At 42.5% G+C, this 70911-nt stretch overlaps 5 protein-coding genes and 1 long non-coding RNA gene across 6 annotated transcripts; 4 read left to right on the forward strand and 2 right to left on the reverse strand.

The window, feature by feature from the left end:
• Nucleotides 1-31: 31 nt before the first annotated feature.
• On the reverse strand, nucleotides 32-12830 carry LOC130108379 (kinetochore protein Nuf2-like). The gene is made up of 13 exons (XM_056275286.1): nucleotides 12599-12830; nucleotides 8188-8262; nucleotides 7742-7818; nucleotides 4765-4826; nucleotides 4546-4643; nucleotides 3864-3937; nucleotides 3350-3443; nucleotides 3191-3253; nucleotides 2382-2519; nucleotides 2131-2271; nucleotides 741-916; nucleotides 417-552; nucleotides 32-307 (listed from the first exon to the last, which is right to left on the reverse strand). Exons 1-13 carry the CDS (start codon nucleotides 12719-12721, stop codon nucleotides 200-202), a joined length of 1365 nt encoding a protein of 454 aa, XP_056131261.1. The 5' UTR covers nucleotides 12722-12830; the 3' UTR covers nucleotides 32-199.
• Nucleotides 12831-13501: 671 nt separating this feature from the next.
• ap5b1 (adaptor related protein complex 5 subunit beta 1) lies at nucleotides 13502-17154 on the forward strand. Its single transcript, XM_056275204.1, has 3 exons — nucleotides 13502-13673; nucleotides 13771-14565; nucleotides 15109-17154. The coding sequence occupies exons 1-3, from the start codon at nucleotides 13536-13538 to the stop codon at nucleotides 17074-17076; spliced, it is 2901 nt and encodes a 966-aa protein (XP_056131179.1). The 5' UTR covers nucleotides 13502-13535; the 3' UTR covers nucleotides 17077-17154.
• An 80-nt stretch (nucleotides 17155-17234) lies between these two features.
• Nucleotides 17235-21739, reverse strand: c2h1orf50 (chromosome 2 C1orf50 homolog). Its single transcript, XM_056274775.1, has 5 exons — nucleotides 21560-21739; nucleotides 20898-21013; nucleotides 20694-20780; nucleotides 20215-20346; nucleotides 17235-17994 (listed from the first exon to the last, which is right to left on the reverse strand). Exons 1-5 carry the CDS (start codon nucleotides 21606-21608, stop codon nucleotides 17800-17802), a joined length of 579 nt encoding a protein of 192 aa, XP_056130750.1. The 5' UTR covers nucleotides 21609-21739; the 3' UTR covers nucleotides 17235-17799.
• Nucleotides 21740-21983: 244 nt separating this feature from the next.
• LOC130134240 (uncharacterized) lies at nucleotides 21984-23535 on the forward strand. The gene is made up of 3 exons (XR_008814205.1): nucleotides 21984-22001; nucleotides 22151-22271; nucleotides 23397-23535. It is a non-coding gene; the product is annotated as an uncharacterized LOC130134240 (long non-coding RNA).
• Nucleotides 23536-26064: 2529 nt separating this feature from the next.
• rad54l (RAD54 like) lies at nucleotides 26065-29052 on the forward strand. Its single transcript, XM_056274319.1, has one exon. It carries the CDS (start codon nucleotides 26326-26328, stop codon nucleotides 28549-28551), a length of 2226 nt encoding a protein of 741 aa, XP_056130294.1. The 5' UTR covers nucleotides 26065-26325; the 3' UTR covers nucleotides 28552-29052.
• Nucleotides 29053-31074: 2022 nt separating this feature from the next.
• p3h1 (prolyl 3-hydroxylase 1) lies at nucleotides 31075-58336 on the forward strand. Its single transcript, XM_056274429.1, has 15 exons — nucleotides 31075-31533; nucleotides 32545-32697; nucleotides 34178-34367; nucleotides 35582-35713; nucleotides 40350-40489; nucleotides 40644-40733; nucleotides 40855-40907; nucleotides 43365-43492; nucleotides 46577-46704; nucleotides 49543-49638; nucleotides 50589-50739; nucleotides 55622-55739; nucleotides 55851-55926; nucleotides 56078-56218; nucleotides 57241-58336. Exons 1-15 carry the CDS (start codon nucleotides 31075-31077, stop codon nucleotides 57754-57756), a joined length of 2571 nt encoding a protein of 856 aa, XP_056130404.1. The 3' UTR covers nucleotides 57757-58336.
• Nucleotides 58337-70911: the final 12575 nt, after the last annotated feature.

A 70911-nucleotide genomic window follows, 5' to 3' on the forward strand; every position in this document is an offset into this window, starting at 1 on the left:
AATCTTATCGAAACAATGCCCTAGAACAAGGCAAAATCAATCGATCAAGTTGTGACAGCATTTACAAAAGGGAAAGGGTTTGTGTCGTACAATGGTAACACTTCAAATTTCACAAATGATCACTTGTCGTGGTTCCATTGTTCTTGTTTTGCAAAGACATAAAAGCTAAATGAACTACAGTCATTCAAAAAACTGACATCTAAAAAGTTGCTGAAGTCTTGGCTTTACCTACATATATGTCCAAAACATGTCTCTCAATCCTCCTGTGTAGCTCATCCAGGGAGGCTGACAGATTGTCATACAGAGCCTAAACACAGAAAAATGAATAATTATTCTTTACCAATAATTTATGCATTCACATATCTGGGCTGTGTACTTAACATGCAATGTAATATGAAGCTCAGTCATGGTTGTACCTGTGCCTTTTCTGTCTCTTTGCTGCAAGTGTCCCTCAAGCACTGGATCTTGGCCTTCAGCTGCTGGGTTTCCCTGGTGATCTCTTGGATTCGCTCAACCATCTCCTCACGCTTCTGATGAATCTGGTCACACTGCCTGAAAGACAATTATGGCAGGTCAGTTCAAGAGAAACACTACACAACAGCCAGCTAAATACAGAGAACACCATAAAAGGATGACCCATCTAGGCAGCTTTGAGGAAAAATGGTCCATACAATGTGTGGGAGTTTTTTTGCTCTAACGAGCAGTGGACAATATTGCATATTACATCATGGAGATAATACCCCAAAACATCGTTTACACGATGCGCCATCATCTCTTTCTTCTTCTGTCTGCGAATTTGCTGTTTGGACTCCTTGTCCAGCTTCATGGTCAGAGCTCTCTTAATCTGGACCTCCTCAGTGCCTAGATTCTTTAGCTCCTTCTTCTGCTTCTCATACAGAGCTGTCAGCTCCTGGACCTACACATGTTCAAGCACACAGACGTAATAAAAAAAAGGTACATCTCAGACACGTTTAAGTATGAACACATGCAAATGCTCTCTAATCTACTTCAGTGTCCTCAGAGATGCGAGTCTGGTCACATCTCATCAGCCAATCATCATCATATTATCACACTGGTTCTGTGTCAAGTCATGTAGACACAATCTCCCTAGTCTATGGATACTACACTTCCCCTATGCCTTTTTCTGAAACCTCCCAGGAGAACACCAAACATGTTTTTCCCTTTAGAGAGGCTTTTCATTATTTCACATTTTTCAAAGGAAATATCTTGTCAGTATACTCTCCATGGTGATGAACAGATAGGCTCAGCAACGGCTGTTTTCTTTTTTTCAGCACAGAGTCAAGAGGCATGGAACAGTAACGTCCATGTTGAGAGATGTATTTATCACAGCAAGCCCCCACGCCCTCCCAGGACTCACCCTCTTTGTCCCAGTCTCCCTAATCTTGGCCACTCCACCTGCACTAGCTTCTCTCTCCTGTTGCTATGTGTATGTGTGCACCTCATCTACTCCAATTAACTCTACTCCTTACATACCCAGCCTTGCCACAGCCACCTTGCCAGATTGTAGTGCCTGCTTATCCCGTCTAATATATCCAGCCGCTGCCTCTGGTCGTTGGTCTGTCTCTGTGGAGCCCTGCCTGTCTTCCTGCTTCCCAGTTCGGTCGAGGTTCCCCTCCCGTGTGCGCTCTTGCCCTGAACCCAGAATTCCTTATCTGCTCCTCACTCTACTGGCTGTCTTGTCTTGCATTAAAAGACTTGTTTTACTGAAACGCTGCCTTGAGTCTGGGTCAGCATATTGGCTTCGGCCTTGCAGCCCCACTTAACAGCATTTGAATGTAGACTTGGACAAGCCACACAAAGTGAGATTTTATACTTTATTTCTAATTTTCAAACAATGTTTCATTCCATTAAAGGATTTCAGAAAGCTTATAAGATTAGCAAATTTTGCAAATCTTTGCTTAATCCAAATCAATAGTGCCACCAAGTGTGCAAAATGAGTTTCCCAAGAAACTGTCAATGCACTTCAATAGAACTGGCATCCACAGTGGTATGTGCTAGTCTGTGTTATTACCCCCCCGTCCCTTTTTTGCTGCACCCTCTTACTTTTTCTATTTCCAATGCACTTGATTCCCCCCCCCCAAAAAAAAACATTTTTAGGTTGTATCTCACCTCCTCCTGTTGTTGCTTGGTGTTGCTCAAGCCACTCTGCAGATCCTGCAGTAGTTTGCTCATCAGATGAACGTCAACCTCATAGTGGTTCACACACTGTATCGTGTTCTGCAGCTCCATCATACGCTCATCACAGTGTTTCTGGTGCAAACAAAATCAGCGCTGCAAACACTAGCTTTCAAGGCAAAAGACCTCCCCCAGTATTCACAAAACCAACTGTTAAAATGACCCTGTTCCTCCCCCCTACTCACAATGGAACTTTTGATGCTCTTTACGTTCTCCCTCATTTTCTCCATTTGGCTCTTCAGCTCCTCTGGTGACTCCACAATCTGAGACTTGAGCTTGCTCAACTCTTCCTTTGAGTTGCTCAAATCCAACTTCAGCTGTGCCTGGTGCACACATTCAAATGGCACCAGTCATTAAAATGACCTTGTTCCTGCAAGACTTCGCTAGATTGGTGACCTGTAGTGGCCCTTACAACATCATTATAGTTGTTTACTTTCTTTTATCCCAAAATCCGCCAACATTGTGTCAGCAGTTTGGGACTGTTTTGGGATGCTTTGAGGAACAAAATAATACCAACATTTCCTATACTTCTTGAGTTTCTTAGTGGGCTCTGTCGTGCTTCAAATCAGTAGTGCCACAGACATTTGCACTTTGATGCCAACTTCAATAAATTTGTATACCTTTAGGGAAGTGATTTTGACCCATTTTAAATGAAATGAATGAATGATGATTTATTTTGAACATGTAAATAAGCAGGATATAACATACAGATAAGCCATTGCCAATAATCTGAAGTGATCAACAAATCCACACATCAAATCTCCATATGCATCACATTATTTGTTACATGTTGGAAAAGGAGTAGGAGGAAGTATATTTATTTTTATTTAGTTTTTATTTATTTCCAACCCCTTCTCACCTACTCTTAAGTTAATTCAGCTACTATACATTTCAAACTCAATTCCCACTATACTGTATAGAAATAATGGTTTACATATCAACCTGCCATATTTCAAAAACAAAAGCATTTAAATTATGTCTTCTCATCACGTACCAGTTTCTGAGTCCTTTCAGCAATTGTGGTTTTCACTTCTGCATTGACATCATTAATTCCATTCTGAAATTAAATACATTTTCAACTGGTGTGACAACACAGAACATGATAGAGTTATCATTCATATGTGAAAAATTATTGTGTTTAATGGCTACCTACCACTTCCTGGTATTCATTCACGGTTGCAGTCTGAAGCTCAGACAGAACAGCGTCCAACTCCAAGGCCTCTGCCTTCTGCTCTGGAGGGAGGGTTCTAAACCAAAAAGGGCAGGAAAAAAAAGCAACCATCATCCAACTGTACATGTCTGAATTTTTTTTCAGACTAGCAATAATGAAATCTGTTATGCAGTCCAAACGAGCCCGTTTAATTTTCATGGTCATATTTTAGTGCCAGGGATATTGATATTGTATTGATATTATATTGTCAGCACTTTTTTCATCTGGCCTTAGTTCATGGTAAGTCAAATCAAGTCAAGTCAATTTAATTATTTTCAACCCTTCTACTTTTGTTGCTTCACTAAATGACCAAATGAAAACACTATATAATGGTGTATTCTAAGGGCACATTTTCCTAACTGGGACAAAGTTTTGTTTTTTCTCCAGAAAGTATAACAAGAACAAATTTCACAATAATTTAAAAACCAGGAAATAATAACTTTCATCCAACACTTACGTCAGGGTCTCAATCTTCTGTTCTAATGTATTTATGCCTTTAGAAAGACCCTGTAACATGTCTGTATCTGCCTTCTGCAAAAAAAAACAAAACATTAACAGAAATTATAAAATACACACAGTTCACACTTGGGGAAGAATGTGAAGTTTATGGAGTTCATTTTCTATACTGTTGCTATCATGATTTCTGCTTAAACGACCATGACCACAGCAAGGCTGTATTCATTAGCCATTAAAATCAAAGAGACATCTGTTAAATGCAGTCAGGACATCAAACTCACTGATAAGTGAAGATCTGGCAATGGCAACAAAGTCTTCAATGTGTAAATGTTTAATGATTTAAATGTTATCCCTTTTAACTTGCAAGAAAATGTTCTAAGCAGAAATGTTTAGAGAAGAAATAACCAGAAGCAACAATTTCCACTTGCTGAATACCATGAAAATACCTTTCACAGGGATACTTTTTGACAAAATTCTGTTTTAGTAATATATGAAATGAAGTAGTGACACATTTACAACCCAGTGCAGCCTGTATTCTGGCCACAGCTCCCATAAAGCTATAGGGTGTGTTGCAATTGTATTTGTTGAAGGAGAGCCTAGCCACCTTTTTCTGTACCATTCACGCCATCACCAAACCTCCAAACAATAACTGCAAACAATGCCAATTTGACTATAGAACATACAAATCTGCCCAGAGTCTCCAACGTTATTTCCAGCCTCGGCTTCCTGAAGTGAATGAAATTCATGATGCCACTTAAAATTGTGAGAGTTCTCTTCAATTCTGTAAGAGAACAACAAAACAATTATTCAACGAACAGTTGCCAGACGCTAAGTGTAAAATAATGGAATAGAAATGTAGCATGACTTTTTAGAATGAAGGACAACAAAAAAAAAAAACATACTTGGAGCCAGCAAGTCATTGAGAGAGAAGTCGTATACAAAGCATAAAGGCAGAAACTGCTGCCTGGAAAAAAGTAGCACAAGAGATGTTCATTAAGACTTAATTCTTCACAGTAGATATAAATTAATTTACTGTCAGTGACAATGAAAACATTTAGAGCTACTTGTTGCATCTGAGTCCATCTTAATTGTCATGTAGAAGCACGTTAACAAGGTGAACGAGGGAGTCAGCACTTAATCTTTAGTCTCGAGGCTGAAGCTGAAGCTTCTGTGTTGGAAAGTATCCATCCTGCCATATAGTGAATCCCATCCATCCATCAATTACCCAAGCCGCTTATCCGAATTCGGTCTGCGGGATGCTGGAGCCTATCCCAGCAGTCATTGGGCGGCAAGCGGGGAGACACCCTGGACAGGCCGCCAGTCCATCACAAGGCCAACACATTCACACCTAGGGACAATTTAGTACGGCCGATTCACCTGACTTACATTGTCTTTGGACTGTGGGAGGAAACCGGAGCACCCGGAGGAAACCCACGCAGACACGGAGAGAATACAAAGAGGACGACCTGGGATGACCCCCAAGGTAGGACAACCCCGGGGTTCGAACCCAGGACCTTCTTGCTGTGAGGTGAATGCGCTAACCACTGCGCCAAAGCAATACTTTTGGAATCGATGGGTAATAGCTGTAAGTTGCTACACAACATACATGTTCGCAACTGAGCAGACAATTGGTTGGTGCTGTGAGTAAAGTTTATGACTTGTAAATTTGACTTGCAGTGTGAGAGACTATCCCTTTACTTACCATTAGGACACACACAACTTTGCCGTTGGGACCACCGAAAATTTTCTTTTAAAAAAATCTTTTGCTTCCCTGAGACTTCATCAGCTTTTTAGTTGATGATTTCTAGAAACATGACCTTACTTTCAGCACAAAATGGACTGTAAAAATCAACATAAAGTTTGGCAGTTAAAAAAAAAAGACGGTTAAATGGGCTTTAAGTATTTCAAACACATAGGCTTTACCTGGGAAGACCACCCAGGTATATTTGAATTCCAGCTGTGACATTTAAAAAAAAATAGTACTTGTACACCAGTTTTTCTGTAAATGGGTCAAAGTCCCCAAGTGTAGACTACCACCACAAGTACATTTTAGACCTGTGGGAAACACTGTCAATGGAAGACATCCAGGTTTTTAAACAAAACCCATGAATTGCCGTAACTATGCTCAAAACTATAATGTGTAACTTTGGCGAAATGAGCAAAGAGTGGTTGGATTTTGAAAGCACACAACCAAAAGGAAAAAGAAAAAAGAAACCTCTCTGCTTCCTGAATCCTTCCCTCCCTCCATACCAGGTTCATGCATGTTTGTGAGTTTGCCCGTCATAATTGGCAAAATTCATATTGTCCATGCATTTTTTCAGCCAATTTCTTAGTGACACCAACATTCTTGTTGTGAGTCATTTTTGTACTTACAGGTGAACTAGTCATAAAAATTGCCATTTCCAAATCACTGGCACTTAATCTGTCCACCTTTACCCAAGATCCATAGTAACACTGTGAGGAGAGTTTAATGCAGGGATGGGCAACATGATCCAGAAAGGGCCAGTGTGGGTGCAGGTCTTTGTTCCAACCAAGCAGTTACACACCTGAGTCTAAAAATCAAGGTCCTTAGCAAAGACTGGTTGACTAATAGAATCAGGTGTGTAACTGCTTGGTTGGAACAAAGAGCTGCACCCACACTGGCCCTTCCTGGATCATGTTGCCCATCCCTGGAATGTATCATAGTTGATTATACATGCATGTAAGAAATTATTTTAGTTACACCAAAGTTGTTCTTGTGAAGCAGTTTTACTGATGGTGAAGTATTTATAATGATAAAGATAAAATTTCCAAAGCACTGGCAACTTGCGTGACCACCGCTGTCCAAAATATAAAATAATGCGATGAAGAGAGTATAAATGTATTGCAGTTTATTATCTATGCATGATAAAATATTATTTTACGTACACCAACATTGGGCCTCATTCATGAATTGGTGTTTAGATTCTGGAATTGCACAGGCTGTCTTTTCTACGAGACAAGCTTGAGTGCTAAAAAGTCCACAAAGTGAGAACAAATTTATATACATCATCATTTCATGAATGAGGCCTATCGTTTCTGTGAAGTAGTTTTTTTTCCTCATAGCCTACAGGTTATATGCGAAGTACATCACCTTTTTCATTTGACCGAGGAAGACAAGCCTAGTATACTGTAAGCAAATATTTTTTTCCTAGGATGAATCCGGAAAGTTCCCACCCTCAGGCACTTAGGATTTGCCAGATCTGCCTGTCAGTCAAGGCCGATATGAAAGCGCAACAAACCTAACCCTAACCACGTTTGCTAGCTAATTGTTAGCCATTAGCCACGTTTGCAACCAAGCCAACTGTGCCAACTTAAATGTGTGTACGGTAAGCGAATATTTTTTTCCTAGGATTAATCCGGAAAGTTGACTGACAGGCAGATCTGGCCAATCCTAGCGCCTGAGGGCAGGAACTTCCCGGATTCATCCTAGGGAAAAAATATTGGGATACTGTAAAAGGGGCTTCACTGGATTAAGGCTGAGCATGCATGTCAAAGTTGAGTGACAGTCAGGAAGTACGCCCCTTCCCTTTGAGCTTCTCTGATTGGTTAGAAGGACGAGGCTCGCTTTCAATCAATCAATCAATCAAGTTGTATTTTATATAGCGCTTTTCTAGCTGCTTTTGAATGGTCCATCTCTGCACTGCTGCTATGCTGGGCTATGAAATTCACTCATAGTAGACTGTCAGTATGTGTCCACGTTAATGTCTTGGAGCAAAAAAAAAAACAAACTTACATACTATAGCTTTGTCTCCCTCCTCTGTTAACCATATTCATAATAAGTCATTTATTTTTTTTAATAACTACTTTCATGAAGAGTTTGGTTTAAATCATTTCTAAATGGAAAGAAAAAGTCCTCACATGCACAGGTAAACACTTATGATAGCAGCAGACGACTCGTGAAATTGTGGACACTGAATGTTCTCTACCATAGGGACCTGTTGGAAACAGAAGAGAGAATAAATGCGGTTGTGTTGTGACGAGTCTGCATAGTGCATTATCTGTGTGTTCTACAAGGAAGTTTTGGGTGATGGGAGTGACACTTTAATGCAAAAAAACAAAACAAAACCGGAAAACAAAACAATGCCTAACAAGACATTTTATGGAAGCACTGCTTTAAGTGGATTGCATGAATGTCAACATGAGGAGGCCAAAATGATACAGGAAAATAACCTTAAATCAAGTGGTGCAAGTAAACACTTCATTGATGAATTTAGACAAACTGCAGTTTGATGCAACATCCTCTCTAACATTAAAAAAAAAATATGAGAGGATTCAGGTAAAATCAGTACATAGCTAACACTTACCATGAAGTGGCACTCTGGTCTGAAACGATACACGAGATGCAATATCTTCATGTATAGACTTTGGACTGACAGTGGCTGAAAATGAGAACAAAGAAGTTATTTAGTTAAGTGATGGATTGCTGTGACAGAGTAGTCAGTTTTACTGCACTAACTCCAATACAAAGGTATATCTGTAATATCCTGACAAGCCTTACATGTACATTCTAAATTCCATTGGGCCCACACTCTACTGAAGTCTATGAAAAGAATCAGGGAAAAAAAAATCCTTTAATCTTTTTTTTTTCAGCTGAAGGCCTCCATCTCTTAGGAAAAAAAGTTTTCTTTTCCCCAATTGCATTATACATTTCACAGCCAAAAGTATATTGACATGCAAACATCACACCCATATGTGCTTATTGAACATCTCATTCCAAAACCATGGGCATTAAAAGGTAGAACTAGTAGGATTTTCCTAAAAATCAATGTATAAACTCATACAAAAACAATCCCTCTCAATCACCACTTACGACTCACTAGATGTGTGTGGCAGTGTCTGTATTTGCAGAGACTCTGTTCTCTGCTTCTATTTTCTTATTTTGCTGTGTATGGGATGTTTCTGGGTTTTAATCTTTGGATTTAGCGACCAGGTGTCAGATTGGGAGGATAAACACGCATCCAAGCGGAAGCTACGACAATGGCGGACACAGCACTGAAAGGACACAAATATAGCAAGGCAAAATGCCAAATGGCCAAAGCTCTTTCCAAAATGAGAGTGAGTCTGGAGTTGGCTTTCCCCTGCTGGCGAGCACCTGCAAGGATTGGAATGAAGAGAGCGGCGCAGAGTTAGCCTGTACACTGGGATGTGTTCTGGCAACTACAGTCAGGGGGTGTGTCCTTCTGGTGTTGTTGAGCCGGGGGGGAAGAGCCAACTTTGAATGTTGCGTTTACAAACCATCCATCCATCTATTATCCGAACTGCAACCGACAAATCCTACTCGTTCTACCTTTGATATGGATTTGGTCCCCCCTTTGCCTCTACACCAGCCTCCACTTTTCTGGGAAGGCTTTCCACTATATTTTGGAACATGGCTGTGAGGATTTGCTCCCATTCAGCCACAAGAGCATTAGTGAGGTTGGGCGCTGAATTTCGGGAGAAGGCCTGGCTTGCAGTCGGTATTCCAAAGGTGTTGGATGAGGCTGAGGTCAGGTCTCTGTGCAGGCCAGTCAAGTTCTTTCACACCAAACTTGACAAACCATGTCTTTATGGACCTCACTTTATGCACAAGGGCATTGTCATGCTGAGACAGCAAAGGGCCTTCCTCAAACTGTTGCCACAAAGTTGTAAGCTCTAGCGTGTGCGATCTTATCGGCTGATTTGCTAATTGCAGAGGAATCGGCATTTATAATGGACAATAAATTACAGTTAAAAAAGAAACAGAGATGGGAGATTGCCATTGCATAGTTTGCAATTCCACTGTTAGCAACATGTGTTTGGAATGCCACAAATCACAACAATCAGCCGACCGAAGCACAGTCGAGCAGAGTAGACAGCGGTGAAGTTAGTTTTTAAGTTGGATATTCGACAGATTCACATCGGATCCAGCGGCTTCCCCTGCGGTTAAGAGCGAGCGCTCTGAGGTGAGCTGATCGTGCGCTTACTGCCAACACTGGGTGAAACTGAGTAAGAAGAAGCCTTGGGATCCGGAGTGAATTTCTATTGATATCCAACTTAAGACTAACTTCACCGCAGAGGAGAGTAGGCCATGATGGAGGTCATCCGTGTTCATGGCAAAATTGATAACTGTCACGTGAAATACATAATGATAACAAGTATCCCCCATCACTTTTCCTCCTAGTCTAAATAAGCCAGACAACATTCATCTCAGCCATACCTGGTTTTGCTGCAGTAACGTGAAAGCCAGTACCATCGGCCAAACATCAAAATTACGTTTACCGTTACAGTAGTTAAGTGGTGTAATCTAAGCTGTTAAGAAACTTGATTGTAGGTTTATCTATGAAACAGTGTGGCAGTTCTAGCAAGTAAACAATGGCCCTATGATTTCTCCCTCGTCACTTCTAAAAATTCTCTTGCAATATCGTTTATAGCAGCTTATAACACTGTCCATTGCTAAATTAGGTTACCCACAAAGTGAGCTAATGCCATGTTTATCAGTGCAAGACCGCTAACGTTAATGAGTGGTTAACTTACTCTGCCTAAATTAACCAATGGTAAATATATGCAAATCTAATGTCTGTCGTTACAGTCAGTGAATTGGAAATTATTAAACCACAGGGGACACGTAAATAAATGTGAGTTGAACAAGTATCTAACATGGCTTGGTAGCAAAAAAAATAAATAAATAAATCTAGCAAATGTGTAGTGTGGAATTCCAAAGTCACAAGTCCTCACCGCAGACAGTCATTTAGTATTAGATGCATTCACAACAGCATTCACTGTAGGTCACTGTAGTTTACTGCCTACTTTAATCAGTATCAGTCTTAAAAATCCTTTATCAGTCAGGCTCTAGGAAGCACACAGTTCCCTAGAACGTCATTGTAGCATTAAAATTTCCCTTCACTGGAACTAAGGGGCCAAGTCAAACCATGACAAACTGCCCCAGACCATTATTCCTCTTCCACCAAACTTTACAGTTGGCACTATGCATTCAGGCAGGTAGCGGTCTACTGGCATCTGCCAAACCCAGATTGGTCAATCATACTGCCAGATAGTGGAGCGTGATTCATCACTTCAGAGTTTCCACTGTTCCAGTCTAATGGCGGTGCTTCATACCACTCCAGCCGAAGCTTGTTGTGCATGGTGATCTTTGGCTTGTGTGCGACTGCTTGGCCATGGAAACCCATTTCATGAAGCTCCCAACAAACAGCTCTTGTGCTGACGTTGTGTCCAGAGGCAGGTTGGAACTCAGTAGTGCGTGTTGCAGAAGAGAGTGCAGGCAGGGTGGAGTGGGTGGAGAAGAGTGTCAGGACTGATTTGCGAGAGAAGGGTACCAGGAAGAGTTAAACAAAGGTTTACAAGATGGTTATGAGACCAGCTACTATGTTATATGGTTTGGAGACAGTGGCACTGATGAAAAGACAGGAGGCGGAGCTAGAGGTGGCAGAGTTGAAGATGCTAAGATTTTCATTGGGAGTGACAAAGAAGGACAGGATTAGGAATGATTATATTAGAGGGACCGCTCAAGTTGGGTGGTTTGGAGACAAAGCAAGAGAGGCAAGATTGAGATGGCTTGGACATGTGTGGAGGAGAGATGCTGGGTATATTGGCAGAAGGATGCTGAATATGGAGCTGCCCGGGGAGAGGAAAAGAGGAAGGTCAAAGAGAAGGTTTTATGTTTTTTTTTTAATGGATAAATGTATTTTATGTTTATGGATGTGGTGAGGGAAGACATGCAGGTGGCTGGTGTGACAGAGAAAGATGTAAAAGATAGGAAGAAATGGAAACGGATGATCCACTGTGCCGACCCCTTACGGGAGCAGCAGAAAGTAGTAGTAGTAGTAGTAGTGAGTGTTGTAGCCATGGACAGACGATTTTTGCACTTCATCACTTGGCAGTCCCATTCTGTGAGCCTGCGTGGCCTACCACTTTGAGACATTTCCACTTTACAAGAACACTTACAGTTGACCAGGACAGATCTAGCAGAGTAAAAGTTTGACCAACTGACTTGTTGGAAAGGTGGCATCCTATGACAGTGCCCCGTTGAAAGTCACTGAGCTCTTCAGGATGACCCATTCTACTGCCAATGTTTGTCTACAGAGACTGCATGGCTGCACTGCACATTTGATTTTATGCACCTGTTAGCAATGGGTGTTGCTGAAACAGCCAAACCCACTAATTAGAAGGGGAGTTCACATGCTTTTGGCCATGTAGTGTATCAATAAGTGTCATTAATAATTATTTATTCAAAGCAAAGTACATCTATTATTGAACTTTGGCAATAAAACTGAAATTCTTAGAGAATTTTTTTGACAAGAAATGAGCAGGTGAGCATTCATTTTGCTATCATTCATATCAATTTTTCACCTTTTTCCACAAATACTTTTGTATTTCCAAATTTACGTAGTCTGATGACAAAAACCGACGCTCATGAAGCAGTATTTATAATAAGCATTTAAAAAGTTTCCTTTCTTAAAACCACATTTTTAATCATTTGTCTATCCAAGTGAAATCTAGGAAAAACGTGGGCTGTGCTGAATGGAAATGGTGTTTTCATACGTTAGTGAAAACCAAACTGTATAGTATGTGTGTGCGACTACGGAATAGATCGATTTCGACAATTCTGCCGTAGACTTCAACCCAGGAACCCAACCCAAATGGTTAACTAAGACATTAATGGCACTGATAGTTTAACTTTTCTTTAGTGAATCTTTCCATCTAAGAGTCAGGTGCCTTTTGCCTCGGGCTACATGTTACCTTTGGAGTCGGCGTGAGATCATTCCTGGTGAAATGCTTAGCCTCCTGACCTGTGAGGACTTCATTGCGATAAAAGTTTACAATTTCATCCACTTTAAAGATCGGGAAGGTATTGTCTGACATTTCCGTTGCTCGAAAGAGGTTAAGATGACAAATAAAGAAAGCGCTCAAGTAAACTACACGATATCGGCGGATCGCGCAAAGTATTAAGTGTTTAACGACTTGAAATTGGCGCTCGTTCTTTTCCTTGTTGTGACTCGTTAAAAGATTGTGATTGGCTAGTTTTTTCTTCTTCTTCTACGAGTGACAGTTTAAAAATTGTGACTAGTGCCTTTACTTGCTGGGATGATGTACTGCAACACCACGCCCGCGTTTTAGCGCAAACACGTCTTCAGTAACGCACAATTTAGCAGATTTCAAGACTTAAATGAAGGGTAGTAAAAATGTCTCAAAATGCTGCCCCCCCCAAATGTTAAAACAGAGCCACAGTTACGAACAATGGTGTGAAGACAATCGCCGATCAGTCAATCAAACACGGCATCTTGAGGAAACAAGTAGCCTGCACAGTAGTGGTGCATTGGAAATTTACTTTTAGGTTATGGAACTATTTGACACATTTTTAATACATATATAAAGTAGCTTAAAGGTCCAGCTCTAATATGGGAAATCGTGCCCCTTTACCTCAGTGGGGCAGCAGTTCATCTCTAAATGAGCTTGTCTGCTAAGTATTGAATAAAAAAAGAAGAAGGCACATGTGACGTCTTCAGAATCAGGAAGTTAAGTGGTGGTTTGAAGCATTCTGGCTTAGTTTGTGTGATGGTTTTTTATTACAATATATTACATATTAAACGCCTGTATTTTTGATTCGAGTGACGACACAGAGCTGAATGCGTGGGTTCGATAACTTGCATGTCGTCTGAGGTTGGTGTATTTCATCATGGCTGTGAATTGGGCCGATAGGATCACCGCTTTCTCCCGCAGCCCAGCTGAGTTCCTCTCCGTCGCCGCGGCCGAGGCTTTTCTTGCGGAGTTGCTTCGTGAGCTCCGAGACGACAGAGTTAGCAACAGCGTTAAGGTAAAGAAGTAACACCTTTGATACGCAAAGAATGTGCACTCCACAAATGTGTTTATTTTTTCAGTTTAGTAATCAATTTGTCCATCTCCCATCCCAGGTCCAGCTGCTATCCCCGCTATGTGAGTACCCATCGTTGCTGTGCCCCTCAATCCTGGTAGGTGAAGAGACAGCCTTGGAGCTTTTGTCTGTGTTTGCCCAGTGCCCTCCCAAATCCTTAAAGTTCAGGTGCCACCTCCTGCTGGCTCTTACTTCTGTGCTTCTCTGCTCCTCCTGCGTGAGCGCTCGCTCCAGTGTGTGTCAAGACTTCCTTGGCCTCCTCCTTCAGATTGCTGAGGACACGAATGACCTTCAGGTTGACACTGCATTGCGCTCTTTGCGGGCCACAGCCTGTGACTGCCTGCGTGAGCTGGAGGCTTGCTGCCCAGGCGTTCTGTCGCAGCACCTGGAACTTCTGAATGGGCTTAGGCAGCGGGAAACGTCCAGGCTTCACCAAGCATACACTGTACTCCATGCCTCGGGACTAAGAAATACCGTGTATTTGCTTGCCCAGAAAGCAGGGGCTTGTGCCGAGGAGCTCAAAGCCCTTCTGGGGGGCAATGCGGTGGTGGCATGGGAAACAGACATAGACTCTGGTATAATGCAAAGCAAAACCTCCCCACTGCCATCTCTCCTCATCTCTGGCCCCATGGGCACTGTGGTCACCCTGCAGGCAGGAACAGATTGCAAGGAACTGCGTTCAATCCTCTCCTCCCTTTTGGAAGAGTCCTACTTGCTCACACCTCTGTCTCAAGCTGCATTACTACATGGGCTGATAGAGGTAGTTGCAATGGTACCTGGTGTGTCTCCAACAATTTTCAGAGCTCAACTGCTTCGGCTACTTGGAACAAGCGAGGTAATTTCAAAGGATAGGCTAAGACAGAAATTATTTGTCCTAGGAGGCTATGTGTTGAATGCTACATTTTAACTTAGAGGGAAACAATTACAATTTTCAACATTATGCTGAGCAGTCTCTTGTCTGTGAAATTCTGGTGACATCACGGGCAGACTGAAATTCTCTGGTGACATCACGGACAGATAATCTGTGGATGTGAAAATTTACTTCCTGGTTTGCCGATTTAATTTGCATTTTCTTATACAGGATTATGTAATGCTGATATTTGCATTTTCTTATACCATCAACAAAAGCCTATCAACAAACCAGGAAATAAGTTTTAATATTCACAGACCAGCAGTGATGTCGGTGGCAGACACTATTCCACAGTTTCAGAAGCATTTCAGAGACACACAGAACTGCTCAGTATTATGACTGCTAATGGAGCATTATCCCTGTAATATAGGTATTGAGACAATGTTAAAATTGGTTGTTTGCCTTCAACCTTTACAAATTTGATTCCTTGTATGTTTAGGACTGAATGTCAAACCTTTGTCATTTCAGTTGTGCCTCCTCCACACTACTCTGCTGATGAAGGCTGCATTCACAGACAGCCTGTTCAGTGCAGAAGATGAGGCGTTCATCCTAAAACGGCTGGTTGGGCTGTCTCAGCACCCCCTTCTGAATACCCCTGAGAAGCTCTTCTATATGGACTGCATTTTACACTTTCCTGAAAACAGGCCAATCAGTAGTGGGGATGGCGATGAAAGCCCACCTGTGCTGTTAACTCCTCGGCTGGTGGCAGGCCTAGCGCCCACTGTGTTCAATGACAGTGCCAGCATGCTGGCCCGATTCAATCTGCTATCCCTCGTCTACTTGGAGGAGGGAGAAGAAACAGAAGGAGAGGGAGGCCAAGGACTGGCCTACCTCTATGAGCACCTCATCTCCCTTCTTGGCATGGTGAAAAATGGGGGCAGCCGAGAGATGGTGGTGACCTTCTTCAGAGCCTCCTTTCTCTTCCTTTTCCACTTCTGCCATATGGAACGCTACTCTGAGAATCTAACCCAGAGGCTGTGTGAGCTCTACCTCCAACACACCTGGCTGGCCCCGCACCTTATCAACCTGGGCGATAGAGCCCAAGAGGGGCTCAGGGAGTCAGGCTGGGCTGTGGGGCTTCTCAGGGCCCTGCAAAGGGTGATAACAGAGGCCCCTCTGGGCCAGCTTACCTCACAAGACTTCCACTGGCACCTTAAGATCCTGGCTCGGGTAGCAGACGAAGGGGAGATCTCTCAGAAGAGCACTCTTGGCTTTCTGTCTTGCATCATCACTTCCTCTTCCTCCTCGCTGTGCATGGGCGGTGACTGGCGCCTGGGAAATGTGGTGTTGGCTGTGTGTCGGCAGCTGCTGGTCCACCCCAGTCTGGACATACTGCTCAGCCCTCTGGCTGATATCCTGCAGCATCTCACCTGTCACTACGGAGACACAGACATTCAAGATCATGCCCGCGTCTACTATACCCTTCTCACTACTCTGTCCCAGGAGAAGCTGGGTGGTGTGTTGGCCCAGGGTGGGACTGAGGGAGGACAGCAGTCTAAGAAGCGTTCTCTGTCTTCCATTATGGCTGAAAGTGAAGAGCTGACCAGCACACTAACCATCCATCAAACTGAGAGTGCGATATTCAAGCTTGTTAAATTGGACAATTATCAACCACAGCAAGGATCAGACGTTGGCCAGGAAAATGAATTTCACACAGATCTAAACCCAAACAAGACAGAGGTCTGCCAGAGTCAGGAAAATGTGCTGGAAACCTACAGAGCCCAGTTTCACAAACCTGGTTTTGCAACACAAATCACTTTACACTACCGGCTGATTTACACAGACACTGTGGACCCACAATTTGATCAACTCTTCAGTGTTCGCCTGCACTTTGACCTCACAGACTGCCACTATGAGGAGTTGAACGACATCAGTGTTCCATGTCTATTTAGAGAAAGGGCACCACCTGTGGTGAGGCTCATTCTGAAACCCAAGCAGCCCTACTCTACTACTCTCCGTGCTAGTGCCATTTTCACCACGCAGGATGGCCTCTCCTGGCACACAGTCCTACCAGACATCCATGTGGCATTTGAGCAGACATTCATGCCTCTCCCTGTTCCCCTGGTCTGGAAAGGAGAGGACAAATTGAAGGTGTTTGAGGGATTATGGCGTGAAATCTACTCTGGGAAGTGTGGGGACAGAGGTCCGACTGACTGCGCCATTAGCTTGTTTTGCAGCCAACTGGAAGATGTGGCCCTCGGTGTGCTGGTGGAGAAGAACTTTTCAGTGTACCTAATACCAAATCCGTCTGATCAGGGGGACTATAGAGTACTACTTTTCCTCCCACCCCAGTCTCATGTGCTGCTAAAAATCACCTCGGAGGAGGATGCAATGCAATTCAGCATCGCCACTGATAACTGGCAGCTTCTGCCTTGTATTAATTCTTTTCTACAAAACATTACCATGTGTTCACAGCAAGACGTAACTGACAGTTAACAAAAATGCTATGGGTCTTTTTTTTAATGAAATTGCAATCTTTTAAACAAATATTGTTAAATTTTCTCAGTGCCTTAACCTCAGGTGTACTTAAATTTACTTGAAGATTTAAACATTTCAATTTATGATTTAAATTGTTCAATGTATAGAATTTAATAATTTCCCAAATAAACCACAAAATGTACTTTCTTGGTTTGTCTAAAAATGACAAGTTGCTTTATTAGTTGCACAGAACCTTTATTGATAATTTCACAGCTGCAGCATTACCAGTCTGTATGACAATGAGTTGTACATTATTAATACCTACATTATTAAACCGAAATAATTCATAAGCTGTTGCAATGACTCTAAACTGATGGCAAACGAAGGTAACACTGGTATTAAATCCTTGATGTGATGGCATATAAGAAAATGCTTTTCATCTCTTGTAGATCTGGTCTTGAGTTTTTATGAAAACTCCACAACTGAGAATATTTTTAATTTACATTTACTGGAAAAAAACGGAAGTGTTTCAAGTATTTAGTGAACATGGACAAAAATTTGCAGTGTGCACTGTTCAGAGTTAGAGCAGCATGCACATGACGAAGTCATTAAAAGTTCCTTTAACAGTATCTCCACGATAAGGACACTTTGCACAGTTCATATTAACATCTGGCCCTTAGTGTACATTAAGATGTATTATTTGAGTCTTAAAAAAAAAGGGGGGGTTCTAGTCCAGCTCCACTAGCCCGTTAACTTAGTGATGCTCTCAAAGTTGGGTTCTGTGCAAGGTGGCAAGGCAGTTTGCTGGCTAAGAAGTTTATCCATAATGGCAATCTCTCCATCTCTCTTTTCCACCTCATCCAGGGGAGTCCAGGACATGTCATTCTGAAGTTTGTATCCACCGATGAATGGATGAGGGCATCCTGGGCCCCATTCCTTCAGAGAAGAGGAGATGAGAGAGAAAAAAATAATCAGAGAGGAAAAAATCCTTTGTTTTGCGAATTAAGTTGCCTGGTAATTACATACAGAATATTTCACTCAGACAATTTTGTTGAACATATTAAAGAAAACAAACAAAAAATAAATAAAGTCACTGGCAATATATAAGCAACACATAGGCAACTCAAATGGCGGGAGTGTCGGAAAAGTTGAGACGCGTATTTTCCAAACCCCACGTCTCAGTTGCTTTCAAACCCCAAAACACGCTGCGCCAGAAATTGGTCCACCCCAAGGATCAGGTTCCCCGGCACAAACAGAGCAATATAGTGTACGCTGTTAATTAAGTTTCCTTTATTAATCCCCTTGGGGAAATTCAGTTACTGCAAATTAACCCATTCCAGTTCTGATCTGTGTAGATAGGGCTGCCGCCTTCATGCTGCCCCCGGGGACTAACTCCAGTTCTTTTCCCATTGCCTCTGTCAGGGGCACAGACAGGAGTATAAACCCTAACAGGCATGTTTCTTTTGATGGTGGGGGAAACCAGAGCACCCAGAGAAAACCCACAGCAGACACAGGAAGAACATGAAAACTCCACACAGTGGATGACCTGATGACCCCCCAAGGTTGGACAACCCCGGGGTTTGAACCCAGGACCTTCTTGCTGTGAGGCGACAGCGCCAACCACTGGGAAACTGTGCTGCCCAAGTGCTGGGAGGATTGCCATGACCTGTACATTTGGGAAACTAAACAGACTCTGGCCAAGAGGATGGCACAACACAGAAGAGCTAATGTGTCAGGCCAGGACTCTGCAGTCTACACCCATCTACAGGCCAGTGGCCTCTCTCTCAAGTATGATGATGTGCACATCCTTGATAGGGAGGAACACTGGTTTGAATGGGGAGTCAAAGAAGCCATCTTTGTGAAGAGGGAATAACCATTCCTGAACCAAAGGGGGGGGGGGTAGGCATACATCTGTCACCATTTTACAGTGCAGTGATTGCAAATATTCCCAAATCCTCTGTGAATAGTACACATGGTCATTGAAACTCTAGTTAATGGTCACGTCTATTTGCATATGAAACTGATAGTTGGTTTCGGTTGTTATGCCACTGTATTGTTTAAGGGTGGGGATACCTGCAGTCAGCTGAGACTGAAGAGGTCACTTAGATGAGTGATGAAACGTTTCTCTCAATAAACGTTGTGTCCAAATGAACTGATTCAACTTTCTTTGAAGCAACTCAAATAATACCGATCATATTCAAAAGGGGTAAGAAGTTGAGAACTTTTATAGTTCGACCTCCCCTTTACACTATCCATGCATTGATAATAGAAAATGAAAGTTCAATTTACAGCTGTCAGTGTCCGTGATATCTATCTCAGCTGACTCAAACAAATCAACCAGTTTGGACAAAAAACAAAAACTGGTCACTGGTCCATCTCATAACCGTTCACTATTTTGTTTCTAAAAAGTCTTTTTAGTTCAGATAAAGTACCACATGTGTCCTTATGCATGCTAAATAATCCAGGTAAGAAAATCAAAGAAAGTTGAATCAGTTCATCTGGACATAATTATTGAGAGAAACGTTTTATCACTCATCTAACTGACCTCTTCAGTCTCAACTGACTGCAGGTATCCCCCCACCCTTAAACATTACAGTGGCATAACAACTGAAAACAACGATCCGTTTCATATACAAATTGCCATGAGCATAACTAGAGTTTCAATGGCAATGTGTTCTATTCACAGGATTTGGGAATGTTGAGTACCACATATTTCCCTTTTTTTTCCAATATAAAACAACTGCATAATATTTTTCCAGATATTGACTAGTGGGGCAATGAGCTTCTCAGCCTAGGTATGTGTTAACACGTTACGAAGAATTCAAATGTTAGCTGCCTGTGTTTTGGCCACTTGGTCATTATCGTTTTCCCTTGGGATTAAGTGTAGACTTTGACCACCAAACTCTTTCCAATCACAAAAACATTAAGTAATGTCCTGGGTGCTAGTAGGCATTCAGTTCCCTCTTTTTCTTGTCATATCACCTTGAGATTCTTACCAAGGGGAATGTAAAGTAAACTGCTATTACTTTCTCCTGGCCACACAAAACAAAGTTTAAAGTACTGGTGAGTACTCTTGTACCCTTTCATTGGTCTTGTTAAAAGGGAAATCAAACTTGGCTAATGAAATTAATTTGTAAAGAAGACTATATTCCTGACCTTAGGAGAGATGATGGAGAAGTATTTCTGTCCAGAAGGTCTTTGATAGAGGTAGTACATGTTCCCTGGTTTTTTCACAATGTTGCAGGCTGCGTGGTGGAGCTCAGCATCATTTTTAGCATCTTCTAAAACCTAAAAAGAACAAATAATGCAAATGTATATTTAATTCTGAAAGTAAATCTTTCAATTTTATGTTCCCTACAAATTCTCAATACTTTAATGTAAAAAAGTGTTTAATCACCGATGAGCCTGAGCAATAAACTTGATCATTATTGGGTATGGTGTGTTCTGGCTCATTGGATCATCATGTGAACAAACTCTAATTTTGCATTTCATTCGGACTTGCCTGGTTTATACCTCCCAGATACAGACAGAAAGCCCAAGGTTTTCTGTCTGTATCTTACTGGTCATAAAGGCCATATCAGTATAAATGATCAGTCAAGGACCGTGTTGAAGTGTTTCTGGTAATATAATCTCACCTTTCTGGCCTGTTGCTGTAGGTATCTGATCTGGTCAGCAATGACTGTCAGTTTGTTGCAGGCATTGGCTTTGACAAATTCATCTCCCTACAACAAGCAAGAGAAAATGTTTTTTTTTTTAAACCAGGCTGACAAGCATCCCTTTGTAAGAAAGGGGGTTGATCACGACAGTCATGGAAGCTTAATATCATAAACTGTCTATACCCTCTGCACTTGTGCTGCCAGGGATACCAGGTCCATGGGGTCTCCTACTCTGTTGGTCTGGTATGAGCTGACTAGTTCCAGTCCACCGGGAGCGTTGCTGCTCTCAACCAGGGTCACTGCACGCGCGCGCGCGCGCGCGCACACACACACACACACACACACAGGGGTAAAAAAAACAACGTGTTGGCCTCCAACATATAACGTTATCGATATTACGACGGCATAACGACACATAAACACGTAATTGATACGTGCAAAACGAGAAAAATGTTCAGGTATGTACTAGACACATCTTCAGTTGTAAATATTTAATCGTTTACAGTTCACCAAATACCAGATCACAGTGCTGCGAGAGGGATATCCTGATGTAACCGTAGGCTGCATGACAGATGGTGATGTAAGATTTTGCTGCCTTGAACTGTGATTATACAGTTACAAAACGCGTCAGCTCTCAACAGGTCCGATCTGCTGTGCACCGCCCCCCCCCCCCCGCGGCTACTTCCATTGTTCGTATGCGTTATAAACTGAGATAATGATCCTGATATGTATAACTCTGCTCGAAACGTTTGTGTAATATATTCAGCAATTTAAAGGTATAAGGAGAATGACAAAAAGAAAAAAGATCCAGTGTCAGAACAGGTTAGCTAATGAACTCACGTTACCTGTGGTCATTTTGTCAGGCTGATTCGGAAGGCTAACAGTTCTGTCCATTTTCCCCCCTGTATAATATTAAAACCTGCTTTCAGAAGTAGTCGCGTCAGCTGTGCAAATTCGCCAACAAGCACCTGTATAGTTAGGTAACTCGCCAAGGTTTGAGTAAATATACAGTTTCACACACGGTCCTAAATCTCCTCCCCATTTTGGCTCAAATTGTAGACCGTACTTTTGCCTGTATAAAATAAACGGAATCGTTTCAATAAATCGAATAAAATCAAAGTTACCAATTTGGAACACAATTCGTTTTAATACGTCACTTTTTAGTCTTTATAGTTTAGACAGTTCGTTGCAAAATGTTGTTGGATTTGTTCCTCTAATTTCATTTATGACTGGTCTTTTTCGTTGAAGATGACAACAGCTGCCCTATCAGAGATCGTGAGGACATAGGTCAGTTTGTACAACTAAGAATTTGGAGAAATAAACGTTGGTTGGGTATATACTGTGCAAAACTTTGATGTGGGCTTCTTTGACCTTGTTGTTGATACATAATTTATATGGTAATAATAATAATAATTTTAAAAAAAGTCCGTTTGTAGGAAGAGAGGTAAGGGGCGACCAGGAAGAAAATGGGAAAGCCAGTTGGCCAGAGTGATACTCTTGTTGTGATTGGTTGTTTCGCTGTCAGGCAACTGATGACGCTCTGCGCATTCGGTTAAGGTGAGTTGGGGTGAGTTAAACTTTTAAAATGTTGAAAAGGAATCACAGTTTTCAGAATCTTGTTGAATATAAAAAGATGCAAGAAAATGTAAGAAGAATCATAAAAAACCGCAAAGAAGGAATTTTGGAGGTAATTTTGTAGCTCAGTGGGGAGGGAAACAGAAATTGCTAAAATTTGGAGAATGATAAAGAGAATGAATGGGATCAAAAGAGAATATGGGTATCCAATATTAAGTGATGGTGAAGTAAAAGCAGTGAGAGATGAAGAGAAGGCAGAGATGCTGGCAAAAACTTTTGTTAAAATTCACAGTTCCAACAATATTAGTGAAGAAGTGAAATAGGAATGGAAAATACAATAGCAGAGAATAAAGAGCTATTACAGCTAGAGGAAGACTCCAATGACCTATTAAACAAGCCATTTACAAAGACAGAACTGGACCGCTCTCTCAAGAAAACCAAGATGTCAGCACCAGGAAAAGATCAGATCTGTTATTTAATGATAAACCATCTTAGTGAACCATCAAAGGATATTTTATTGGAATTATATAATAAAGTTTGGGAGGATGGGAAGTTGCCACAAAGCTGGGAGGAGGCTGTTGTAATTCCAATACGTAAACCAGGAAAGGATTGTACAACCCCAGAGAATTATAGACCGATTGCTTTAACATCCAACATATGCAAACTAATGGATAAAATGATAAAAATGAAAGGTTAACGTATTATATAGAAAATAAAGGTTATATATCTAAATACCAGAGTGTCTTAAGGAGAGGAAGAAATACCACGGAGCCAGCTGTATGTTTAGAAAATGAAATTAGGAAAGCACAGATAAACAGAGAAAGTGTAGTGGCTGTCCTTTTTGATATAGAGAAGGCATACGATATGATGTGAGGAGAAGGATTCAGACTTTGTAAATTAGGTATCAAAGGTAGAATATATAGATGGATTAAGGACTTTTGCATGGGATATCAAAACAAGTTAGAATAGGAAAGAAGTATTCAGCAAAATTTGTTGTTGAAAATGGAATACGTCAAGGAAGCATAGTAAGCCCTTTATTATTTTCCATAATGGTAAATGATGTATTTATGGGAATGGAGAATGAGATGGACCTTTTGCTTTTTGCAGATGAAGGGGCAATTTGGAAGCGGTGAAGAAATGTGGAATTCATTATAAAGAAACTGCAGAGGGCTATTATGAAAGTCGAAGAATGGTCATATAAATGGGGTTTTAAGTGTTCAGTTGATAAGACAAAGACAATGCTCTTTACAAGGAAAATAATTGATAATGAAATAAAGCAAAACTTATATAATCAAGAATTGGAAAGAGTGAAACACTAAGTTTTCAGGGATATGGTTTGATGAAAGAATTACATGGCTTATACATATTCAGAAAGTAGTGGACAAATGTAAGAAGGTACTAAATGTAATGAAGTGTTTAGTTGGAAGTGAATGGGGGGGCAGATAGAACTGCTTTGAAGGCCATATACAATGGTTTAATTCAGTCAGTATTAGATTATGGTTGTGTGGTGTATGGGTCAGCAGCAAACACTTCTCTAAAGAAATTAGATAAGGTACAGTATCAGGCTTTGAGATTATGCGCAGGTGCATTTAAAACTGCCCCAGCAGCAGCATTACAGGTGGAAATGACAGACATACCACTAGAAATGAGAAGGATACAACTATCCTTGAACTACTGGGTTAATTTACAGGGCCATAGTCAGGATCATCCAACGCTAGACCCTTTAATTCCTTGTTGGGAAAAGGAGAGGAGGGAAACAAGAAGCTTTGCATGGACAATGACATGGAAAGCAATAGAACTTGAAGTAGATCAATTAAACAAAAACAACAACAAATCTTACTTTATTCAGACACAAAGATAGGTCCATCTTAAAGACAACAACAAAGAAATACTACAACACAAGACAAGAACACAAAAATATAGCTTAAAATAGGCAGTTCACAAGTCCACAATAATTAAAACCTATACAGACATTTGTTCCAATGTTTCCAGAAACAAAAGGAGTACCTGGTGTCACTTTGTGTAGGCTCTGTTAACAGCATTATAATTACGTTCTTAGAATCAATTAATTGACACATAAATTTGTACATAAAATTCTTCAACACAGCATGAAAAGTGGGAACATTACTAGCCACAAACATATGACTTGCACTTTTCCATCTTGGAAGCTTGAGCAAGATTCTAAATGCATCATTATATGCTACCTGCAGCTTTTTCATTTTTTCTTGGCTACAATTGCACCACAAGTGGGCTGTATAGAGTGGAGTACAGTAGGCCCTAAAAAGAGCAGTTTTAACCTCATCTGTACACATCTGAAATTTGTGTGCCAGCATATTGGCTTGTGCATACAGTTTGCAGCACTGGCGCTGCACATCATCGTCATCACATAGATCATTCCTGATGATGTGACCCACATATCTAATTTTGTTCACCAGGTCTGTGAATGTTCTCATTCATCCAGGTCATGGTTATCCAAAGGAGTTGAATCAAGTGCAACTGGATATATACTTTGTTCACCACATTTAGTGCTTTTTTTTTTTTACTAAATAAACATTAGTCCAACAGTGCCTTTGCCAGCAATATCACCTTGGATACGTCCAGGTGCCATCGTAGATTTCACATTATTAGAAAAGAAGAATAAAGATAAAGTGTTTAATTATGATTCACATTCCATACAGGCTTATATTGATAATTACCACAGTTATGTCCAGATTTATATGGATGCATCAAAGAGTTCAGTAAATAAAGTAGGAGTAGCATTTATTGTTCCAGAATTTAATATTAAAGTAGGGAAAAGGATCAATGAGGAAATATCAGTATACACAGCAGAAATGCTTGCAACATTGTTAGCAGTGCAGTGGATCGAGGAAACAAGACCATTGAGAGCAATTATTTGTTCAGACTCGAGTTTATCACTAGCCAGTTTACAATACAATCATTCAGAAAGCAGACCAGACATTTTAATAGAGGTACAACAAACATTATATAGAATTCAAATGATGGGCCTTGCAGCATCTTTTTTTTATGGGTACCGGCACACATTGTCATTGAGGGAAATGAAATAGTAGATAAGGTTGCAAAGAAGGCTACAAAACATAATCACATTGATTTGGTAGTTACTTTAAGCAAGACAGAAATAAAGAGCATTATTAAGCACAGATTGAAGGAAAGGTGGCAAAAACAATTGGGGGGGGGGGCGATGGTTTTACAGAGTTCAAAGGAAAGTGGGAGAAATGAGGTGTGCAGGAAGCAACAGGAGAGATGAGACAATAAGTTCAAGACTCAGATTTGGACACGCTGGACTAAACAGTACACTTTTCAAAATAGGCAAACACAATATAGGCAAATGTGACAACTAGATGTGGGCAAGAACAAACATTAGAGCATGTTATGATGTATTGTCAGAAATATGAGGCAGAAAGAAGGGTCTGACTCAAAATCTCAGAAAAATAATAACGCAATTTGATTTAGTAGATATTTTACAGAAGAATTAAATCGAGTATTATAAAATCTTGTTTCAGTTTCTTAGAGCAACTAATTTAATTAAGATTTGATAGACGTTCTGATCCACACTCCATACCAGTTGGCGGCGGTAACGTACCATTTCGTTGTTTGCCAACTGCCAATAAACATCAAGAAGAAGAAGTAGAAGCAGAAAAGGAGGAAGAAGAAGACGTTGGGTGAGGGTTAGCCAATCAGAAGCATGCTACAGCCTTCGTCACACAGAGCAGAGCGTCCTTTCTTCCGGTTGAGCCATTCGACACCAACCGTTCAGTCTGACGCAGTTTTTAATTATGCGCGCGGAAATCAAGTGTGGAAGGTGCGCTAGCTTAAACCAAACGGAAACGACAGGCGAGAACAACCAAAAAACACAAATCCATCGGTTGATCTATTAATCCATTAATCCACCATTACCTGTGGTGAGTATGTTTTAATAGCCGATCAAAGGGCGTCTCTCTTAAGGAAGCAAAAGACCAGTACCAATGCTACGAACAAATGCTCAAATTCAATTCACCAAATCAGAGAGAAACACAAAATGAGAAGAAGTTTTGCTCCAAGTCAGGTTTTCAAACGAAAGCAAGTAGGGAATGAAACGTCCGAAGATGACGATTTGAGCTGCAAGGATAGTAAAAGAAGGAGACGTCATAATGAAAACCGAGAAGACGTTATCTCTCCGTTTAGGAAGCCATTGGTACATCTGGCAAACCGGCTTTCGTGTGTGGACAGTGAGAAACATGAGGCATTCATCCGAAGTATCCTCTCCAAGCCGTTTAAAATTCCCATTCCAAATTATACAGGCGCACTGGGAATCAAGGGACTCGGACTAAAGCGTGCAGTGGTTAGACGAGCAATTCATGACCCATTTGCAGAGGATGCTTTGGTTCTTTATGAGCCCCCAATTCTGAGTCCTCATGACCTAATCAAATTGGACAAAGAAAAAATACCAGTGCATGTTGTTGTGGATCCGGTCTTAGGAAACGTACTGAGACCCCATCAGAGAGAGGGGGTAAGGTTTCTTTGGGAATGTGTAACGGGAAGGCGTATTGCTAACTCCTATGGCTGTATTATGGCTGATGAGATGGGGCTAGGGAAGACCTTGCAGTGCATTACCCTCATTTGGACCCTGCTCCGCCAGAGTCCTGATGCCAAACCGGAAATAAATAAAACCATTGTCGTCTCCCCTTCCAGTCTGGTTCGCAACTGGTTCAATGAAATCGGAAAGTGGCTAGGGGGACGCGTCACACCTGTTGCAATTGATGGAGGTTCAAAAGAAGAGATAGACAGACAACTAGAAAACTTCATTCACCAGCATGGATTGAGGGTGCCAACACCGATATTAATAATTTCATATGAGACATTTCGACTTCATGCTGAGGTTCTGCACAAGGGTAAAGTTGGACTTATCCTCTGTGATGAGGGCCATCGACTGAAGAATGCTGACAACCAGACATACCAGGCCCTAAATTCCATGAGTGCTCAGAGGAGAGTACTGATATCTGGGACACCTATCCAGAATGACCTTTTGGAATACTTCAGTTTGGTACACTTTGTCAATGCTGGAATCCTTGGTACAGCCCAGGAATTTAAAAAGCGATTCGAGATTCCCATCTTGAAGGGTCGAGATGCAGAAGCCAGTGATAAAGACAGACAGTTTGGAGAGGAGAAACTCAAGGAGCTAATCAGCATAGTTAACAGATGCTTGATTAGAAGAACATCAGATGTCCTCTCCAAGTATCTCCCTGTAAAAATTGAACAGGTTGTCTGTTGCAGGCTGACCCCTCTTCAAACAGAACTATACAAGCAGTTTCTAAGGCAGGCTAAGCCTTTTGAGACAGTGCAAAAGGGCAGTGTAAGTATATCCTCCCTGTCCTCGATCACATCACTCAAAAAGCTGTGTAATCACCCAATGCTCATCTATGAAAAGTGTGTGGAAGGTGAGGAAGGCTTTGAGGGTATGCTAAAACTCTTTCCACCTGGCCACAGCACTAAATCTGTGGAGCCTCAACTCTCAGGGAAAATGCTGGTCCTTGACTACATTCTGGCAATGACAAGGAGCACAACTAGTGATAAAGTGGTGCTCGTGTCCAACTACACTCAAACACTGGATCTCTTTGAAAAACTGTGCAGATCTAGAAGATACCTCTATGTTCGACTGGATGGCTCAATGTCAATCAAGAAAAGGGCAAAAATTGTTGAAAGATTTAACTGTGCATCTAGCCCAGAGTACATCTTTATGCTGAGCAGCAAAGCTGGTGGGTGTGGCCTGAATCTCATTGGCGCTAATCGCTTGGTGATGTTTGATCCTGACTGGAACCCAGCAAATGATGAGCAGGCAATGGCACGCGTCTGGAGAGATGGTCAGAAAAAGACCTGCTACATCTACAGACTGGTCTCTACGGGGACCATAGAGGAGAAAATCCTGCAGAGACAGGCACATAAGAAGGCGCTGAGCAGCTGTGTAGTGGATGAAGAGCAGGATGTAGAGCGCCATTTCTCTCTGGGAGAACTACGAGAGCTTTTCTCTCTCAATGAGGACACCATCAGTGACACACATGACAAGTTCCGTTGTCAGCGATGTGTCAATCAGAGGCAGGTGAGACCTCCTCCAGACAGTTCTGACTGTACCTGTGATCTTTCTCAGTGGCACCACTGCTCTGACAAGAGGGGCTTAAAGGACCTTGTGCTGCAAGCATCTTGGGATGCCGCAGTCTCCTTTGTCTTCCATCAGCGCTCTCATGAGAACCAGAGGGGTTTAGAGTAGCACATAGTTACTATGGTGGTTTGTGAGGACCCTTACCTCCTGTCAGTTTAGTCCCATTTATTAGCTATTGGCCTTTGCAATCTGTGCAAGAAAATTAACCTGAACTTTGGTATGTCTTAATATTACATTACTCCTACCTTACAGCCTGTAATTTTTGTGGGTTTGGGGGCTGTACGGTATGCAAAACTCAAGATTAAAAATGTTATACTACGTTATAAATGATAGGCTTACAAAACTATCAGTGTCAAGAGCTAAAATATGATACATGTTTGTTAATGACCAAATTAAAACCAAATTGATTTCTGCTGATAAAACAGATTTTGCTCCTGGAAATTATTCTCGTTTGTTATTGTTTCTTAAGGTCCATGATAATTAATTTTAAGCAACCTGTACAATTCTCAATCTTCTGTGAAACGGATTATTTCCTCTTATTTTTGGTTTTATCATCAAATCTGATATTTCCCTTTTATTTGACTTTGAGAATATTTGTTATAATAGAAAACAGAAACTGATGAAAAATAAAGTTTAATTACTTTGATTCTTCTTTATGCATGCTCAATAATCCAGGTAAAATCACAGGAAGTTGAATCAGTTCATCTGTTCATCATATGTTGATTTATCTTTACTGGCACCCTTGGAAAAAATACCCAAATACATTAATACTGTCAACTTCCCCCTGCAGATGAATTATGTGATCAAGCATGAATATGGTATACATTATCTATATCTGCCATGTATTATGTGTTTGTGTTTATGGCCTTTTAAAATCAAGGGATCCTAAGTCATTTACTAAGGCAGACAAAATTCTGTCTCCTATTGTAAATGTGCTTTCATTATTTTAGGGAGTGGTGTTTTTAATAGTTCTGTTTGTGAATATTGCTTTGTGTAAAGATAGTGTTTGATAACACTAGTAACTAAGTTATCAAAACAAAAGTCTGCTCAAACAGATAAACCACATTGTGATATCACTGCCATGTAGTAACATGTCTGGATGCTTTAGGAATACAAATCAAATTGTTTACTAATTTCTTACAGAGATTGATGCCACATTGTGCGGTCGACTAACTCATAGTAAGTGATCACACAGAGGTGACACAGCATCAACATTGCTGGCAAAGGACACCTTCACAATTTACAGTGATTTATCATAACGTATCTACATTATATTTAAAATTGCACTTAGCATTTAAAACAACACATTTAAACAAAACATTTTTTTGAATCAAGCATGTAAAACAACACTTAAAATTGTAAAAAAAAAAATGCCTAAAGCGTCATCTTGACTTGCACCACTGATTGGCACTGATGCTTTTCATTTTGTGGCTGCATTGGTTGCACATAATGTTTCAAGAGCGCACAGAAAAAAAGTACACACATATTTCCCATGATTCATTGCGCGAGTCCGCGGACAGGTAACCATAGCGCCGCAGCACACTAAGCGTTACGGATAATGGCAGCTGTTGGGTTATCTTTCCTCAATCACTCGTTGGTATTGTCATAGACTTAAAATTGTAGCTAGTTATGTGTCTGCTAACATGAGCGTAAAGAGTTGATTATTTGGGTGTTTTGGACTTTGTAGGACGATATACACTTCTAGCATTATCCAGTTCTGAGACCCTTGGGGAAATAACGAAACGTTGAGCATGTATTTTTTTCAATACATTTAAAGTGTCAAGAAGTATGCACGGAGGCAGAAAGATAAAAAAACATAGCTGAGAAGAGGGGCCAACACAACATTTGCCTGGACAAAGATTGTCAGAAAACAGACAAGACAGTTGGACATTTGACGTGAATAGCTGTAACTCCTAATGGCTAGCAAAAATCTAGACATTCATTCATTAATTCATTCATTCATTGGTAGTGGGATTATCAATATATATTTGTTATCGCTAGTTTTAGAGCTGCCTAGTGTGAAACGTTTCTCTCCCCTACCCCCCACCCCCAAATGTGCAATACAAACCCTTGTGCAAGGCTAGGCAATACACAGCCCACAGGAGAAATACATTATTTTTTTCACGATTGTCATGTCTTTTTGCCTTGACATGAGGTAGGCATTTTTAGATAACTCTCACGAGAAAAGTTTGACATACATACAGGAAGACACACAGGAAAATGCATCCATGTATTTACATCGTATCTCAGCAATGAGCACGTTTACGTGGCGCACGACCGTGCTGATATTATCAGCATGAGAGCAATTAAGACGCGTTAACGGCTCTTTTTGATTTCCATAGCACCAAGTCTCAGCCGGCCTAAGCATATTGCGATTAAAATATATGGATGGTTGTTAATAATTGGTTATGAGCTATTTTGTCATAAATAGCGCTTTATACGCCTGTCAGTCTCGGGTATATGTGAATGTAATATAATTTTACGAGAACGTGCTCTCTCACAGGCCAATAGCCTGGCAGACAGATTTTTTTTTCTTCCTCACCAGTCAGAAACCCCACCTCCACACAACTTCGCTATCCCGAGCTAAAACCCGTACTTAGGATTTCTGACTCCTGATCCCGTTGTACCAGAATGGGGACCCGCTACGCGCGTGTATTTTTGTGCCTTATTCCGATATGCATGTCTCAAATACAATTTAGCAGCCATGCTACTTTGGAGCCTTACGACCTGTTATTCGACAGTGCCGTTGAAGCCTACTACAAGGCGGACTGGATTTCGGTTATCCTGAACATGGAGAAAGCGATCAGGAACAAGGCTGCAGTCCGCAAGGTGAAGACGGAGTGCCGGATAACGTGCGCCAACCGGACCGCCTTCAGCGAGCCCCTATACGGCTACGGCCCGCCGATACCGGGCGCTGGTGCCGTCGAGGACCTCGGCTTTTTCCAGCAGATCCTCAAACGGGCGGATTGCGTGAAGTCCTGCGAAAATGAGAAACTTGGCCCATCCACTCTGCACAAAGTGGGCGAAGAAGTGGAGCTCGAGTTTACAAAGAGGACACCATACAATTATTTGCAAGTCGCCTATTTTAAGGTAAGGCCGGTTCTTACCTCTAACAATCGTGCGCCGGTAGTTAGTTACGCTTTCTAATAAAGTCTGATTGCAATGGCATATCTAGCGCAGATAGGTTATCTACTACTACACACAACTGTGGTTTGTCATATTTATATCGCTCCCTGCTTCTGTTTATGTAATTCAGTTGCAGCGTTTCATGCTGGCCGTAGAGACGTACAGCAACGTGAAAACAATTCATTATTCAATGTCTGCGATCTCATTCAAAACCTAAAGCAAAACGTTGAAACTCGGGTTACAGTAAATGCCCCCCCCCCCAAAAACTCAACTGAGCCATGCCACGTCTTAAGGTGGAGTCTATCTCATACGTCTGACTTAACCCGCAGATTTTTGGGACACATCATTTAAAGATATAGATGGGTTTTATTCATTTGCCAAACTATTTAATGATAATAACAAATATAAGCTCTGGTAATAGAGGAATATACGTTATACCTTTTTTTTTTACTCATCAGTTAATGTCCAGTGAGTGTGGATGTCCTTGGGATGGATTCATTAAAAAGTGATTCGCTGCATGATGGTTTACTTTGCTCTGTATTTCAGAGGTTTTAATGATTTAAGAAAAGTGCACCCCAACTATTAGGCTACCAATAGTCTCAGTTTACTGCGTCAACTTCTTTGATGAGTTAAGACAAAGTTTGTGTTCGTTTTTTTGCAATTTGACAAGCTTCAGGATTATATCTGTGACACCATCTTCTTTAGTGGTTCACATTAAATTTAACTGACAGAACCCGCTTTTTGTTAGATAATGAATGGTAATCCGTAGTGAAATCATCTTTCCCAATGAAAATGTAACTCCTCTTAGCCCTGATGACTGATTTGCTTTTCTTTCTTTCTGTTTGTTTTCTCAATGATCGATAGAAGCTAGTTATATGCAGACGCAGTAAATATTGAGCACTTTGGAATAAAGTGGAATTAAACCATTCAGCTGGGTAATGCACTGTCGACTCAAGCACCCCTGTCTAATGACAGATCAATAAACTGGACAAGGCAGTGGCAGCGGCCAACACCTTCTTCTTGGCTAATCCAGATCACCTGGAGATGAAGCAGAACTTGGACTACTACAGGATGATGGCGGGAGTGAATGAGGAGGACTTCAAGGACCTGGAAGCTCAGCCGCATATGGTGAGATTGAAACTGACATGAAACAAACTTCTTTTTGAAATATTTTTTAAGGCATGTCTGATTTATGGCCCTTTAGTCAATATTTAGTCAATTAATGGTACAAGTACAGACAAGTTTCAGTATATTGTAGTCACTGAATACATTTTTAATACATGGAAATACATGTATACATATGAATACATGGACAGGATCTCAAGGCGCAGCCAAGGTGAAGAGTGTGTCTGTTTTGAGAACCTCAGAATTGCATCTCTGCTCTTCGCAGATGATGTGGTTTTGTTGGCTTCACCAGAACGCGGTCTCTGGAGCGCACTGGGGCAGTTTGCAGCTGAGTGTGAAATGGCTGGGATGAGAGTCTGCACCTCCAAGTCTGAGGCCGTGGTTCTCTACTGGAAAATGGTGGATTGCTTCCTCCGTGTTGGGGATGAGTTGTTGCCTCAAGTGAAGGAGTTCAAGTATCTCAGGGTCTTGTTCAGGGTAGGATGGATCAGGAGATTGGCAGGCAGATTGGTGCAGCATCAGCAGTAATGTGGATGTTGTACTGGACCGTTGTGGTGAAGAGGGAGCTGAGCCGGAGGGAAAGCTCTCAATGTACCAGTCAATCTTTGTTCCAACCCTCACCTATGGTCATGAGCTTTGGGTAGTGAACGAAAGGGTGAGATTGCGGGATACAAGCGGCTGAAATGAGTACCCTTCGTAGGGTGTCTGGGTTTCAGCCTTAGAGATAGGGTGAGGAGCTCGGACGTCTGGAGGGAGCTCGGAGTAGAGCCGCTGCTCCTTCGCGTTGGAAGGAGCCAGTTGAGGTGGTTCGGGCATCTGATTAGGATGCCTCATGGGCGCCTTCCTTTGGAGGTTTTCCGGGCACGTTCAACTGAGAGGAGACCCTGGGGTAGACCCAGAACTCGCTGGAGGGACTACATGTCCAATCTGGCCTGGGAACGCCTTGGGATCCCCCAGGAGGAGCTGGACTGCGTTGCTGGGGAGAGGGACGTCTGGAGTGCCCTACTTAGCTTGCTGCCACCGCAACTCGACCCCAGAGAAGCAGCTGATGATGAGATGAGATGAATACATTTTTAGTTTTTGTCTGTTGTCAGTGAAATATCTAATTATGTCAGCCAAATTTCATCCACATACATTTTCATAAGATTACCAGACAACCTGTTGTCTCGGTTGGTTTAGGCAAACATGATGTTAAACCTACTGTGTGCGAGAGAGGAACATGAATGATACATGTGAGGGCTGAGAAGGTGCTCTGTGAGGAAAAAGATCACAGGATCATAGGATTCAATTTCAAGAATCATGCACAACTGTCATCGATTTAAAAAAGAAAAAAAATTGCACAGACTGAGAAAGCCAATAATGGCATTTTTTTTCTGTATTACACTGCAGAAATAGTCATAGAAATCTCTCTGGAAAACTATAGCACAACCAAGATAACAGATGATTTGCCAACTCATTTCATACCAACATGCTACCCTTTTAGGCAGAGTTTCTTCTGGGGAAGCGGTATTACAGCGATGACTCGTTTGGTCTGGCAGCTGGACACTTTGAATTGACTGCAGAGGAGTATTTCGTAGCAGATAGAGAGTGCAGAGTGCTGTGTGAGGGAGCCCATGATTACGATGGGTACAACTACATGGAGTACAAAGCTGACCTGTTCCAGTCCATGACAGGTGAGACAACACATATTACATGTCTTTATGCATGCTCAATCATCCAGGTAGAAAAATCACAAAAAGTTGAATCAGTTCATCTGGACACGACATTTATTGAGAGAAACTTTTCATCACTCATTTAAGTGACCTCTTCAGTTAAGTGACCTCTTCAGTGACTGCAGGTATACCCACCCTTATAAACAATATAGTGGCATAACGACCAAAAACAACGATCAGTCTCATATGCAAATAGGCGTAACCATTAACTAGAGTTACAATGGCCATGTGTACTATTAATGGAGGATTTGGGAATGGTTGCAATCACTGCATTGTAAGATAGTGACAGATGTACTCTTAGCCCCCGCCCCCCGGTTCAGGGATGGTCATTTTCTCTTCACAAAGATAGCCTCTTCGATTCCCCATTCAAACCAGTGTTCCTCCCTATTCCTCCCTATCAAGGATGTGCATATCCTCATCCCCGAAAGAGTGGCCACTGGCCTGTAGATGGGTGTAGACTGCGGAGTCCTGGCCTGACGTGTCCAGTGTTGTGCCATCCTTTTGGCCAGCGTCTGTTTGGTTTCTCTGATGTACAAGTCATGGCAATCCTCCCGGCACTTAACAACATACACTATATTGCTCTGTTTGTGCCGGGGGACCCAATCCTTGGGGTGGACCAATTTCTGGCGCAGCGTGATTTGGGGTTTGAAAGCAACTGAGACGCGGTATTTTGTTTGGAAAATACACGTCTCAACTTTTCCAAAACTCCTGCCACTTACGGAATCACCATGGCCATCTTACAATGCTGTGATTGCAACTCTTCCCCAATCCTCTGTGATTAGTACACGTTGTCATTGAAACTCTAGTTAACGGTCACGGCAATTTGCATATGAAACTGACTGTTGTTTTCGGCCGTTGTGCCACTGTATTGTTTATAAGGGTGGACCTACAGTCAGTTTAGACTGAAGAGCTCACTAGATGAGTGATGAAATGTTTCTGTCAATAAACGTGTCCAGATGAACTGATTCAACTTTCTGTGAGCACATATTACATTTTTCATAGAAAACACATCATGTAATATGAAAGTCATGGACTAAAATATGTAAGGGGCATGGGCAGGGAATAAATTCAAATTCTCAAATTGAGAAAACTTGTCATAATTCTTGCCACATGAATATCTCCTGTTTGTTTCAACCCTGCATTCCAACCCCTCTAACCTATGCGTGTGTTGTCAGACCATTACATGCAGGTGCTGAACTGTCAGCAGCGCTGCGCCGTAGAGCTGGCCTCAACTGCAGGCAGAAGCAAGCCTTTTGAGAACTTCCTTCCCTCACTCTTCAACTACCTCCAGTTCTCCTACTACAACAGTGAGTTTCACAGACCTTCAGTCACGCACCGCCATATTTTGTGTCATAATGAAAGTGTTAAGTATACACGTGATTTGGTGGATGTTTTTACCAAAAGTGCCTCTCTGAATTCTGATAGTATACATTTTCTTAGTGAGCCGTGCCATTAGGAATGAATGAGCTATTCGTTAACCAGTGGTTCTCAAACTTTTTCTGTCACATCCGGGGGAAGAACATTTTTCATGCCTCCCCTGCCCCAAAAAAATGGTGACAAAATGGGCAAAGTTTAACTTTATTTAAATAACATCAAGATCATGAACATTCCTTTCAGTAGTTTCTGTTGTGCAAATAACAAACGTAAGTTCCACTTCAACTTTATCAAACCTCTTTTTGTGACATTTGTCACTAGATTGCTCCATCAGTCTGTGTGCTTTTTCAAAAACAGAAAAACGAAATACATTTTAAAAATCACTTTGCTAGAACAATAACGATGAAGTTCAATCTGTGCAAAAAAAGAACAAATGCAGATATTTGGGGAGAACGATAAGCAAGTCAATTTGTGAGAGCTCAAGTCTTATCACTGCATTAGTGGCTGCAATAAGCCTGTTTTGCACTGCACATCTTTTCAAAACGGGGTTGCAGCCTCGATACTGCCACTCTCAAGTCATGCTCAATGTTGAGCTTAGATCTGTACTTTGTTTTAAGTGAAGCAACAGCCGAAAAGCCCATCTCACAGAGATAGGATGTGGCGAAGGGAAGCAGAATGCCCACAGCCCTCTGTCCTATGAGTGGATACGCCCTCCCCACAACAAGCCAGAATTCACTCAGTGTATGAGCTGTAAAACGGGTGGAGTCAGATGTCATCTTGATGAACTGATTCTCTTCAGCAGAGCTGAAATCAGCAGGTGCTGCTGCATTGAATGTATCTGTCACCCAGTCATACTGAGCACTGTTGTTTGGGAAGTATCTTTGAAAGAATCCTCTCAGGGTAGTGATGTGCTCCTTTAGACATGAAATCACTGTGGTGGCTCCAAAATCACTGGTCAGATTCTCAAAGAAATCAGTATTTCCTTGATCAAGTTGCCTGCCCCACATCTCAAGCTTTCAAGTGAATGCACTGATCGTGTCTGCAAGGTGAGGAAGGTGCTTGTCTCTGCCTTGAAGCTGAAGATTTAATTCATTCAGCTGTCCAAATATGTTGCTGAGATAGGCCAGTTACATCAGAAATAGTTTATCACTAAACTTGCTTGCAACTCCAGGCATACGCTCCTCCTCCAGAAACATCCGAATTTCCTCTCTGAGCTCAAAGACTCGCGACAACACTTTTCCTCGCGAGAACCACCTCGCCTTGCTGTGAAGCAACACAGCTGAATGTTCAGCTCCCATCTCCTCACAAAGTGTAGAGAACAGCTGCCTCTCAGGGGTCTTGTTTGATGAAATTGACCACACTAACAACATCGGTCAAAACCTAGTTTAGGTCAGGGCTAGTCTATGACACAGTGTGTCCATTGCGCATTTGGTGAGACCCTCTTGATTAGTGCCTGCAATCCCTTTGTTTTCCCCTGCCATGGTCTGTGCACCATCCGTGCAAATGCCCACATAGTTCTCCCTTTTCAGCCCATGTTCTGTCAGGTAACAGTCTAGAAGCCTAAAGAGCTCATCAGCTGTCGCTCTACTTGGGATGTACTTGCAAAACAGCAAATCCTCACGCAGTGACTCTGACATGACAAAGCGAATATAAGCAATAAACAAGCAGTCTTTATTGCTGTCGGTAGCCTCGTCCACTTGTAAGGTGAAATGTTTGTCTTTCAGTTTTTCAATGAGTTGTTCTTCAAGATAATTTGAAATGTCACATATATGTCTTGCAACTGTATCATTGGACAGAGGGACAGTCTTCAATTTTGCGGCGCTTGTCTCATCATACATAGTTGACACCATATCTAAAGCCGTGGGAAGTATGAGCTCCTCTGCAATTGTGTGTGGTTTCTTGCACTGCGCAATTCTGTATGCGACTTTGTATGATGCCATTAGTGCTTTGTTGTTCACTGATGCAGCTTTTACAAAGCAATGTTCCTGCTGACGGTACGCACCAAGTTTTCTCTGAAAGAACTCGAGTGGCTTATTGATGTGACTGGGGTGTAATGTTTCTAAGTGTCTTCTTAATTTGTTTGGTCTCACACTGTCTGCTGCCAGAGTTTTCAGACATTAAATACACACTGGTCTCTCCTCATCTCCCACCACATTCACTGTGAACCTGAGAGCAAGATAGGCTTCGTCATATTTTCTTAACTTGGTTTTTTGTTGATTACTGTCAGCTATGCACTTTGTCTTGTTTGTCTCGGAAGCATCACCTGTCTTTCTTTTCGTCCCTGTCAAATATCTCTCCATTCTGTGAACCTACAGACTCTCTGTCTCATGAAAGCACGTTTTGATGATTGTTCCACCGTGAAAAAGATTCCAACGTCAAAACAGTAGTTCTGCACTACATTCCCCCCCGTCAGCCCCCCCCCCAGTCATGCCTCTGTGCCCCCTGGGGGGGGGGGGTACGCTACACACTTTGAGAAACGCTGTATTAAGCTACGCAAGACTTCAGAGAATTATCATTACCACAAACCATCAAAATCAAAATATAAATCTTTTTCTTTTGCTGGCTCATGGGACAGTAATGGGCTCAGAGACATTGATATGACTTGATATGATTATCTTACCTGGATTATTGAGCATGCACCAAGACATTGATATGACTTGAGACAGTATCTGGCTTAGTGATTGTCACCGCCTGAGTTCATTTACAACCATCTACGTGCAGTTTGTATTTTTTTGCTGTGTCTGGATTGTGTGAGGAAATCATAGGGAACCCACACAAAGATGTGCATCCCAGGCCCCAATGCAATCACAATCCGATGTAACATAATGCCATGTCAGTAGCAAATGAAAGAAGTGAAAGCACACAGCTTTAAAACAACCAGCAACAGCGAAATGCACTTTACAGTTGGTGCCTAAATGAAATGATTACTAGGAAAACAGACCGCTGTGCTATAGAAGATGAGCCATAACAGCAAGGCAAAGATAGTGGTAGACCAGCGTACGTAACAAAATCTGGTGTTAGAGCACCATAACAGATGAAAACATAATCGGTGACAGTGCACCTTGACACAAGTGAAAACATTATCGGTGACAGTGCACCTTGACACAGGTGAAAACATTATCGGTGATGGCGCACCCTCACATAGCCAACATTATTCATGTCTGCACATATAAACACAAAACACAAGTGTGTGGGTTGATTATTAGTCAAATAGATAATAAAAAAAGTTGTACTTACATCATAGGTGTACTCTTGGGGCTTTTCGCTGTGGGAAGCCATCTATTGTACTGTGTAGTATGCATGTCCATAATTACACGCGGGCACACTTTGCACATTTTTGAACATACCGTATACCGTAGACTAAGTGCTTGAGATCTTTGATATGATAGTGGCGAGATAAAGATGGGTCCATGCCTGCGGTCCCTAAACTGTTGCAGGCCCCCATGCAGCTGCATTACCTGCGTATATGGTAGTTTTGCTGCTGACCCACTGGTGTGTGAATGATTGTGTGTGGGCCCTTTAATGGACTAGTGATCTTCCCTGGGTATCTCTTTGCTTTCCACCATATGTCTGCTGCGATAAGCTGCAGCTCTGGATTGGAATAAGTGGTTATAGATAATGGATGGAAGTATAGAATTGCAAATATTAGAAAAGGGAAAATGCATGCTTGCATTTTTTATGCATTCTTTATGCTTTTTGCAAGCACGTAAAATACATGCATGCAACACATAAAGTGCATTTTGATATCATGTAGTCATTACTTCTTTTTTTGCATTGATTGTAAAGTAAAAAGCAGTTCTAGTTTGACAGTGCCTTGTTGGGAGTTCTAAAGTCTTTGATAGAAACTTTACCTGAGAAGTAAAACCTCTTGTGTTGGTGCCCTCAGTGAGTCTTGAGTCATGCTACAAATGAAACAAAGGTTTTTTTTTTAAAACTTAATAAGTAATGCAAGATTTGGAGGTTAGTAAGACAATATAGCAGTTATCGAAATAAAAAAAAAACAGCTTTTGAACTAAAAAATTACTTTTTTTATCGCGCATAAGATGGATACCATTAATTATTTTAGGTATTTCTCTATTTTCATTTGTCTTACATATGTATGTTCTCTATCTTCCTTTTTTATATTCTCCCTTGTCATTCTTCGTCATGCATATTTCCTCTTTTCTGCCTCCTTGGGTCCTGGACTGTTCCGATGGCATCTGGACACTGCTTGGCATCCTGTGCATCATATTTTTCATAAATGTTATAAGTCCATTATAATTCTGTTTATCCTCTTTCAATGTTGTATTGCGTAAACACACCATCCATTGCACGTTGTCCGTCTTGGGAGAGCGATCCCTCCTCTGTGGCTCTCCCTGAGGTTTCTTCCTATTTTTTCTCCCTTTTAAAGGTTTTTTTTTTTTTTTTTTAGGGAGTTGTTCCTTATCCGATTAGAGGGTCTAAGGACAGGATGTTATGTTGCTGTTAAGCCCACTGAGGCAAATTTGTAATTTGTGATATTGGGCTATACAAATAAAATTGACTTGACTTGACTTAACATCTCTCCTTCTACTGTCTTCCTGGTTCCAGGTGAGAAGTATAAGCAGGCCATAGAGTGTGCCAAGACCTTCCTGCTGTTCCATCCTAAGGATGAGGTTATGAACCAGAACCTGGCCTATTACTCTGTCGTGTTCGGGGAAGACAAGGCAGAAGGTGTTTCCCCCAGGGAGGTATGGCATGCAAATAGGATCCATACAGTAGCATCAGTTCCTGCATTTTTACTATTTTGTTATTTATTAGTGTCATCCTTGTGAGTATTAACTTTTACATCACACATATGAAAACACTTCTTCCCTCTGTCTCCACATTTGCGCCTGTCCTCAGGTGGTGAAACGTTACATCCAGCAGTCCTTACTGGAGAAAGAGCTGCTCTACTTTGGCTATGAAGTCTTTGGAATCACCTTTGTGGATCCAGTAAGTCAAACTACTGTTTGTTACCTGTGACCCTATTTCATTGTATTCTCACTGGTCATTTCCTACTGTACTGCAGGGTGAGATTATTTGAGACTTGACCTCACTGTTGTTATTTGTTCAGGACACATGGACTCCCGAGGACATCATGCCTCAGAAACTGAGAGAGAAGCAGAAGTAGGAATTCAAACATTAGTACATACAATCATGTAGTACTGAGTAACTGGACCTTTTACAACAGTTTTAAATTATGGTTCACTTTTTTGAACCCAGATGTAATTAAGATGTTGTCTGGTGTCATTTGGAATTGTGCAGACCAAAACTTCACTGATCACTTCAGTATTGAGAAACTTACCACTTTGGTGAATCTTGTCACTGGGCTTCACTACAGTCTGATGGGGAATCATTTAAGTCCTCAAAAACCATGCTATACCTTGAAACTGAGAAGCTGGGGCATCCCGGTAGTGTTGCGGTCTATTCCATTGCCTACCAACATGGGGACTGCTGGTTCGTGTTACCGCCAGCTTGGTCGGGCATCCCTACAGACACAATTGGCTGTGTCTGTGGGTAGGAAGCTGGATGTGGGTATGTGTCCTGTTCTCTGCACTAGCGCCTCCTCCGGTCGGTCAGGGCGCCTGTTCGGGGGGGGAGGGGGAACTGGGGGGAATAGCGTGATGTTCCCCTGGCAAAACTCCTCAATGTCAGGTGAAAAGAAGCAGCTGGTGACTCCAAATGTATGGGAGGAGGCATGTGGTAGTCTGCAGCCCTCCCCAGATCGGCAGAGGGGGTGGGGCAATGACTGGGACAGCTTGGAAGAGTGGGGTAAGTGGCCAGATACATTTGGGGAGAAAAAAAAAACAGGTAAGCTCACAGTGCAGTCACATATACACTGCTCAAAAAAATAAAGGGAACACCTAAAAACACAATATAGACCTTGATGAATGAAATATTTCAGCTGAAAATCTTTATTTATTAGACAGAGGAATGTGTTTAGAGCAAAATAACCTAAGAATGATCAATGGAAATCAAAATCATTAGCCCATTAAGGTCTGGATTCAGAATCATACTCAAAATCAAAGTGGAAAATGAGAACATAGGCTGATCCAACTTCTGTGGAAATTCTTCAAGACGATTCAAAATGAGGCTCAGTAGTGTGTGTGGCCTCCACGTGCCTGTATGCACTCCCTACAACGTCTGGGCATGCTCCTGATGAGACGACGGATGGCCTCCTGAGGGATCTCCTCCCAGACCTGGATCAGGGCATCGGTCAACTCCTGGACAGTCTGCGGTGCGACATCGCATTGGCGGATGGTACGAGACATGATGTCCCAGAGGTGCTCGATTGGATTCAGGTCTGGGGAACGTGCAGGCCAGTCCATAGCATCAATGCCCTCGACATACAGGAACTGCTGACACACTCTGGCCACATGAGGACGAGCATTGTCATGCATGAGCAGGAACCCAGGACCCACTGCACCAGCATATGGTCTGACAATGGGTCTGAGGATCTCATCCCGGTACCTAATGGCAGTCATGGTACCTCTGGCTAGCACGTAGAGGTCTGTGCGGCCCTCCAAGGATATGCCTCCCCAGACCATCACTGACCCACCGCCAAACCGGTCATGCTGGAGGATGTTGCAGGCAGCAGAACGTTCTCCATAGCGTCTCCAGACTCTCTCACGTCTGTCACATGTGTTCAGTGTGAACCTGCTCTCATCTGTGAAGAGCACAGGGCGCCAATGGCGAATCTGCCAACCAAGATGTTCTCTGGCAAAGGTCAATCGGGCTGCACGGTGTTGGGCTGTGAGCACAGGCCCCAATTGTGGACGTCGGGCCCTCATACCATCCTCATGCATTCTGTTTCTCACTGTTTTAGCAGAAACCTGCATATTAGTGGCCTGTTGAAGGTCGTTTTGTAGGGCTCCGGCAGTGCTCCTCCTGTTCCTCCTTGCACAAAGGACCAGATAGCGGTCCTGCTGCAGGGTTGTTGTCCTCCTGCGGCCCCCTCCACGTCTCCTGGTGTACTGGCCTGTCTCCTGGTACCTCCTCCATGCTCTGGACACTGTGCTGGGAGACACATCAAATCTTCTTGCCACAGCAAGATGTGCCATCCTGGATGAGCTGCACTACCTGAGCAACTTCTGTAGGTTGCAGATACCGCCTCATGCCACCTTTAGTGGTGAGGGCACTAGCAAAATGAAAAACTAACCAAAGATCGGCCAGAAAAGATGAGGACAGGCAAATGGTCTGTGGCCACCACCTGCATATCCATTCCTTTTATAGGGGTTGTCTTGCAAATTGTCTAATTTCCACCTGGTGGAAATTAGACAATTTACCAACAGGTGAAATTGATTCACAAATCAGTGTTGCTTCCTAACTGGACAGGTTGATATCTCAAAAGTGTGATTGACTTGGAGCTACATTGCATTGCTTATGTGTTCCCTTTATTTTTTTGAGCAGTGTATCTTTGTTTATCCAAACGCTTACCTAGCGAGAAGATTCGGCAAACTGGTATGTTTCTCAACAATGAAGCGATCGGTCAAGTTTATGTTTTACTGAAATCCAGCTTTAAAAAAAGTGAACCTATCCTTTAAAAACCCTATCATTTACTCTCCTCTATGTGCATCCTAACAGAGCGGACAGGGAGACAGCGGCCCGGATCACAGAGGAGATTGGGAACCTAATGAAGGAGATTGAAACCCTGGTAGAAGAGAAGAATAAGGACTCGTCAGACTTGGCCAAGTTAATCACCGAACCGGAGAGTGAGCCTTTCCAGTAGATTTTTTGTTTCATATGAGTTGTATTATACATGTATATATACATTTGCAGTTGCATATACATCTTGAAAGACTGGGTTCACATTCTTGCTACTCAGTATTATTCCCTATTCATCCACATTGTAGCTGCAGTGTGGAGCAGGTGATGTAATATCAACAGTCAAAGAGCAACTACCTATTTTTCAAATATTGGCAATATGTGAAAAGTAATAACACATTCTCAAGCTTGATTTAAAATAAAAAGAGGTGACATTACAGAAGACAGGACGAGACATGGTCTGACATAACTATAAACCCCAATTCCGATGAAGTTGAGACGTTGTGTAAAACGTAAATAAAAACAGAATTCAATGATTTGCAAATCCTTTTCGACCTATATTCAACTGAATACACTACAAAGACAAGATATTTAATGTTCAAACCGATAAACTTTGTTTTTTTTGCAAATATTCACTCATTTTGAATTTGATGCCTACAACACGTTCCAAAAAAGCTGGGACAGGGGCATGTTTACCACTGTGTTACATCACCTTTCCTTTTAACAACACTCAGTAAGCGTCTGGGAACTGAGGACACTAATTGTTGAAGCTTTGTAGGTGGAATTCTTTCCCATTCTTGCTTGATGTACGACTTCAGTTGCTCAACAGTCCGGGGTCTCCGTTGTCGTATTTTGCGCTTCATAATTCGCCACACATTTTCAATGGGAGACAGGTCTGGACTGCAGGCAGGCCAGTCTAGTACCCCACTCTTTTACTACGAAGCCACGCTGTTGTAATACATGCAGAATGTGGCTTGGCATTGTCTTGCTGAAATAAGCAGGGACGTCCCTGAAAAAGACGTCGCTTGGATGGCAGCATATGTTGCTCCAAAACCTGTATGTACCTTTCAGCATTAATGGTGCCTTCACAGATGTGTAAGTTACCCATGCCATGGGCACTAACACACCCCCATACCATCACAGATGCTGGCTTCTTAACTTTGCGCTGATAACAATCTGGATGGTCCTTTTCCTCGTTAGCCCAGAGGACAGGACACGATGTCCATGATTTCCAAAAACAATTTGAAATGTGGACTCGTCAGACCACAGCACACTTGTCCACTTTGCGTCAGTCCATCTCAGATGAGCTCGGGCCCAGAGAAGCCGGCGGCGTTTCTGGGTGTTGTTGATATATGGCTTTCGCTTTGCATGGTAGAGTTTTAACTTGCACTTGTAGTTGTAGGGACGAACTGTGTTAACTGACGATGGTTTTCTGAACTGTTCCTGAGCCCACGTGGTAATATCCTTTACAGAATGATGTCGGTTTTTAATGCAGTGCCGCCTGAGGGATCGAAGGTCATGGGCATTCAATGTTGGTTTTTGGCCTTGCTGCTTACGTGCAGAGATTTCTCTGGATTCGAATCTTCTGATGATATTATGGATTGTAGGTGATGAAATCCCTAAATTCCTTGCAATTGTACGTTGAGAAACGTTGTTCTTAAACTGTTGGACTATTTGCTCACGCAGTTGTTCACAAAGTGGTGAACCTCACCCCATCCTTGCTTGTAAACAACTGAGCCTTTCGGGGATGCTCCTTTTATACCCAGTCATGACACTCACCTGTTTCCAGTTAACCTGTTCACCTGTGGAATGTTCCAAACAGGTGTTTTTTGAGCATTCCTCAACTTTCCCAGTCTTTTGTTGCCCCTGTCCCAGCTTCTTTGGAACGTGTTGCAGGCATCAAATTCAAAATGAGTGAATATTTACAAAAAACAATAAAGTTTATCAGTTTGAACATTAAATATCTTGTCTTTGTAGTGTATTCCATTGAATATAGGTCGAAAATGATTTGCAAATCATTGTATTCTGTTTTCATTCACGTTTTACACAACGTCCCAACTTCATTGGAATTGGGGTTTATAAAATAAAGGGATTTGCTTGTTGTGTGTAAGAGGGAATTTTATCAACAAACAGTAAAATTGAGAAGTATTGGTGGTAAGGATGCTATAGATACTTCTGATTAAATGTGATGAAACTTTGGAGAATGACATGTCCCATCACTGGGTCCAAGCATCTTGATATTGACTGCGCTGATTGAGCTGTCACTGGCCCTTAGTGCTGCATTCTATCAACTATTTGTTTATCCGTGTTCACACGCAATGTGTCAGACACACTGATCTAATTTGGACAAAACATAGGAAAGTGATCCAAGTAACAACTGGGGTTTTCCCCTCGGGGATGAATAAAGTATTCTGATTCTGATTTGATCATTTCAAAATTACACTCATTGGACCAAGGGGGGCACTACATTGCTTTGTTTTGTTTTTTTCCTCTGTTTGTCCTTCTGGTTGTATGCCATTTCTTTCAGTCACCACTAACTTGATTTTGAGGAAACTAATGGAAATTACTCATCAAACAACTGAATGCCTTTTTAATATTGTTCATTGGAAGGGGTGTCCAGGTAGCCTAGTGGTCTATTCCGTTGCCTACCAACATGGGTATTGCCAGTTTGAATCCCCGTGTTACCTCTGGCTTGCTTGGGCATCCCTACAGACACAGTTGGCCGTGTCTGCGTTGGGAAGCCGGATGTGGGTATGTGTCCTGGTCGTTGCAGTAGCACCTCCTCTGGTCGGTCGGGGCACCTGTTCAGGGGCAAGGGGGAACTGGGGGGAATAGCGTGATCCTCCCACACACTATGTCCCCTTGGTGAAACTCCTCACTGTCAGGTGAAAAGAAGCAGCTGGCGACTCCACATGTATCGTAGGAGGCATGTGGTAGTCTGCAGCCCTCCCTGGATCGGCAGAGGGGATGGAGCAGCGACCGGGACGGCTCAGAAGGGTGGGGTAATTGGGCATGTACGATTGGGGAGCAAAAGGGGGGAAAAATCCCCCCCAAAAATATATTGTTTATTGGCCTATTGTTTATTGGGCAACTGCATTAAGAAACTGTTTACTGTTGAGCTATTTTAAAATGTCCAACTTCCCTGTGAATTGCATTTTAAAAAAATTGTAAAAAAATACTGCTTGAAACACTGACACCATAGCATTTAGCTTGTGTAGATTTCCCATTTTGACTTAACCTTCACATCCCAGGTGGTCCTCTATTGTATGATGACATCAAGATCACCATGATGTCCAAACAGCTCAACGGGTCTAATAGGGTGCTGCTGGATGGCGTGATCAGTGATGACGAATGCCGGGAGCTCTACCACCTTTCCAATGTGAGTTTTTAGATGAATTACGTAGCCTCTGCTTTATGCTTGTCAGGATTCACCAGCTGGGTTAAAGCAGAGGCTTATCCAATCAGTAAGATTCAAGTCTCTCTCCCAGAAGCTAATTTCTCCAAAATGAAATAGTCACCATTTGAAAAATGTTGGCAAGCATCAAAGTTAACTCAGTTTGAAATAGTTTTGAACTTGGAAGCCACGATAGGTGTTAGAATACAGTACTCTTTCCAGCTTGGAAACATCCCTTGCATAGCAGACTGCTGTCAAGCTGCAGCCTTATCACTGTTCTGATCCAAATAAATGCGTTTCATGAAGCACTTTTACAGTTTTTCCTCAATTGCTTAGACACAATGCCTGGAATAACACACCATTTTCTCAAATCTTCACACACAATTTTAAAAACTCACACCCAAAGATACAAACATCTAACTTCTAGGTCCCAATTCAAACTTTGCCTTCAGACAACATGCACGAGCTGTCAAAAATACATACTACATGACTGTTTGTTACACACTGGAGGGATTAATTCAAAACACTACTACCAACATGTTTAGAATAAGTTTTCAGAGAAATAATTTGGAACTTTGTAAAATCGCAGCACTGACTATCCAGATAACCTTTTAGGAACACCCTGGTGAGAGAAAATCAAAACAGTACTGTAATAAACACCTCTTATATTAGCGGATAAGGGAATACTACTGTATATGCTACTGTATATACTACTGTATATTGGTCAAAAACCTGACCTTTGAACTGTCACACTGACAAAACATGTAAGGAAGAGACCATGCGCAGTGAAGTACCCAATTTCCAAACGCTTTATTTCCAAATGCAGCAAATGTACAGGTTACTCAGCATCAGCATTCTCATCATCTTGTCTCAGGTCTGGGTCAGGCCATAATATCTCATCAGTTTCATACATTATGTTTGCTCTTGCCAGGCAACGTGGGAAAAATGCCCTTGTGTGCCTTGGATAGACTCCACAGAGACATCACCACAGGCGTCCATCATTGCCTCAAGGAGGTTTTGCTATGCGTAGAGGTTGCAGTCATACACTCCCCACCACCAAGTTCCTCAATCGGATTTAGAAATGGGGAATATGCTGGCAAAAAAAGAACAGTGAACCTGGGGTGGTCATTGAACCAGGCGCGAACCAGAGCAGCCCAGTGGAAATTCACATGATCCCAAATGACAACATATTCGGCTTTCTCTGGTTGTCCTGGCTCCCCCTCCTGTTGAAGAATGGTATTGTGCAGCTGATCTAGAAATTGAAGTAGCTGTGCCGTGTTAATGGACCCACTTTGACACCACAATTGCTGATGGCTGCACATAGGGTGATGTTGCCTTTCCTCTGGCTAGGAACTTGTATGATGGCATGGTGACCAATAATGTCATGCCCCCTTTTACACCTTTTTGTTAGGGTTGAACCCTGCCTTGTCGATGAAGATGTTCTCACATGGGTTGGCCATGGCATGCAGCTCAAAGATTCTCTACCGAAATCAAAAAACACGCATTCTACTATACTACAAATACAGTACTGTAGTGTACTAATGTGATGGAATGAAAGATTGTGTACAGCCATTACGCTAACACATTACAATACAGTACTGTATAAACATGATGGAGAGATGGGCCATTCTCTACATACTGTAAAACTTCTGTAAAGTATAACAATTACCTGCACATATTGGAATCGTTGCTTCTTAACTCTGTTTGAATTCCTTTCAAAAGGCACACGGTACAGCTGCTTTGTCCTTATGTGTTTCTTCTGGATGATCCAGTCAATGGTGGAAATGCTGATGCTGTCAATTCCTTGGAAGACTACCTGGTCTTCAACTATTTGGGTTTGAATTCCACTCAAACTGATGGCATTATTGGCAATCACCATATTCACCAGGGCAGTATCCTGCTCAGCTTTGAGAAGTCTCTGCCTACCTCCAAAAGATGGCTGCCTCTCAGTTCTGCAAAATTTGACCATTACTTGACCTATGGTCATCCATTACTGTGGTAACAGCTACACTGAGAACGAAGTGGAGATTCCGTCTGTGTGCACTACAACATTACATGTATCACAGTAACAAGGCAAATTACCTGTTTTCCCTTCTGAAAGTACGGATAAAGGATGCAACCGTGTAACGGCTTAGGTTGGGTTGCACTAGCTGGCCAGCTTCTCTGATAGTCCTTCCATGACCCTGAAATTCTGATTGGTGGTTCAACAATTGTGAGATGTTAAACCACCACCACCTGGAGAAAGATGTGCTCTTCGAGTTGAGGTTGCGATGACTTGAGTTAATTATATTGAGAGCATGTGTTTGCTGAATGAACATATATTGCAATGAATTATTTATTTGAACACTTTTGTGTAAAGTTTTGCAGAGAGAGTTTTGAATATTGAAATGCGGAAACAGGTGATTAGTGTTTACGGTTATGGGAAATGTGTGTGTGTTTTTGGGGATGATGTAAGGGTATGGGTTTTTGTGCTACAGGAACCAAATTTTGTGTTTAACAATCAAGAAAAACTCTAAGCTAAGCAATCGAAATATACAGAAAGAGATCTGGAAGCATGTGGGTCAGTTAAATTTAAAATAATTGGAAACTATTATTTTCTGTCATTTTTCCTTTTACTTTTTTTTTGTGAATTAAAGTTGTGTAATAAGCGGGATGAGCCGCTCCAAGGTGGTCTTCTATTGAAAAATAATGACCGACGTGGGGTCCTTGTCATATATAATCGCTTACGGATTTCCTTTTTTTTTGTAGTTTCATTGAGTATATGAGGGCGTTGTGTGTCACAGACGACTATGTCAGTGTGTTGACATTGTGCATACTTCCCAGGCTGCTGCTCTGAAAGGTGATGGCTACAGAGGGCGCCCTTCTCCCCACTCCCCAAATGAGATGTTCCAGGGAGTTACCGTCCTAAAGGCTGTAAAGGTCTGTAACCCAGTTAACCTAAAACATAACTAACAACCTACACCAAGTTTCATCAGATAGCATCACCTGGTTCAACTGGGTGGATTAAAAAAAACCACTTCGCTGTAGTGCACAGAAGCAACATAGCACACTTTGTTATTAAAGGATAGTTCAGTTTCTTAACCTGCATCTTTTTGTTTTTTGTTTTTTTTTTAGTTCATGCCATCATGCATATTAGTTGTAATATTATTTCACTCACTTCATTGTGAAGATCTTGAACCACCACTGGACAAAGTTTTACAACAGGGTTTTATAGTGCCCTAAAATACAGTCCTTAAACCTGTCCTTCCAACAACAATAAATCCCTAGGGCCTCAGTTAGATTCTATACATGATTTTCCCTTATCTATGAATTCGCCATTGCGCTAGCCACATAGTTTATTGATGGTCACTACTACCGACTTTAAGTATATGCTGGTCATTCGTGAAAGTTGAACCAGGAAGTAGCTCAGCAAGGTGATCGGCCATTTATAATATTGGACATATTGATTTATAACTTTTAACTTTCACTTTCATGTTCACTTCCAAGTATATGGTTTAGATAATTGGGTTAAACTGGACTTGTTGAAATATGTCTGATGTTCTATTCCATTGCACCATAAAGCTGTGTCCAGCAGTGGTCCCAAATTCAAGCTCTCAAAAATGATGCTGAGAGTAAGAATGATATAACTGATATGCACAATGGCAAACACTATGAAAATAAGAAAAAATGAAATTATCCTTTAAGTCAGCAACATGACATCACCTCAGAAGTGGCCGCACGTGCCACCATGGTGCACTAAAAATGACACACACAGAGGTGAAACAACAGCCAGTTTTCTTTTTGCGCCATTAATATTTTGACATCATCTCCACCAAAAGCACTAATGAATTTATGCAATGTTTTTCATTCTTTAATGTGTTGCTACACAGCTTGGGCAGGAGGGGAAGGTGCCTCTTAAGAGTGCCCGTCTGTTTTTTGACCTGAGCGAGAAGGTGAGGAAGATTGTGGAGTCCTTCTTCCATCTGAACACAACACTTTACTTCTCCTACTCACACTTGGTGTGCCGCTCTGCAATTGAAGGTACAGTACATCAGGAAGTTGCATTACACTGGCTATCAGGGGACATTTTATTCCCTGTGGAACAGAATACTGGACAAAATAACAAGAACATACAGGGACTTGACATTGGACAAAATAACAAGAACACTTTGTAGTATACAAATATCAGGTGCTTTGAGTTGGTACACTTATTGCCTTCATAACAGATTGTGTCCTCTGTGGAATGCTGCCCACAGCAACGAGGACAACAGGTTGGAGCATTCTTTAAAAGGGAAAGTTCTTTGGGGAAGGAAGTTGTTAGGAATCTACTTTGTTCAAGGCATCCGGGTGGCGTGGCGGTCTATTCTTTTGCCTACCAACATGGGGATTGCCAGTTCAAATCAGTTCAAATCCCCGTGTTACGTCCGGCTTGGTTGGGTGTCCCTACAAACACAATTGGCCATGTCTACGAGTGGGAAGCCGGATGGGTATGTGTCCTGGTTGCTGGCTCTAGCGCCTCCTCTTGTCGGTCGAGGTGCCTGTTTGGGAGGGGGGGGGGGGACTGGCGGGAATAGCGTGATCCTCCCACGCGCTACGTTCCCCTGGCGAAACTCCTCACTGTCAAGGTGAAAATAAGCAGCTGGCGACTCCACATGTATCTGAGGAGGCATGTGGAGTCTGCAGCCCTCCCCGGATCGGCAGAGGGGGTGGAGCAGCGACCGGGACAGCTCAGAGGGGTGTGGTAATTGGCCAGATACAATTGGGGAGAAAAAGGGGGAAAAAAATCCCCAAAAAGTAAAAAAAAAAAAAAAAAAAGAAATCATTGTTCTCCGGAAATGTGTATAAAGGGACAAATACTTAAAACATTTCTTGAGGCAGTGGAAGGTGTTAGAACTTAGCTACCCATTAATGAAACCATGCTTGGAATTGTTTATCTGTATGAATGTGAGTATGTTATCTTGGAACAGCACAAGGAAGTAGTGTGCATTTATTTGGTTCTGAATCTACTACTATGACTTTTGGCTGCTACCGTTAGGGGTCGCCACAGCTGATATCCGTTTCTGTCTCTTCCTGTCCTCTGCATCTTCCTCTGTCACACCAGCCACCTGCATATCCTCCCTCACCACATCCATAAACCTCCACTTTGGCCTTCCTGTTTTCCTCTTGCCTGGCAGCGCCATATTCAGCATCCTTTAATATACTCATTCCTAATCCTGTCCTTCTTCGTCACTGCCAATGAAAATCTTAGCATCTTCAACTCTGCCACCTCCAGCTCTGCCTCCTGTCTTTTTGTCAGTGCCACTGTCTCCAAGCCATATAACATAGCTGGTCTCACTACCATCTTGTAAACCTTCCATTTCACTCTTGCTGGTACCCTTCTGTCACAAAACACTCCTGACACTCTTGTCCACCCACTCCACCTTGCCTGCACTCTTCTTCACCTCTCTTCAGCACTCCCTGATACTTTGAACGGTTGACCCCAAGTATTTAAACTCATCCCCCTTCATCATCTCTACTCCTTGCATCCTCACCATTCCGCTGTCCTCCCTCTCATTCACACATATGTATTCCATGTTGTTCCTACTGACTTTCATTCCTCTTCTCTCCAGTGCATATCTCTACCTCTCCAGGCTCTCCTCAACCTGGCTCACTACTCTCGCTACAGATCACAATGTCAAGTCAAGTCAATTTTATTTGTATAGCCCAATATCACAAATTACAAATTTGCCTCTATAGCAACACAACATCCTGTCCTTAGACCGTTGCATTGGATAAGGAACAACTCCCTAAAAACACCCTTTAACAGGCGGGAAAATATAGGAAGAAACCTTAGGGAGAGCAACAGAGGAGGGATCTCTCTCCCAAGATGGACAGTGTGCAATGGATGTTGTGTTTACACAATTTACAGAATACAACATTGAAAGAGGATAACAAAATTGTAATTATGTCATCCGCGAACATCATAGCCCACAGAGACTCCTGCCTGATCTCGTCCGTCAACCTGTCCATCATCATTGCAAACAAGAAAAGGTTCAGAACTGATTATTGATGTAATTTCACCTCCAGCTTGAACTCCTCCGTCATTCCTACCACACACCTCACCACTGTCACACTGTCATCATACATATCCTGTACCACTCTTACATACTTCTCTGCCACTCCCGACCTCCTCATACAATACCACACCTCCTGTCTCGGCACCCTGTCATATGCTTTCTCTAAATCCACAAAGACACAATGTAACCCCTTCTGACCTTCTCTATACTTCTCCATCAACATTCTCAAAGCAAACATCGCATCTGTAGTGCTCTTTCGTGGAATGAAACCATACTGCTGCTTACCTCTCCTCTTAATCCAGTTTCTATTACTCTTTCCCATATCTTCATGCTGTGGCTGATTACTTTATACCTCTGTAGTTGCTACAGCTCTGCACATCACCCTTATTCTTGAAAATCGGTACCAGTATGCTTCTTCTCCACCCCTCAGGCATCTTCTCACTTTCCAAGATTGTATTAAACAATCTAGTTAAAAATTCTACCGCCATCTCTCCTAAACATCTCCATGCCTCCACAGGTATGTCATCTGGACCAACCGTCTTTCCACGCTTCATCCTCTTCATAGCTGCCCTCACTTCCTCCTTGCTAATCCACCACACTTCCTGATTCACTATCCCCACATTATCCAACTTTCTCTCCCTCTCATTTTCTTAATTCATCAGCCCCTCAAATACTCCTTCCACTTTCTCAGCACACTCTCCTTGCTTTTCACCACATTTCCATCTCCATCCTTCATCACCTTAACCCGCTGCACATCCTTCCCAGCTCGGTCCCTCTGTCAATCCAATCGATACATCCTTTTTTCCTTCTTTAGTGTCCAATCTCTCGTACAACTCACCATACACCTTTTCTTTTGCCTTCGCCACCTCTCTGTTTGCTTTGCGCCACTTCTCCTTATACTCCTGTCTACTTTCTTCATCTTGCTGACAATCCCACTTCTTCTTTGCCAACCTCTTCCTCTGCATATTTTGTTGTACCTCCTCATTCCACCACCAAGTCTCCTTGGCTTCCTTCCTCTGTCCAGATGACACACCAAGTACCTTCCTAGCTGTTTCCCTCACTATTTCTGCAGTGGTTGCCCAGCCATCTGGTAACTCTTCACTACCACCCAGTGCCTGTCTTAACTCATCTCTGAACTCCACACATCAGTCTTCCTTCTTGAAATTCCACCATTTGATCCTTGGCTCTGCCTTCACTCTGTTACTCTTCTTGATCTCCTAAGTCATCCTGCAGACCACCATCCGATGCTGCCTAGCTACGTTCTCCCCTGTCACCACCTTGCAGTCTCCAATCCCTTTCAGATCGCACCTCCTGCATAAGATGTAGTCCACCGGTGTGCACTTTCCTCCACTCTTATATGTCACCCTGTGTTCCTCCCTCTTCTTGAAATATGTATTCACCACAGCCATTTCCATCCTTTTCGCAAAATCCACCACCATCTGTCCTTCCACATTCCTCTCCTTGACACCATACCCACCCTTCACCTCCTCATCACCTCTGTTCCCTTCACCAACATGCCCACTGAAGTCCATTCCAATCACCACTCTCTCCTCCCTGGGTACACTCTCCACCACTTCATCCAACTCACTCCAGAATTCTTCTTTCTCTTCCATCTCACACCCAACTTGGCAGGGCATATGCCCTGTTAACATTCATCATCACACCTTTGATTTTCAGCTTCATACTCATCACTCTGTCTGACACTCTCTTCACCTCCAACACACTCTTGACATACTCTTCCTTCAGAATTATCCCTACCCCCATTTGCACCATGGTAGAAAAGTTTGAACCCACCTCAGATGCTCCTGGCCTTACTCCCCTTCCACCTGGTCTCTTGCACACACAGTGTATCTACCTTCCTTCTCTCCATCATAACAGCCAGCTCTCTCCCTTTACCTGTCATGGTGCCAACAATCAAAGTTCCGACTCGCACCTCCGCAATCCTTCCCTCCCTCCTCTCCCACTGCCTCTAGACATGCGTTCCCCCTCTCCTTTGCCCAACAGTAGCATAGTTTCCACCGACACCCTGCTGGCCAACAGTACCGGTGACGGTCATTGGTAACATGGGCCTTGACCGATCTGGTATGGATTATCTGATTTATGTGTCTGGTTCTGAATAATAGACTCATATTCCATGACAATAAGTGCCCTGCAGGGCAGGTTATTGACTTTTATGACATGACTGCCCGTATCATTATCTACTATTATGTTTGTTAGTTCAAGGCCCCAGAATGACTCATTAGACCATATTGCTTGTTTCTCATTGTTTCGGGGTCCAGTTGCTCCAGGTTTGGTATATTTGTGCAATAGCCTTGAATTCAAGCAATTTCCAAATCAGCCCAACAATAAAATTCCAGCTAAGTGTATGCAATGATGTTTTGTTGAGAATATGTCACTTCCATGTCATTTTTTTCAGTGTTATTGCCTTGAATCTGTTTGGCATATTTTAGAATGATTTCTGATATTATTTTGCTCGCCACATTTAATATTCATACACCTGCAGCCACTAGAACCAAGGCACCAAATCTTTGTCCTTTTCTGATCCCTAGGATTTGACTCTTGTAACTTTTAGACCTCTTATTTAAAAATATGGACAGAGATGGTCTCTTTGAAAGGTGACATGCAGTATACTGTTATCAGACATTTACTTTGATATGAGTATCCTGTGCAGGCGACTTTATAGTGGTTTTGTAATTACTTAATAGTTACAGTCCTTTTGATTGCATAAATACTTAATGTTTGTCCATCTACTGTGCGTCCACTAAACCTCCTTCTAATCTAGTGCTATATAAAACAGGTACTGCACACGGCTTTACAGATATTTCTCTCAGATGTTCAACTTATTTTTTATGCCTCTGGCTAAACAGAAAAGCAAGAGGAACGTGAGGACCTGAGCCACCCTGTCCATGTGGACAACTGTCTGCTGATCTCTGAGCTCAATGAATGTATCAAGGAACCTCCTGCATACACACACAGAGACTACAGGTAAGCAAACACTCACATACATATGCAGCTCCAATCCCAATACAAGGGGAATATTATGATAGGTACCAGATGAGATTGCTAAGCCTGTCATTTTTTCTTTCTCTTCCCCAGCGCCATCCTATATCTAAATGGAGATTTTGAGGGGGGAGATTTCATTTTTACTGAGCTGGATGCTAAAACAATCACGGTAAAGATGAAAATATTATTTGCTGACTTTTTGTTATTCACTTGTATATGAGAGAAAACGATGGTAAATCTTATGAAAGGGAAATATTTTCAAGTGCTGTGAACATGTGTTTTATTGTATGTTTGCGTTTCATTGTTTCCTCCTTGTGCAGGCTGAAGTGCGTCCAAAGTGCGGTCGTGTGGTAGGGTTCGGCTCAGGGAAGGAGAATCCTCATGGTGTGAGAGCTGTCACCAAGGGCCAGAGATGTGCTGTAGCACTGTGGTTCACCCTCGACCCAGCCCACGAGGAGAAGGTAAACCTACCTAGGATTAATCTTTCACCTTTGTACCTAAACTTGTCCCTCTTCCCACTAGCATTTTGATTCTTTACCAGTTCTGTCATGGCCGCTCCCGGTTCCGGCCACTCCAGCCCCGGTTTCTATGTCTCATGTCTTGCCCTGCTCTGACAACACAATCCCAGTCCTGAATCCTGTCCAGTTTTCCTGTTACCCATTTTCCCCAAAGCTGTTGTTGATTATTCAATCAAGTTTCATTGTATTTGTTTGGCTGTTTAGTTTGTTCGTTATCAGAGTGTTCCACGATTGATTGATTGATTGATTCAATCAATCAGTCAATCAATCATTTACATCTTTACCATGTCACCACGTCTGTACCATTTCATCACCATGTTATCACATCCGTACCATGTCATCACCATGTTACCACATCTGTAACATGTCATCACCATGTTACATCTTTAACATGTCATCACCATGTTACCATGTCTGTAATATGTCACCACGTCATCACCATGTTACCATGTCTTTAATATGGCATCACCATGTTACCACGTCTGTAACCATGTTACCACATCTTTAACATGTCATCACCATGTTACCATGACTGTAATATGTCATATGTCATCACCATGTTACCATGTCTTTAATATGTCATACGTCATCACCATGTTGCCATGTCTTTAATATGTCATCATCATGTCACCATGTCTGTACCATTTCATTACACTGTTACCACATCCGTACCATTTCATCACAATGTTACCACATCCATACCATGTCATCACCATGTTACCACGTCCGTACCATGTCATCACCATGTTACCACATCTTTAACATGTCATCACCATGTTACCATGTCTGTACCATGTCATTGTCATGTAATCATGTGTCTTCCTGATACCTTCATGTTTCCTACCAGTAAACCTTTTGTTTCACCTGTTACAGTGTCTGCATTTGGGTCCTCAAGTCCTGCTCCCACGATGGCAAGTTCTATTTATTTCTCACACTTTTTTGTTTTTCACTTTGTGTGTTCGTAGGAAAGGATCGAAGCACAGGAGATGCTGAAGATGTTCTCTACCCCCCTGAATGAGGAGTTCAGCAAAACAGAGGCGAAAGACACCTCAGAATCTCAGCGCACCCCCTCAGACCATGAATCAGCACAGATGTCAGCAGACAAAACCAATGAAAAACCGGCCAAGAAACCTGAAAAATCAGCCAGCACAAAGGTTGAAACCCCACCTGCTGATGCGCCAAAGGATAAGGCTGCGGATAAAGCGGCCAGCAAAAAAACAGCCACAAAAGTGAAAACTGCCCCGAAAGCAAAGGCCAAAGCTGGAGACCAGGCCAAAGCCAAGACTGCAGATAAGGTCAAGTCAAAACCCACAGCTAAAACAGTGGGCAAACAGACAGTCAAAACAAAAACTAAGCAGACGGACAAAAAGGACGCCAAACCAGTTACAAAAAAGACTGCGCAAAGCTCTGTAGAAAAGGAATCCAGGGATCCTAAAACAGACACCGCATCAGAATCTCAGAAAGACAAGGACGAGCTGTGATGCAAACAGAACCTGACTTTTATTTTTTTCGTGGTGTCTATTTTTCTACTGCTTGGAGTACTTTATAAAGGTTTCTTCTGTGGGAGTGCTGAATCAAAGTGCGAAGTTGAGTTGTAAAAAATGTTAAATGTCTTTTAATCATGTGGTCATGATGTTACCTAGAATTGCAAGCCATGTTGAAATACCAAGGGACTGCAGTATTGTTGAGGGCGGTCAATTTTTATTACAGTCCTATATTGATTAGAAGTTTTTCCTTTTTTTTTTTCTCGAGAGAGTCCCCTTCAGTAATTAAAGGTACTGTAACCCTCTTTATCTGTTACTCAAAGCCTCATACTTAAAGAGATGGTGGTGTTTTCATCATGACTACAAAAACGCAATTCAAAATTTTGATGAGAGGTTTTTATTATTTTTTCGTACTTCTAAGTGTGTTTCTGTTGCTTTTCAGTAATGAGAATGGAAAAGCAGACGGAGAAGATGATAAAACTGAGTTGAGCAGATTTACTTTTATCGTGAGGATAAATGAAATAAAAATAATGTTTATCAACTGTGGTGAGTCTGTATTATGGAAAATGACAAGTTTACGCAGTACCATAATCTGACACTGAGTGGCAGGATGCAGACGTCATAAATTCCACTCTTGAGTTTAACTCGGGTTTACCTCAAACTAACATCAATCGCTTTGGTTTCATTTTCCAGTTTGTAAGCCTGATCTCATTTGATTTTAAAGTTGGCTTATTCTAAAACCTACTTGTTCAATGTCCGACATTCAATTTCTTACTGTTCTAATCATCCAAGTGTCCATGCAGATAACTTCCACCATGATTAGTGTGCATGTAAACAATTGGTGTGTGTGTGATTAAGTGTGTGTGTGTGTGTGTGTCTGTGTGTGTGTGTGTGTGTGTGCGCGTGCGTCATCTGTTTGTCTGTTTCCTGTGGGGATACTTCTATTCAAAGTCAAACATTACTCCACCCAAAGTTATTTTAATTTAGATAGTTAAGGTGTTCACTTCCCTCTGTGATTGTTGCTCTACATCATAAATTAAGCTTATTGACAACCTTTTCCTAAGCTTATGGAAACATGGATCTCAATTTCTAAGACTGCAGCTACCAAAAATTATTATTCTGGTTAATTCCACCAAAAGTTATTACTCATTATCACTATAAGACAGGAGCTTTGAGATGACCATGAGTTTTCTGCAGAGAGCAAGCGCTATTAAACTTACTGTGGGGAAAATCTATTTTCATATAAGTCAAGTCAATTTTATTTATATAGCCCAATATCACAAATTACAAATTTGCCTCAGGGGCTTTACAACAGCGCAACATCCTGCCCTTAGACCATTGCATCGGATAAGGAACAACTCCCTAAAAAAAAAAAAAAAAAAAAAACTTTGACAGGGGGAAAAAATAGGAACCTCAGGGAGAGCAACGGAGGAGGGATCTCTTTACCAAGACGGACAACATGCAATGGATGTGTGTACACAATTTACAGAATACAATATTGAAAGAGAATAACAGAATTATAATGGAAATTATAATGGAATTACAAAATATATGAAGAATATGATGAAGAATATGACTATATCTATGTTTTTTCCTATTAGTACATAATGATATTGAATATGTTTTTCTGATTCTACATATTTATATTTGTTGCATCCCATTACAAAAAAAGACATGCATGTTAGGGTTAATATCCTGTCTGTGCCCCTGACTGAGGCATGGCAAGTCGAACTGGAGTTGGTCCCCGGGTGCTGCACGGCGGCTGCCCACTGCTCCTAGCTACACAGGCAAGGATGGGTTAAATGCAGAGGAAGAATTTCCTCACAGGGATCAATAAAGTAGTAAAAAAAAATCATTATCATGATTTTCATGTATTTGCTGTTTAGATAGGACCGGGGGAAAATGGGAGGACATGCAGCACAGGTTTTGTGGCCAGATTTGGATGCAGGATGTTGCAGTGATGCCTCAGTCTCCGTTCTTCAGTCAGACCGGTTGACTGACCAGCACACCCCATCTATTGTATTTCTGTGCGGTCCCTTGCTTGGAGCACGTGGGTTGCGGTGGCTGTAATATCGGCATATGTGATAGACCGTCTGTGTAGGTTTAGTATGTGGATGAAGTCATGCCTACATGGAGAGGTCATCAGCACACTCGCATTTACACACACTGGTCTAACTATGGGAGTAGATGTATTCAGCACCAGCACTGCTAAACAAGCTACAACATCCCAGTTATTCAAAACGCAACAGAGGAAGGGTCTGACGGTTCCACGGCTGCCCTACAAATCCAGACTATGAACAGATCTGTGTACGTGCGCGTGTGCATGTGTGTAAGAGAGAGAGAGAGAGAGAGCTAGTGCACACATTTTGTTTTACGTCAAACACGCAGTGAAACATTCTTTCAACTCAGTGCAAACACAGCAGATGGAGCTGACATTGTGCCTTGTGTCCAAGCTGCATGCGTTCAATGCAAATCTACACGCTGACACACCGCACATGCTCTCCACTGACAAACATAACCACACACACTTAATCACACACACACACACGCACGCACGAACGCGCGTGCGCGCACACACCCACACCCACACACACACACACATACTGACCACTGAATTCTTGAAGACACTGCTGATAATCAGTTCAATGTGGGCCACTTATCCCAGATAGGGATTGGGAGCAGAGCGATCCGGTGTGGAAAGACTACCAGAAAATACCCCAATTTATTGGTTAAGGCCACCAGATGGATGTATGGCAGCTGTGCTAAATAAATGAGTTCCCTGCCTCCGACGTCCTGCACAGCACTCCTCTGTCGTGTGTGTTTAGCTTGTACATGTATGCGTGTGTGTGCGTGTGTGTTCTTTCAGTACTTTCTTTGTATCTCCTTGTGTTCTACTCTTGTGTGATTCAGAGCAAGACACACACACACACACACACACACACACACACACACACACACACACACACACACACACACACACACACACAGGCGACTTTGTTTTACTCTGTATTTGTGTATAGATTTGACCATTGTCTTTCAAAAAGAAAGTGGGAGAGAGACAGTGTGTGTGTGTGTGTGAGTGAGAGAGAGGGAGAGAGAGAAAGGAGCGAGAGAAAAGTTGTGTGTGCATGTGTATGAGAGTGAGAGAGAGAGGAGCGAGAGAAAAATTGTGTGTGTGCATGTGTATGAGAGAGAGAGAGAGAGAGAGAGAGAGAGAGAGCGAGAGAGCGAGAGCGAGAGAGCGAGCGAGCGTGAGAGAGAGAGAGGAGGGGTAAGAGTACAGTACACAGAGAGGACTAATCAGAGATTGGTACAGCTGTCTCTGGTTGTTTTGTCCACTGCCAGACCTCATTTCAATGAACTTTTCCATAAATCAGTCACAACTTTTTCATTTTCTCATCTACAAAAAGTAAATGTGTAATTGTTGAATTGTATATATGTGTAGGTATGTTTAAAGGTGTGTGCGTGTCCAATTGTGTGTGTGCAAGTATTGGGTGCCTTTCCCTGGGACAAGGCCACGTGGTTGCTCCTTGTTACCATGGATATCTAACTGGCATGGAGACGGTGGTGGCAGGATCGGGTTGGGCACAGTGGGGCGCCGAGCCGAGATTAACTCCGACTCTGACTCTGACTCTGGAAAGAAGAGAATAAAACAGCAGGCTAACAAGGAGCGACATGGCCTCCCTCTCTCTACTCCTTTGGCTCAGACTGGGGGGCTTAAAGGAAACTTTTCATTGTCCAACGTTTGGCCGCAAGGCCCATTTCAAGCTCAGTGCTTCACTTTTCTCTGTAAACCCTCATTAAGTGCTCTAAGAGAAATGTGTGTGTGCGTTTGTTTGCACGTGTGGTAATTCCTTTTTTTATGCGTCAGTGAACAGTAACAGCTTAATCCTGAGGTTTTTGTGGGGGTTTTTTCCGATTCAAGGTCAATGAGATTTTTTTCTTTTTAGGGCCAGGAGAGAAAAATCTGTGTTACGTGATGTAGGAAATAGATCTTTTATGGGGATATAAAACTATATCTTCTCTGACAATCTCAGCAATTCCACCTGCTGTTCTCAACAGTCTACAGTTCCCTGGATCAGTTGGCCCTTGCAAGGTGCCCTCATATCTAAAGCACCCTACAGGCTCATCCTGAAGACTGTGAGGCATGGCAGTCAAATACAAGGACGTGGCTGTAATTTCCATTGCTGTTGCCTGTCCATCTCAGAGCTGTCCAGCCTCTTGTCTAAAACTAACCTTGTATTAGTCAGACAGAGGGGTCCATTGTTTTGGTGGTTGTTCTGACGGATGCCTGGCGAATGACTTCAGCTCAGCCATGAACCGTCTCCTTATTCTCCTCAGGCTGGGATCACAGCCGTGCCGTCCCGGAGATGGGACCACAGTGGAGGAGCCGGAGGTCCTTTGCGGGGGATGGGCACGGTGCAGTATAGCTGTGGAGATGGAGTCAGTATGTATGGAAGGCACACTGACCTGGACCTCAAACATTTAGGTCTGAGGATAAGGTCCCAATTTGGGGCTTCAAGGTTAATGATGTTTTTGACACAAATCAGTAGCCTATAACACCTGGAAGGATATTAAGGGTGGAGCCAATATGAATGAAAAAGTGGTATTTGTTTAACCTATGCCGTATTTTTCTGTCTTCAGGAGTAAAACTAAGTGATAGGTAGCAGAATCTTTAATATTGATTCAGTATTGTGCAAGCTAGCATCAGGTGACCAAGTTACAATCTAATCCTTGGGGCCAATAGTGCTCGCCAAGTAATGTCCAATAAGGAGCCTTTTTTGGCACCAACAGATTCTCAATGTTTTGAGAAGTGCCTGAAAACACCTTCCATTATGAAACAACAGTCCTGGTACAGTCAGACAGTGTAGAGATAGACTTTTTTTTCGTATTTGTTTTGCACTCTTGCTCCTTGCAGGATTACAGAGCAAGACTTCTGCTCTGGGTTAGAAATGTACTGATGTATATTGCTGATATATATGATTCCATGAATGATATCGTGGCTAAGGCTCTTTAGACATTCTGAGCCTGTTGGTGACAAACAAGCTCTTTTAGTGGATATTATTTGACAAATGCCATTGTCTCACAGGATTACATTGCAACTTGGTGCACGGAAGTTGGCTGACGCAAGCTTGTTCAATGCTGAATATATTTAAAAGATTCTGCTATTCATTGCTCAGTTTGACTCCTATCGATAGGAAAATAGGTATTAGGATAAAAAAATAATGGAGTTTTTCTTTAAGAGGCTATGTACTTTTGCTATCTGTGCAATACAGAATAAGGTTAAGGGAAAGCCAAGATGCACTGGTCTGAACTGAGTTTTAAGACAATGGCCATCCCAAAATAACGATCCAGCTGCTGTGTTGAGAAAAAAGCTGAAAAGGCCCGTTGAGAAATCTAGTCTTGGCATCTGGGATCCCATGAAAAGAAAGGTGTTAAAATCAAATCTCTGCTCTGTGGGCAGAGGCAGGACATTAGTTTAGGTTATTATCTATAAAGTGGTTATTTTCTAAAATTTCACTGGATACTGAAACTGTCATGAAAATGAATACAGGCTCCAGATTATGTTGATGGTTTAAAAAAAAGAAAAAAAGCTCTTGAACTTCATCTTCACCTGCACATATTTTTTCATAGATCCCAGCATTAGCCTATTTGTTATATGAGTTGAGCAAATCAGTGTGAACTCTATAATGTGCAACTCACTCCTCACCCAAGCATGCATTTCTTCTCCACACCTTGTAGGGAAGCACACACATCTTGTGAAAATGTCATTTCACCATTTTCACATCTGGTTCCATGCCAAGTGTTATTTCATAAAGAATTACTTTCACAAGATTATTAATTTACAATCTAATTTGATTGTGGCACCATTTCACAAATGAGGCTAAGAAATGAGGTGCATTGTTGGGGTTATGGCCTTGGCAAGGGATTAGCCTTATTGGTGGTTGTGAGTTGTGCGGACATGCCAGCAAAATCTGACAGCCCATGGCAGTGAGGGCCAAACAACGCTTGAACTGACCCTGAAACAAAAAGGGTGCAAGACGATCCTTCTTGAATTCCATAAGTAACTGATGATCACATGATTCCTCAATGTTGCCATGACTGAAAGCAGGATTTCAGTAAAGCGATCTTGGTCAGCTGTAGGCTAAGCACCGGTGCCTGTAAAACCTGCTGTGAGTAGGCTTCAAATGTTCTTAGGGAACAAGTTCACAGCACAAATAGGCTTTTAGGAAGGTTAAAAGTCCGATTGATACTACTCCTTCCAGGAATCACTCCCCAAATCTACTTCTGTTAGCCCATAGGCCACTGGCAAGTACCCATACGCCCATGGGGGAGTGGCAGTGATTCTTGGAGGCCCTTTGTTCTGTCAAATGAAGATGTCTTGGCTGGTTGTCATGGTGACAGCAGGCTGAGCGATGCTCGGCTCTCTGCCACCAACTTACAGCGAGACAGATGGGAGAAAATGCAGGGGAGGGTAGCTGTAGAGGGAAAAAAAAGGGTAGGAATACAAAGTGGTGAGAGAATAGAAAAAAATACATATGAATGCGAAAAGAGGGCTGAATGTGATAAAAGTTAGAGGAAGCGATAGAGGAAGGGAATATTATTGTAAAGGAGGAAAGGGTTTTTTCCCCCTTGTAATTGTAGCCACGCAAATCATTGGAAAGGAAAGCAAATGTAATACAGGGACATAGGTAAAAGGAGAGAGAGAAAGAGATTTTCCATGAGACAGCATGTACATGACACATTTTTGGAATAGCAGCCAATAAAAAAGCAGGAGGGAGTGTGAGAAAAATGTTGTTGACACTTTTTCCTTTACACAGGTCTACCTGCAGCATGAAGTCAGTGTGAGTGATAGAAAACGGTTTAGTTTAGCCTTGATTATTTAAAGTTTAATTGTTTAACTGTTAATCTGAAGTGAGACTAATTTTGATGCCTTTACTGTAAGTAAAGTTTATTAAGTATAGCACCTTTCGCAGAACAAGGTCACAATGTGCTTCACAAGAGTAAAATTGTTAAAAATAAGACCATAAAAACAGTAAAAAAAGAAACAAACCATTAAACATAAGCAACAAAAGACTTTAAAAACACACAAAATTACAAAGACTAGACAGGACTAGGCGATACAAATGGGATTTTGGAGCATTCCATGGTGTTGGAGCCACAGCTTCAAAGACACAACCTTTGGTTTCCAACAAGAGTGAAGGACAACAAGCAAGCCCTGGTCAGAAGACCCAAGCAATCTTACTGGTGATACAGGGATGGAGCAGATCCCAGATGTACACAGGTGCCTGACTATGCAAGGTTTTCTATGTGAAAACAAGAACCTTAAAATGAATACTAAACTTGATGGGAAGCCAGTGTCTTCTTCTTCTTCTGTCATCTTGTTCTCTGTTTCTCAGGGGCCACCACAGCTGATTTTATAGTTTCCATCGGTACCCTGTGAGGGCACAGCAACAATGGCAGTCATTGTTAACCCAGGCCTCGACCAATCCAGTATGGTCTTGTCAATCTGCATGATGATTTGGCAAAATTTTACGTTGGATGCCCTTCCTGACACAACCACTAACCCTGTGGATGGGGCACAGGTAAAGCGCTGGATGCCATCCCAGTATTCATGGACTTGCGCCCATGCCTGTCGCCTGATGGGAAGCCAATGTAAAGAAGATAAAATGGGTGTAATGTGAGTCATCCTGCTGGTCCTGGTCAACAGCCTTGCAGCAGAGTTCTGGACCATTTGTAGACGGTCAAGGAATGACTTGCTGAGGCAGGTGAAAAGGGAATTGCAGCAGTCTAGCCGGGATGATATAAAAGCATGAATAATCATTTTTAGCTCAGGTTGTGACACAACAGACCTGAATTTGGCAATGTTTCTTAAAGGGGTTTCAAATATCTTCTAAAATGTCAGCAACAGGGCCTTCAGTATGATGTGGAGTGTTATGTACATGATAAAACACTCACGGCTACATCTATGAAAGCAAAGTGTATAGTCAGATCTGAAGGAGAATGTTAGCAATGGTCGCTTTGCGCACAAGCCCCCTGGTTGATGTGTCAGTGGGCCAATCAAAAGGCCAACAAAAGGGTCAGTTAGAGAATGTAAATATAAATAATTTGATTCCTCCCATTATCTCCCAGACAACCATAAAGATGTTTATGCTATCTTGCACAAAACTTTATAATAGTGTAGCGTGCATGGATAAGTAGACACGTTGGTCCTTGACTAACGGGTCGGACCCTTTAGTCGACTGGTTAACGCTGTCGCTTGCGGAGTGAGAGACACGGGTTCGCGTCCCGGCTGTGGCGTTGGTCTCCCGGACTGCCCCCCGAATTCACTACATTGGTGTCAGAAGTGGGATGGTGAGACTGTGAGGTCATCGGAAGCGCGTGCGCCCAGAGGCGTGAGGGAACTGATATGCTGAAGCGTGGGGACGCGCTTCCCGAAGGAGGGGGGTAGCGTGCATGGATAAGTAGACACGTTGGTCCTTGACTAACGGGTTGGACCCTTTAGTCGACTGGTTAACGTTGTCGCTTGCGGAGTGAGAGACACGGGTTCGCGTCCCAGCTGTGGCGACGGTCTCCCGGACTACCCCCCGAATTCGCTACAATATGCTCCATGTTTCTTTCTCATAACTAGCTACACAAAATATAAATTTCGTTTTTGTGGCAGATGACTTGGAAAAGAAGGATGAGCATGAAGTTTGCCCAATGGATGGAAGAGGTTGGAACAGGTAGAATATCGTTTCAAGGGATCACAGGTGGAGGTTGAGGAGGGAGGAGGAAACAGATGTATAATGTGAGCAGACAGAGGGAGAGGACCATATAGTGGTCATGGGCAGGAGAGGGTTGAGGGTTGTGTGCTGCGCAGTGTTTAGTTAAGGCCAGATGGCAGGAGAATGGTGTCTCTAGTCTCTGTCTGTGTGCTCTGTAGCGAAGGCCCAGAGGAATGCTTTTCTTTTCTTTGCTCTCCCTATGAGATGAGACTCAGGGAGCTGCTGTATAAGGGTGGATTAGGCTCCACTTTTCCTTTTTAATCTCCCTATTTTCACCCTCAGCTGTTCACCCTCGGGCCTCTGCTCCTCTACTTCCAACTTGTCTGTCTGTTGATGTTATACAAAACACTCACATGGCACACCCATAATAAACTGACCAGTGAAGTGGCCTGGCATCTGCCACTTGCCTCTAGAGTCTAGCATGATTTCTCAAACTACGAGAAAAAATGGCTTGGACACTAAATATCTCTAGACAGTCTTTGGCTGAAGTTTTCTCAATCAAAGCTCTAGAAAAATAGAAGGACACATAGTGTCATAGATGTAACGCATAAGTGTTGTGTGACTTTGTCGTGAACGGAACGATATGTGATCCTCATTTCCAGTTTGCGGCTGGAAGTAGGCTAAGTATTGACTGCACACGTTCAATTGAGGAGATGACTTTACATATTATCGACATAATATCCTGATGGATGTTTAACAAGAACATTGTAAAATAAATGCTTTTGCGCCGGTTCAACAGCACTAAAGTTAGCTCTTCTGAATCTTGTTGAAATCCTATTTCGAATGAAACAATACCGATTGATAATTACACAGCTTCCGGTGTGGGAAGATGTCTGCGCGAATTCACATTTGCTGAAGCCTCACCCAGTACCGTCCAGTGTCTGTCCGCGCCTGTGTCTTAAGTTTTGTCTTCGTTTGATGGCTGGGACAGCGGGGCAGGCTAAGCTAACGGCTAGCCCATGCAGACCGGCAGTTCCGATAACACCGAGGGCGGTCTGGCGGCGGCCTCACCTGGTGTTGACTGTGGTGTTTTTGATGTCGTCGTGAGGAGTGCGGGCAGGTGTGTCGTGGATGTCTGGCTGGGAGAGCTTTGTCCGGTGGGTCTGCTTCGTGGGCCCGGAGACCACGGCCCCTGCCTGGAGCTGCACCCAAGGAGGAAACGCCAAGGGCAGTCTGACAGGACGCGGAAGCGGGGCGGGCTAAGCTAACTGCTAACCCATGCAGACCGGCGGTTCCGACAGTCATCCTGGCTGGCATTTGTTCCCTTGGACGGTGATTTTTTTAGCATATGTGTTAGTTTGGATATGTGTGTTCTTGTAGTTTTTGGGTGTGTTTTTGTCTTTGTGTTGAACTGCTGTGGGCTGGGGGAAATGGCATTTAATTTAATTTCATGTACGCAAGTGCATGAAGTGAAATGACAAATAAAGTGTTCCTGATTCCTGATAGAATATGAAAGAGAGAGGGGTCCGGCTGGCGGAGGTGTATAAAGAATATATTTCACCTGTTTTGTTAACAAGCAGGATTATATTGTTAATTTTTAGAATGCAAAATCTTCAACATCCTACAACAGCATTAAGATATACTTCCCCTGAATCTATTATAAAGCTAAGTGGAAGACTAAAATGTCTGTTTGTGAGTGATGGTGCCAGGTTCATGAGGTGTTTTGCATCTAAAAGTTTAACACAAATTTTCTGACGAAGTTTTTGTGCTGACTTTGAACCACACTGTTTTTTTTTCTACCCTTCTATGACCCTGAAGTCCTCCAAACTTTGTTTCCCCAGCTGGGTGTGCTCCAATGTGGAAGGAGTTTCTATCGGTGTAGAAGAACAAGAGACTCAGGGGCCCCACTCCAGACCCGAAAGGGATTTCCAGGTACCCGGCCAAAAGCAGGCATGGGTGAACCATAGCCTACAACAACCACAATAACCTGCTTCAGTTTCCAGATAAACGTGCGCCCATTAGAGGACACCCCCTTCCATTCATCCACACAAATACGTACCCCAACCACCACTATCAACAACACCCCACAACGGCTGAAAGGGTTTCTTCTCTCCCCTGCCCCTTTTCCCAATTCTGTGATTTCCTTTGAGGGTCTAAGTCTGCACAGCCCTCTCAGGGATTTTGGGAAACAGATGGAGCATGGGTGTGCAGGTGCAGGCGATTTGGCCATAACTGGACATCACACTTCTCCTAGGTGGATAATAAGGTTCAAAATGTGAGAGGGCTCATAGGGGGAGAGTGATTAAAGGGAGTGAGAGAGAAAAAGTCGTTATTTAGAGGCAACAAGTGGTTAATTTGTATGATAAAGCTTTGGACAAAAAAAAAGCCATGTGAAATACAAAACAGGTTAGTTTGGCCACAAGTGTATAAGTGGCACATTAAAAAAGATCTGATTTCTCAAAGAAAAACCATTATGCTTAGAAACTGGCCTCCTCTATGGTAAATCTATCAGAGAGATGAAAGACTCATATGCCATGCCTCTAGGAAGTGGTTTTGTTTTGCTCAATGGGTAGAACAGGTATTCAATAGCATCAGACTGGGAATATATATAGTATGGAGCCTGTGAAGGGAAGTAGTGTGTAAAAAAAAAACACGAAAAAACGTTTTGCATTCCTCGCCATACTTTTGTGGCATGTGCAAACTTTTAAGCTACCTGTAAATCGCAATCTTACCAGATTCAAAAGTTATCTCCACTTAAGCCCTCTCTTCAAGTTACCCCCACTCCCTCCCCTCTTGCTCCTTGCAGATGCTGCTGAGGGAGGTTGTAAGAATCTGACTTCGTCAGTAGGCCAAAGAATTGCACAGGAAAGCAAGAGTATGGCCTTAATTTTTTTCTCACCATTTTGCGCACTTCCTTGATGTATGCTGTCATGGAACTGTGAAGCAATTCAGACAACAGCTTTCAAAAATGTTATGCTTGTGGTGAGGTTTATTTTCGTTTTTTTTCTCTTCCAGAAATAAGAGTAAAAGTCTATACAGTGTGCACACTTGGGGGGAGGCAGATAAAAAAGAATGCTACAGAGGATTAAAAAAAAATGGGGCACAATGAGAGGAGGAAGGGGGGGATGTCTGCTATTGCTAATTAGAGTGATAATAAGGGACCGGCGCATGTAGTGGCAACTGGAAAGGGTTGACGTGATGTGAAGAGTAGGAGGAAAAGAATAAGGGGGGAGGGGTGATGAGAAGGAGGAAAGTGGTGGGAACTGAAGGCTTGGGTCTTCTGGAAGACTGCTGTCTATACACCCGAAATTGCTAGAGTGGGCAATGTGAAATATCCCATGGGACATTTTTGGTTTCCACATGAATAAAATGCATTCTAAGGGGAGAGACAGACATATTTGACTCCGCTCACACAGCCCATTATGTCCGACGCATAGAGCAACATGTATGCTGAGTTCATTTCCCCTCCACATTCATTCTAGGTACAGTAGGTCTATGGCAGTGGAACCCCTTGGGAGGTCCTGTGGCGTTGGGAACTCTCCTCTCTTGTTAGTGACTGCATGGCTCTGGTCTTTGATCAGCTCAGCTGACTCCTAAGCTCAGCTTAGTGCTGCAGGGGTCTGGAAAATCTGGGGAGAGGGAGAGAGGTGAGAGGTGAGGAGGGATGGATGGAGAGAGGGAAGGGTGGAAGGTGCCCACTGAACTGTGGCTCTCTCACTGAGGGGCTGAGAGCGGAGCAAAAGATGGTGAAAAAGAGAGCTAGAGATGGATAAGCGATGGGGAGAGACATAAGTGGATGTGATGGTCAACAGATGGAAAAGAAGGAACAAAAGGATGGGAAAAAATGGAGGGAGTCCTTTCAAGCTTCCCATGACCTCCAAAAATGCATAGGGTTTTATGACTAGCATCACTGTAGGGGGCTGACCTAATAGCTGGGTTGAAACCAGGCATAAAAACCCCAGGTCGGCTATAGTGAGTTTAGAAAACACTGGAATAAAAGAGTTCTCAGAAAGCACTGCCTCTCACGTAACTTCACATCCAAGAGTGGAACATTCTGGGAAAGTGCTGCGACTGAGTTCAAAAAGCAGATTTAAGAAATTACTTAATCAAGGCAATTAGGACTTTAGTCAGCCACAATAACCTCAACAGTCATTTAAGACTCAAAACGCAGATTCAACTTCTTTCCCCCAGATTCCTGTTTCCCCCCCCCTAATTCTCTGCACTCGATGCTGCTTTCTGCATTAGGGAAAAGAAACACTGTGCAACTCCATAATGAGCAGAACCAACAGTCTCCCTCAAGGGTACTTCAGCTTGACCAGAGTAGCTCTCCTGGAGTCACTTCCATACATTATTCATTTCCATGCATAGTTAGCATTCTTTCATTTGTGACCTTCTCTTTTGCACTCTGTCAAGGTGAAAAGCATTAACAGAAAAGGTAGTGTAA

Source organism: Lampris incognitus, chromosome 2 (genome assembly GCF_029633865.1).
Source record: "Lampris incognitus isolate fLamInc1 chromosome 2, fLamInc1.hap2, whole genome shotgun sequence".
NCBI classification, from domain to species: domain Eukaryota; kingdom Metazoa; phylum Chordata; class Actinopteri; order Lampriformes; family Lampridae; genus Lampris; species Lampris incognitus.

Excerpts from the sequence above, each read along its gene's own strand:
- p3h1 (XM_056274429.1), top strand. The coding sequence starts at position 31,075 with ATGGGGACCCGCTACGCGCGTGTATTTTTGTGCCTTATTCCGATATGC. Across the intron at positions 31,534-32,544 it reads TGCAAGTCGCCTATTTTAAG|ATCAATAAACTGGACAAGGC; the intron begins GTAAGGCCGGTT and ends GTCTAATGACAG. Across the intron at positions 35,714-40,349 it reads CCAGTTCTCCTACTACAACA|GTGAGAAGTATAAGCAGGCC; the intron begins GTGAGTTTCACA and ends TCCTGGTTCCAG.
- c2h1orf50 (XM_056274775.1), bottom strand. The coding sequence starts at position 21,608 with ATGGACAGAACTGTTAGCCTTCCGAATCAGCCTGACAAAATGACCACA. Across the intron at positions 20,347-20,693 it reads TACAGCAACAGGCCAGAAAG|GTTTTAGAAGATGCTAAAAA; the intron begins GTGAGATTATAT and ends TGTTCTTTTTAG. Across the intron at positions 17,995-20,214 it reads TCTCCATCATCTCTCCTAAG|GAATGGGGCCCAGGATGCCC; the intron begins GTCAGGAATATA and ends TCTTCTCTGAAG.
- LOC130108379 (XM_056275286.1), bottom strand. The coding sequence starts at position 12,721 with ATGTCAGACAATACCTTCCCGATCTTTAAAGTGGATGAAATTGTAAAC. Across the intron at positions 3,938-4,545 it reads TGGAGACTCTGGGCAGATTT|AAGGCAGATACAGACATGTT; the intron begins GTATGTTCTATA and ends TTTTTTTTGCAG. Across the intron at positions 308-416 it reads AAGAGACAGAAAAGGCACAG|GCTCTGTATGACAATCTGTC; the intron begins GTACAACCATGA and ends TTCTGTGTTTAG.
- rad54l (XM_056274319.1), top strand. The coding sequence starts at position 26,326 with ATGAGAAGAAGTTTTGCTCCAAGTCAGGTTTTCAAACGAAAGCAAGTA.
- ap5b1 (XM_056275204.1), top strand. The coding sequence starts at position 13,536 with ATGGCTGTGAATTGGGCCGATAGGATCACCGCTTTCTCCCGCAGCCCA. Across the intron at positions 13,674-13,770 it reads GAGTTAGCAACAGCGTTAAG|GTCCAGCTGCTATCCCCGCT; the intron begins GTAAAGAAGTAA and ends CTCCCATCCCAG. Across the intron at positions 14,566-15,108 it reads GGCTACTTGGAACAAGCGAG|TTGTGCCTCCTCCACACTAC; the intron begins GTAATTTCAAAG and ends TTGTCATTTCAG.